The sequence below is a fragment of the Saccostrea cucullata genome, unplaced genomic scaffold (genome assembly GCF_032062105.1).
Source record: "Saccostrea cucullata isolate Sc308-1 unplaced genomic scaffold, CSIRO_AGI_Scuc_v1 ctg2312, whole genome shotgun sequence".
NCBI lineage: Eukaryota > Metazoa > Mollusca > Bivalvia > Ostreida > Ostreidae > Saccostrea > Saccostrea cuccullata.
In genome coordinates, this window is record NW_026929545.1 from 76316 (window position 1) to 148404 (window position 72089).

The 72089-nt window shown below is 34.6% G+C and overlaps 2 protein-coding genes and 1 pseudogene across 3 annotated transcripts; 1 reads left to right on the forward strand and 2 right to left on the reverse strand.

Annotated features, from left to right (window-relative positions):
• Positions 1 to 3515: 3515 nt before the first annotated feature.
• On the forward strand, positions 3516 to 12358 carry LOC134281144 (lysosomal proton-coupled steroid conjugate and bile acid symporter SLC46A3-like). 2 transcript variants are annotated; one of them, XM_062763612.1, is made up of 5 exons: positions 3516 to 3612; positions 7278 to 8444; positions 8947 to 9030; positions 11827 to 11983; positions 12241 to 12358. In XM_062763612.1, the coding sequence occupies exons 2-5, from the start codon at positions 7310 to 7312 to the stop codon at positions 12326 to 12328; spliced, it is 1464 nt and encodes a 487-aa protein (XP_062619596.1). In that variant the 5' UTR covers positions 3516 to 3612; positions 7278 to 7309; the 3' UTR covers positions 12329 to 12358. The 2 variants fall into 2 exon arrangements, with proteins under 2 accessions (XP_062619596.1, XP_062619597.1); XM_062763613.1 differs by having other exon boundaries at positions 7289 to 8444.
• A 5863-nt stretch (positions 12359 to 18221) lies between these two features.
• On the reverse strand, positions 18222 to 51021 carry LOC134281145 (visual pigment-like receptor peropsin). Its single transcript, XM_062763614.1, has 2 exons — positions 50788 to 51021; positions 18222 to 19774 (listed from the first exon to the last, which is right to left on the reverse strand). The coding sequence occupies exon 2, from the start codon at positions 19382 to 19384 to the stop codon at positions 18284 to 18286; it is 1101 nt and encodes a 366-aa protein (XP_062619598.1). The 5' UTR covers positions 19385 to 19774; positions 50788 to 51021; the 3' UTR covers positions 18222 to 18283.
• Positions 51022 to 65020: 13999 nt separating this feature from the next.
• LOC134281146 (uncharacterized) lies at positions 65021 to 66717 on the reverse strand (annotated as a pseudogene).
• Positions 66718 to 72089: the final 5372 nt, after the last annotated feature.

Here is a 72089-nt window from a genome sequence, read left to right on the forward strand (position 1 = left end):
TGCTCAATGGCCCTGAGTGCCGAGTATAGGTCTAAATTTGAAGCCCTTCACCGGCATACGGTGACGTCTCCATATAAGTGAAAAATTCTCGAGAGGGACGTTAAACAATATACAATCAATCAATCATCTTCATGTGTTGATTTAATTTTCTTTATTCTAAAATTAAAATTCTTTGAATATTAAGCGTGTGTGTATTTCTAAGTTTATGAATAAAGTTTATATAGAGTATAATTATATGTTTTATTACTTCCATTGTGTAAAGGATGCTTTAAATAAAAAGATATGGAACTATAACGATAAATCACCAGAGTAACCGAGTACTCGATCGGAAGATATAGCGAATAACCGGTTACTATAATCGTCCAATTTGAGAACATTAGTTAGAATGCATTCCTTTCACTCGCAATGTAGCAAACAAATTCAGAATGAGAATCGCACCAAAACGATTAATCTAGAACACCAAAAGATTTACATTGAAAATAACTACCAAATTAATTACAACAAACCTTTTTGAAACTGTGTTTGCTTATGACCTTAAAAAAATCTCGCAAGAAGACGACTTTTCAACTCATTTTCTCAACGTCTTTTTCTTGCTTCGTATAATTTATAAACCATGTTGACATTGGGAACTATCACAGAGTTAGAACATACAAGTGAATGACAGACTTCGAAAATCCAAGATGGGTACATGTACCTTACTAGTAGCAGTTGTGGGTATATTTTTTTTATTAAAAGAAAAATAAGTAACGTCAGGTGCCTGTGCCCTGACAAAAAAAGCTATCAATTAACTGTAAAAACTATAATTTAAACAAATCAGTCGTTTTTTTAACCACAAGATTAAGTCTAACAGAAAAGAAAATTAGGAATATATGTATGTATACGCTTAAAATAAACAATTATATACCGTATAAGTAGAATTTTTAGCGAGGATTTAATTTTGGCATTATTTGCGAGAGTGCTGAGATCGCTAAAAATTAATTGCGTTATAGTTGTGTCATGTTCTAAATTTTGAATCTACCAGGTGGGAGTTCAAAAATTAGAACATGACAGTTGTAATGACTTCTTTAAGGAGTCTTTTTATATCGCTAAAATTATTTCTCGCTAAAATAATAAATGTATAACCATTTTTAGGACAAATCGCTAAATTTGCGTCTCGCTAAAATTTCCACTTACACGGTAACATGTATTATCTTAGTTATTAAGTATCTAAAATGTATTTTTATCCCACTTTACCGAATAACAGTTTTACTAACCGATACTCGCATTGTTCGAGGGTTAACCGGTTAGCTAGGTACTCTTTGACTACAATAATTCTAACTGTGGTGAGGGCTTGTCCAGAGACACAGTTAGATCATTCTAACTAACTGACAAACCATAGATCAAGTTTGATTTTTTTTAAATATATAAAATATTTTTTTAACCAAGTGAACTGACCTGATGTAATGTTTAATAGCATTCAAACATGTTTTTCTGATATTTCATTCATAAACAAGTACATATCGAAGTATTCACAGTTTGGGGGCACTTTTTTATACAGAATATTATAAAATGACATCCTAAAGAGAATAGGGGATCCCGGCAGGAGACATGTATTGCTAATGTAATACTCTCAGAATGTTTGTTTTTACTGAAGGACATCCTAAAGAGAATAGGGGATCCCGGCAGGAGACATGTATTGCTAATGTAATACTCTCAGAATGTTTGTTTTTTTTAAAAATCTTCACCAAGTAAAGGGGGTATAACTTCGTAAAAAAGGAATAAACTGGATTGATCTGGCTACAAGTACATGCAATTTTCATCTTGTACATTCATTTCTATAAAAGTTCGAGAGCGGAAACTGCTTCAATTTCAAGAAAGGTCAAATTTGAATGTGTGCAATTGTTAAAAATTATAACATGATATATATATATTATGCATAGGTAATGAACGAGAAGTCAACGAATAAGAAAGCACTTTATGACCCCGGTCATTTTATGGCGGGACATAAAAATCCTCGTCTTAAAGAATATCAAATACTTCAATTTTTATATACTATATTTAATTGTTTCATTATGTGCTCTGCGACAAATTGATTAGCTATTACTGTCACAAAGGCGGGATAAGTTTGCTGAAACATACATGCTTTACATGCATTTTACCTCTCATTTACTCCTCCACAATTTCTTTTCAAGAACGATAATTTTTAATTTCTTTAAGTTAAATTTGTCAATTTTTAATTTCTTTAAGTTAAATTTGTCAGTCACATGGAGAGGGAACGTGTTATGTACATCGTATCTACAAAACTTTGGTACAAACTCCCTTTTTCTTAAATAAACAATCCGTAACCTATATTTGAGTCATATCAGGTCATTTTGTCGAACATTCATCTGAACACAGCAAAAACACACAGGCAAGTATACCATTCACACAATTAATTATAATATTTCCTTTTGTATTCATTTTCATAGTTTTTAACTATTAAGTTTTGAGGTTTTTATTTTAGAATTGATTCATTTTTTTTAAAAAACAAAAAGGTTAGAAATGTCAGAAGCTTAAAAGTAACAACTTTATCTTTTAAAATACCATATATGCTTTTGGATCTACTACAAAATGAAATTAATACGTAAAATGTTTACATATTCATATTTGTTGACATGTACATTTTAAGCATGTTCTTTTTCCTTTATCATTTAATTATCAGTAGCATTTTGATATACATGTATCATATCATTTTGATATTTATCTACTCATTTAATAGTACATGTGTATGTATAGTGATTTCACAAAGTAAATTTTTTAAATTGTTCGTTTATCTAACGTCCCTCCGAGAACTTTCCCACTCATATTGAGACACCAGTATTTGCCAGTGGAGGGTTGCAGATGCACTCATACATGTCATAGCCTTTGAGCAGTAAGAATTGTTTTTCCGAGTCAGCGCCTATTGCAACAGAGGATTTCGGTTTACAAGGGTCTCGTCCGAAAGACTAGTCTCGCCATTTCGCAGTGAGATTCGCACCCGCGATGTCTCCATGTGAGCAGAAAATTCTCGAGATGGACGTTAAACAATAAATAAACAAACCAAAGGTAAAAGAAACGAAAAGAATGGGTTTCCCACTAGGTAATTATAAGGAATTCAGCACAAGTAAACAAGATGACATGAACTGCTTAATAAGTCTGTATCATTTATTCATTGAATCTTCTAATAAAACATTTATAGCTGCATTTTCAGTCAATCTTGAACTTATTAGATAGATAAATAATCGTATTGACTAAATAACAGCAATTCTCTAACATTACTTTATATTTCAAATCCACATAATTGAACTTTTGCCAGCTAAAATGCAAATGTCATTTTCTTTCTCATTTGACTGCCAGTCGGAAGTGTGTTTTGGGGCAAATTGAGAATCAAATGTCAATTAGAAAGTAGTTAGAAAAACATATGGGGTCATAAAAGAATTCGTTAAACAACATTATACACTTTGTTTTGTGCATCGTTTACCTCGACCAAAAAAATCCATATTTAATTTTGCCAGGGGCAGGTGCAGCAGAGATACATGTAGGGCAGAACATTTCTTTAGCCAGTAGATTACCATTACTTAATCAGGCTTCAGTCAGTATAAACTGTTGGTTAAGGTAACTTTTTATATCAGTAGATAACCATAACTTAATCAGGCTTCAGTCAATATAAACTGTTGGTTAAGGTAACTTTATATATCGGTGTGATAACATTTGAAGTATTTTTAAGGAATCGCTATTTAGTTTGTTGGGTATGCAAGGGCATCAACGAAAGTTGACAACGTAGGATAATTTGCCTAATGGGCGACGCTGGTTTTTAATTAGTGCAACATAGTAAATAACGAATAGTATTCAAGCTGAAAAATCCATAAACAATACAAAATAGGAGCAAGGTAAATATGGACCTCAAAACATCAGAGGTGGAATCAGGTGCCATGGAGGAGTGAGCATCCCCTGCCGACCGGTAGAATGTTAGAGCACAAAAATTGTGCAATGACAAGATAAATAAATTTACGAGTTCCATTTTTATTGAAAAAAGAGGCTGTCAATGATATCAAAAAGCCTTGAGTTCAATTTATCGTGGGGAATGGTTGTATATAAAAATGAAAAATCTTAAGTTTTTAAGCTGTTGAAGTTTTTAAGTTCAATTGATTTTTTAAATACCGGTATCCACATCTGATAAGATTTACATTAGGGGACGACCATTTGATCCTGAGGGGGGGGGGGGGGGGGGGGGGTGGCAAATTTTTTTGAGACGGATTATTTATTTTCATGCCTGTCGAGGACAGATTATTTATTTTCAAGATTATCAAGGACAGATTATTTATTTTCTTCTATGTATTACCGTACCTTGATCAATTGATTCTAAAAGACTTTATTATTTATATACCATATTCGGATACAGGATTTGGGGAGGGGACAGATATAACTGTTTAGGCAAGAGGTCTGGGGCCGCCGTAAGGGCCCCAGTGGGTCCTGGACGAAGCCCTGGTGGAGGCCAAGGGAGTACACCCCCCTACCCCCGAAGCTCTTGGGGTTTCGTGTATTTTAAGATTAAAATCAGGCACTATTATAGTGGTATTGGTTATTATGAACCAAAGTATGACATAATTAATACTGGTGATACCGTACTTTGAATGAAGTAAGTTCAGGGAGCAAAGCCACCTGAAGCTCTTAGGTTTTTCAATATGTATAAGAGTAAAATTTTTGTAGGAATTGGTTAGATGTGTACCAAAGTATAACATTATTAAGTCATATCATACTTTGAATGAAAAGGGCTGAGGGGGCGAAGCCCCCTGGAGCTCTTGGGTTTTTGTGTATTTTAAGAGTAAAACTAGGCAAAAAAATATTGGTATTGTCCCAAAGTATGGCATTATTATTATTATTCGTATCATATACTTTGAAATTTTAAGGGAGGGCCTGGGGTCGTACACATGTACGTCCCCCTTAAATCTGCCAGTGTATATTTTGTATTAATTTATCTGGAAAATATAATTATTCGACAACAAAATTTATCTTTTATGGTGTATAAGAATTGGTTTGAAAAGTATCCAGTCTGGTAATCTGATTTTAAATACTATTTGGTTCTAAAATGGCGAGCGAAGCGAGCCAAAAAAAATTTTGAATTGAAGACTTTTGAGATTAATTTACACGTGAATAAAAAAGGTATTTTTACAATATTTAATTATCAGAAGTCATGGTCAGATTATTTATTTTCTCTGTGGTGGAGGACAGATTATTTATTTTCAACATTTTCAGGGACAGATTATTTATTTCCAAAATCTGCCAGGCCCCCCCCCCCCTCAGAATCAAATGGTCGTCCCCTTACTCTAGTATATAAAGTTGCACAGAACTCTTGAATTTTCTCCTTCACTCCTGTAAATATCATAGTGAGGAGTAATGAAAGTGGCTTTATCCCATGGCCACGTTTCCAATTATCGTTGCATATGATGTCCCTGGCATACCCCTAAAAATTGACAGTGATTCCTTATAATTACATTTTATTGTGAAATAAGATTGTAAATTTAGATTTAAAACAATCTTTTTATAGATTTAAATTACACGAGGCCTCCAATGTCTATTTCATCAGCCCACTGACGTCAGGCACAAGTACAGTTAGCCGCACGAGATTTACATGTATGCATATTAGGCCTCCTTACATGTATATTGCTCCTTTCCTTTTGCTTTGCGAAATTTACATTCCGATTGAATTATCTAGAAATATACGTAACTTTCAAAGAGTCGTCACAGAGAAAACAGATAGAAATGGAATAAATGAAGGTTAATTTCTGTCTTATCTAGATTGTTTTCATCTGATCTTGAAAAGAGATTTGAATTTTAAGTAAGTATGTGCTATTAGTATAATATTTTCTGTTATGTTTGAAATGTGATTATTGCTAATTTTAAGTTAGAGAAAGAGAGTACAAGGTAAATTGATGACACTAACAAAAATTCACAGCCTAAACATTTTGCAAATAAAATTAAGTTATCCTTACTTTTATTAGCTTTAGTTCCAAGAGAATTGAATGCATAATAGTGGTCCTTTACACACACACAAAAAAAGAAAAGATTACGACAAAGACAAAAAGTCCAATATTTCAAATGAGTATCTACGCTGTGGAAGATTACATAATCTCTTACTTTTCCATTACTTTAGATAATATGGTAAATACCATCTTAGAAAAAAATGAATATTTCTTTTAAGCAAAATCTCATAGAATTATTTAATCTTAGTCGTGAGAGTTTTTGTAAAAAAGGCTACAGATATATATGGACTGAATGCTCAGTATATGTAGGCATAATTTCATACTTTTCAAAAATATGTTTGTAAGAGCAAAACTTGCCCTCTTTTATGACCTTGTAGTGTCCTTTAAGAGTTATCCCCCCTTTGACTTACATCAATAAAAATCAAGTCCGAAAAATCTGAAAGGAAAAAATATTTTTCAATCATTTTTCCATTCCAAATGATCAATTTCATCTTTCTACCACAACACTTTTTGCTATTCTTAGTATCTAATTGTTCTATTTACAATATCTTTCTTTATGTATTCTTATGCTTATAGGCAAGCTCACCGCAGCTTGTTTTTGCTGATTTTGTATAAGTCAAATAAAACACTTTCATAGAGATGAATAATGTCATTTATTAAAATGACGGTATAAATGTGAACAATTTAACAAACAAGAAGGGGATCAGATTCACAAGCTTTGATTAGCTATCTTTCTTTACTTACACTTCAATGCAAACTTCAATGATTAATTACTATTTCGGTATTTATTTTTTATTAAAAATTCTCCTGGTTACATGTAATTTCTTTCTTTGAAATAAAATCAGTGTAATTCATAATAATAATTTTATGGATAGAAAATTTGATTCTTTTATGGGTCGGATACCTTAATTTAAGCAGGAACCACAAGAACTATCTACATGTATAGTATGAACATTACTAGTGATATCTACATATTAACTTTAATTTCTTTGAAATTAAGATGTATTCTCACGCAAATATATGCATTAAGTTTTACTCTTAATATTTACACATTAAAATCCTTATACAATATCAAATGCATTTAACCAATTAATTTTTTTTCTTTGAGAAATTATGGACGAAGTTAAAAAATGCCTTTAGTTTTAATAAGTTGAATGTTCATGTAATTTCACGTATTAACGTACGATTGATCATTAAAGAATGTTTTAATAATAACCTTTATTTAAGCCCACTAAATAAACGAATGATGACGCATCTCTATTAAAAAAATTCAAGTACATGACGTTTTATTTGTAGACATTTTGAAGAATTGCAGATAAGAGAAGAATATGAAGAACAATAATAATAACAAAACCACAGCGAAAATGGAGGACTCTTCAAGCCGTGACAACAATCCTGATAAATTATCGAGAAGAAAATATCTAATAGGACCAATCGCTTTTATGCATTTGTTTGGGTTTTCCATATTTAATGGCACGGCTATCCTTTACTACCCTTATATTGTGGGCAAAACTTTATTTTCTAACTCTTCTACAGAGAACGGAAAGAGTTCAGTGTGCAGTAGCAATTTAAACGCATCAGAAACAGAGCATGGTAAAATCATCCAGTCCAAAGTTGCAATGTTCTTGATGTACCTTGCTATTTGTGAAGGGATTCCTTGTCTTCTTTCAAATTTGGTATTTGGAAGTATTAGCGATCGCGTGGGAAGGAAAAAGATGTTGATTATTCCAACTTTAGGAATGCTATTGGCGGAGGTTTTTATGGTTATATTCATGTATTTTGAATTAAAGCTTTACTATCTTTTAATACCATTGATATTGCATGGTTTCAGTGGAGAGGCGTTTGCTAATATACAATTTGCTTTATCCTACACATCCGATATCTCAGGAAACAGCAAAAAAAGAACAACCGCCATGGGTTTTATGGAAATTTTTATCGGGATGGGACTTTTGGTTGGAGGTGTAGTAGCTGGTTATGTAATACGAGATCGAGGGTATTTATGGTCAATGGCTACTGCTTTTCCCTTAACATTGAGCAATATAGTTTTAATATGCTTACTTCCGGAAACACGTCAAAGAAAAATCAAAGAACCATGGCACTGTATGAGTGTTGTAAGATCGTTCCACAAATCCCTCGAATTCTATTACTCAAAAAAGTATTCTGGAATGCGTTTGAAATATAACATTTGCCTTTTTATCTATATGATAGGATGTATAGCTATAATAGGCAGGAACCAAACGGAAGTTCTTTACGTAATAAGTCCTCCATTTTGTCTCAGTACTGTTGACGTAGGGTGGTTTCACGCCCTCAGAGGTGTGATGCAGCATGGAATATCAATGATTCTTATTCGAGTTTTCGTGATATGCTTGAGGGCAGAGACTATTGCAGTACTCGGGGCTGTATCAGGAACTATCAGTTTGATTGCCGAGGGGCTGACGAGTTCGACAGTAGTGTTGTTTTTAAGTAAGTTGTTTAGCAATATTTTTTCCCTGATTACATGTACTCATTTTTCATTTTTATTATTTTTCTCATTGTTTAATTTCTCGAAATGAAATACATTATAGCAAAACGCTCGTTGGTTTAAAATACTAGTAATCATGAGGTAGATTATTTGGTAGGGAAACGTACAAATGAATATAGGTCTTGAAATAAATGCCAATGGCATCTTTAATAAATTGTTAGTTTCCCATCTGCCGATAAACTACATGTACCTAAAATGGTCCGAATCGGCATGTTTTAATTTTATTTAATCAATGGTTCAGGGACATCCTAATTAAAATTGACTGTATGAGTAAAAATAGGAACATTTACATTAAAATATATTTTCAATTGAGTATGTAAAATCAACATAAAAAGTTCTGATCATGTTGTCCACCTTGGTTAAGATATGGTTTTTTTATGCATAAAAAAAAAATATATCGTGGAATTTTAAGAAATCTTGTACGTTTTTCTTGCATCTATTCAGCTCCGGTGATAGGAATGGGAATGAGTCTCGGGATTGTCATGATGAGGGCCGTTATGTCGAGAGAGACTTCTAGCGAGAACCAAGGTAAAAGCAGGTGTAAAAAATAATGCAACTGTGCAACTTCAAGCAACACCCCATCACCCCTTTAAAAGACCTCTTTAGTTGTTTGAACTGTAAGATTTTATTACTCGATGGTGTCGCAAACTTAGTCTAACTTTTTAGTTTATTTGCTATTTCTCGACCGAGGAGCTAAAAAACGGTTAAAGGGAGGGGGTAGAACCCGTATGAAATTTACCATTCTAGTATCAAAATTACAGCAGAGGAATATTCTTCATATTAGGGGCAGCTCCCTGTCTCCTGAATCCAACTGGTTTGTTGAAGTCTGAATGTCTCCCATAAACATAAAAGCACATGTATACCTTCCACTCAACAAATTAATCTATTTAATAGAAAAAAATGAAGAGACACCGTGACGCACATAGGGGAAAATTGACAAATGTAGAATTTTAGCATGATCCGTGTAAATTTTGTTCAGTTCCTAAATGTGATAGGTTTCAGAAAATTACAGGTTTCAGAACCTAAAAGTTCTATTTCTATGGAGAACAAGTAAAAATAGTTTCAGTATGCCCCATAACGAAAATATTGCTAAATACTTCTCCCTTACAGTATTGTACGCATTCGCAGAAAAGTTGAATAAGTTTCCTTGTTACAATGGTCTCAAATTCCCAGGAATGAATGTAAGTAGACCAAAAATTTTCATGAAATCTTTTTAAAATGTTGTTACAACATATTTCTCACCTTTGCATGCTCCAGTTGAATGTTGTTTAAAAGTTTGAGCTAAAAATAAAAGTGGCAAGACCTTGACATACACGAAAACAACGAAACGGTAGGTAAAACCTTTGTTTTCCCGTCACCTAATCTGTGCAGTTTTTTTTTTGCAGTTTAAGGTAATTCCACCGTCCTGTGATGTCATAGGTTTTAGCAAAAAATGTTATTGAATTAAATTCATACCCAATAGAACAATATATTTTGGAAGATTGATTTTCTGTAGGTGAAATGATATATATTGTTAAGTAAAAGAATTCTTAAAAATGCATATTTCCTTTATTTAATCAATTATTGAATCTTCAAAAAATGTTGACAAGGGCAATAACTCCTGCTCGGGTAGCTTCATTCAGGCATTTTCCTTATTGTACTTCTAATGTAAAATAGTTTTCCTGATATTCACAATTCAAAAGATCTTACATGTAGCAAGTATTTAGGAACTTTCAGCATCATAATAATAAATGCATTTGACTCAGTTTTTACATAATACTTATGATACTATTTACAAACAAATGTACGATTTTTTTGTTGACATATGCTTCTGTTTATTTACGTCTCCAATCTTAAATAATATGGCGACCTATACATTTTTTGAAATAATTGGTAAATTTAAACTTTTTTAAAGAAAATGAAATCAATTTTTGTACTTTTAACCATTAAAATTGTCTTAATTGTCTTACATTAACTATATCCTCATAATTATCAAAAGTCTTTCACTGCATGATACATATATCGTAAATAAACATGATTCTGACACAATGCGTCACTTTAAACAATCTCTCAGTCTTAATATCAACAAGCCATATAGACTCTCGGATTTCTCTTGATTATCCATACATGTATCACATGCACTGAGTTATTAATTATCGCCCTTTAATTATGATAGCATACACTTGAAAACTTATTGAGTAGAATATGTTATCACTTTCACGATAAATATTCTATCGAATTATTGTAAATTAATTGATTACATTTTGACCTTAATAATTTTTCCTGTGTGTTATTAAATTAACTGCTTGATATATTAATTACATTCAACAATCTATAGTAGACCATGTGGATATGAACCGAAACGAAACTGTAAGAAATATTTGTAATTGAAACCATTTTAGTAAATGTTTTACTCTGCTAAATGCATCAATAAAACACAGGTAATACCAAGAAGGAGAATCCGAAGACACCAACTCTCTCTACAAAAATTTAACTGTCGGTGTGCCCACTACAAAAATTTAAAATTATGTAATAATATTAATCAATTAAAACTTTTTGTAGAGGACATAAGCCTATGCCCCTACTCTACAAACTAATTACATTTTATAAAAGTAAGCACCGCGTCAGCCATATTTCTGATAAATTGAGGACTATTTAGATATCTTCCATGAGTTTCAAAAGCGTTCAAGGGATCGTAGTGTCTTTACCCTAAAAGGCATTGAAAAGAAATTTCCTGCAAAGACTTTTAACTTAGTTTAGTTGGTATACATTATAATTGCCATTAAAACATGTTTTTATATTCTTAGTAAGCATGGGGTATTTTTTTTTAAAACAACATTTGAAAAAAGTTTAACTATATGTTTTGTGTCATGAATGACCCTTCCATCATAGAAATGAAAAGAATAAATAATCCTCATATTCACCGTATCCAACCTTCAGAAATTCCAGGGTCCCGTGTTTATGCCCCCTTCACGGATTTGTATTGTTAAAAATGTTTTCAATATATATCATTTTCGTTATCTTCACCCTCATCATTACCTGTCGAGTTTTGGGCATCTTTATAAATATAGCTTTTCTCTTATGGCATTGAAAATCACTCACAAGCATATTTGTCTTCATAAGAATGGAACCCCTAATCGCAGCTGAGATTCATTTTTGCTCGATCTCGGGACAATCCTTCATAAAATCGATCTGATTAAATGTATAATTTAATATCACAGAGAAAGTTCGAAATTGGTCTCAAAATGATTTCACAGAAAAAGAATAAAAATGCATCTAACTATAGTTTGAACAGAAAATGTTTCTGAAATTTTTATCCATTCTTATGGTGTTGATATATTGCAGGTGCCCTTTTTGGTGGAATGGCTGCTGTTCAGACCGCTTGCACTTTCTTTGGGTCGCTGATCTCCAGCGCTCTATATAGAAACACTGTGTACTTTTTCGAGGGAACATTATTCCTTGTGTTGGCTGGGTTGTTTTTCATTTCATTGATTCTTTCCTTGTAAGTATGTTAAGAAATAATCCCAAAGACATATACTTTCTGATCTGACCACTGTACGATATGCAACAAATGTGGTTAATTAACAAGTTTGGGTACGATATTAATTACATGTACTTGCAGTGTATCCTTTGCAGTCAGTATTATATACATGTATTAATTACATTTATTGGCAATATGATAATCAATGTTGCAAGTAAGTCAGATTAATCATCAATTAGTATACTATTTTGATTAAAAAGTATTTTACAATTTTTCAGATTTTTAACTTCCCTTCCAAAGTTACGACGAATCGAGTACGACCTTGAAGTAAAAGAAAACAAGAATGAAATGAACGAAAAATTTTGAATACCAATGTATCTGCATTAAATGCATGTATGATAAGGGTGTTCAAAGTTAATTCTACGTTTAACGTCACATCTAAAGTTCAAAACCTACGAGGGAGGGAGGAAAAAAATAAACAAACAAAAATTTCAAACAATTATGAATTTATTCAAATAAACCATTTCAGTACATTTAAAAACACTAGAATTGAGTAGTAAGAGTATTGGATGTAACACCTAAGTTTAAATTTCCCTAGCAGAGTTTTTCCTTAGAATGTTAATTGGTTTGAGTCCTTTTGTGAGCAAACAATGTAGACTGAATGTGCAGGAAAGTGGCTTTTAACTAGGCCTTGCTTGTACTTTGGATTTATATTGCCTCACATCAATGGTAACCTGTAAGGAAAAGGTTCTTCTTGCGGGAATAGTTGATCAATATCTACAATAAAAATTTGATGACAATATTTAATACATTCTTATATTGAAATATCTTGAAATTGAATTATGTTGTATTTTTTTCTCACAGTACTAGATCTATTTGAAAATAGATTTGAAAGTGTATTACATGTAGTTTATTCTAAATACCTTGAATTGCACACACAGGACAGGGTTCTTCACTTCTTAAAATACCCCAACCAATTTCCTTACTCTCTTTCACTTGAAAGGCTTTATCTTCTGTAAGCTTCTCCCTGCTCAAATGGCAAAGACTAGTATTATCTTTCCAAAAACATGTAGGTATTTACAGGTACTTGAATTATGAAGAAATCAATCTTACTCATTACTGTTCCTTCAAATTTTTACAAATATTTAATATGAAAGTATTTGATAAAATTTAAATGATGCATCTCACTGTAAATAATTTTTTTTTTACACATCTTGCACTAAGTTAAAAGCTCTGCAATTCTCTCCAAAATACGATGAAAAGTACAGCCAAAATAATCACGAACTGAGTCTGTCATTGTCACAGTCTGTACACATGGTATATGTGATTCGAAGACTGACAAAATAAAAATCAACAAACTAGACTTTGTCATTAACTTCAATAATAAAAACATCAATTTTTTACTTACATTTATGATCCCATACTGTTTAATTCACTCCTTTTCATTTAATAAAACACAAACACCATCTACTGAGGCATCTAAGCACATTTTCTGTCACTACGGGATGCAGAATTGAGTCGCTAAATGTAGAACCAAACCGGAACGGAAATACGGAATTGTTTGTTTTTTTTCAAAGACGATTTTCTCCAAAACCTACGCGCGCGGGTGACGTTAAACATAGAATTAATTTTAAACAGCCTAAACACTCTTATAAATTTTGAAGGTATGTACAATAGAAACTGCAATATTGCATAAAATCTAGAAACTATTTTACAATCATTTTTTTTCTTTCTGTATTCTATATTCAGCTGAAGGGAGTTGTTTGAGATATATCCCGGTGAACTTGGGATGAAAAATACCACAGAGTCTGACACATCTGTCTCATATTTAGATATTTTACTTAAAACGCATTCTCAGAGTATTGCATAAGCAATATATGTCCCCTACCGGGTTCCCCTTTTTAGCTCACCTGAGCCGAAGGCTCAAGTGAGCTTTTCTTATCAAAATTTGTCCGTTGTCTGTCGTCGTTGTCGTCGTCGTAAACTTTTCACATGTTCATCTTCTTCTCAAGAACCAATGGGCCAATTTCAACCAAACTTGCTACAAAGTATCCTTGGGTAAAGGGGATTCAAGTTTGTTCAAATGAAGGGCCACGCCCTTTTCCAAGGGGAGATAATTATGGATTAAAGAAAAATTAATGGCATTTTAAAAGAATCTTCTCAAGAACCACTGGGCCAGGAAAGATGAAGCTCATGTAGAATCATCCTCAGGTAGTGTAAATTCAAGTTTGTTCAAATCATGACCCCCGGGGCTAGGGTGGGGCCAAAATGGCCGATCAAAGTTTTACATAGGAGTGTATAGGAAAAATCTTTAAAAATCTTCTTCTCAGGAACCACTGGGCCAGGAAAGATGAAACTCATGTGGAATCATCCTCAGGTAGTGTAGATTCAAGTTTGTTCAAATCATGACCCCCGGGGCTAGGGTGGGGCCAAAATGGCCGATCAAAGTTTTACATAGGAATATATAGGAAAAATCTTTAAAAATCTTCTTTTCAAGAACCACCGGGCCAGGAAAGATGAAACTAATGTGGAATCATCCTGAGGTAGTGAAGATTCAAGTTTGTTCGAATTATGACCCTCAGGGGTAGGGTGGGGCCAAAATGGCCGATCAAAGTTTTACATAGGAATAATAGGAAAAATCTTTAAAAATCTTCTTCTCAAGAACCATTGAGACAGGAGAGATGAAACTCATGTGAAATTATCCTCAGGTAGTGTAGATTCAAGTGTCTTCAAATCATGACCCCCGGGGCTAGGGTGGGGCCATAATGGACGATCAAAGTTTTACATAGAAATATATTGGAAATATCTTTTAAAATTTTCTTCACAAGAACCACAGGGCCAGGAAAGATGAAACTAATGTGGAATCATGCTCAAGTATTGTAGATTCAAGTTTGTTCAAATGATGACCCCCGGGGCTAGGTGGGTCCAAAATGGCCGATCAAAGTTTTACATAGGAATATATAGGAAAAATCTTTAAAAATCTTCTTCTCAAGAACCATTGAGACAGGAAAGGTGAAACTCAGGTGAAATTATCCTCAGGTAGTGTAGATTCAAATTTGTTCAAATCATGACCCCCGGGGCTATGGTGGAGCCATAATGGCCGATCAAGGTTTTACATAGAAATATATAGGAAAAATCTTTAAAAATCTTCTTCTCGAGAACCACCGGGCCAGGAAAGATGAAACTAATGTGGAATCATCCTGAGGTAGTGAAGATTCAAGTTTGTTCAAATCATGACCCCCAGGGGTAGGGTGGGGCCAAAATGGCCGATCAAAGTTTTACATAGGAATATATAGGAAAAATCTTCTTCTCAAGAACCATTGAGACAGGAAAGATGAAACTCATGTGAAATTATCCTCAGGTAGTGTAGATTCAAGTTTGTTCAAATCATGACCCCTGGGGGTAGGGTGGGGCCGAAATGGTTTATCAAAGTTTTTCATAGGAATAAATAGGGAAATCTTTAAAAATCTTCATTTCAAGAACTTCAAAGCCATGATTAGTGATATTTATATGGAATCATCCTCAGGTATTGTAGATTCTAGTTTGTTCAAATCATGACCCCCTGGGGGGGGGGGAGCCCCCCCCCCCTCCAACCTCAGTAAACTTTCAGTTCTGGTCTGATATGTGCATTTTCCTAGCCGGTTTGCTCAGCTGAGCGCTGTGGCCCCTGGGCCTCTTGTTTTTAAAGTCATCATTTCGCTTGTTCTATGGTCGATACAAAGACCATGTCAGCAATACAATTTATCTTGAGTTAAATGGTGACTGGCGTTTTTCATACTGATTGATAGGCCATCATTTACACACTGAATTTTCCCGTTATTTCCCGAACATGACAAGAAGCACACAGCGGGTGTGATCGGTCGACAGGGGATCCTCACTCCTCCATGGCACCTGATATTACTCCTCTAATGTTTTTGAGGTTAGTGTTTGCTCTGCTCCAATATTTGTAATGTTTGATGGAACCTTTGAACTTGAATAAATTTGTCATCTCTATATACGAGTATATCATTACTTTAATTTATTTTAAAGTTGATGTAACTTACTTCGAACTTTTTGAAATGGCGCTATCATATTCTAGTAATTTCATTTCATCAGTTTTCATTACGTCACAACCCATGATGACGGCTGCGCTCAAGGTAAATACCGTATAAGTGGAAATTTTAGCGAGACGCAAATTTAGCGATTTGTCCTTAAAAATGGGTATTTTATTTTTAGCGAGAAGTAATTTTAGCGATATTAAAAAGCTCACTAAAGAATCCTTTATTATAACTAAAATGCTATTAATTTTTAGTGATATTCAATTTTAGCGATCTCACAACCCTCGCTAATAAGGACAATGTTAAATCCTCGCTAAAATTTCTGCTTATACGGTAGTATACGCCTCGTAACCGCAAGCTTTACGACTGGAAGTTTCTTCTAATCCCTGATTGGTTGCACGTGCAACAGACTATTTCCATGTCAATGTTGATAATATGAGTTGACCAATCACACAGAGGGGGCGTGAATTGTTTACGCTGGATGCATCTGTCGAAAAAGATCGTGACGTAATGCAAAACTTCACACTTAACTGAAATTACTAGTTAGACTGTTAATATCCTTACATCTTCAACTTCTCTGCCAAAAGCTTTATTTGTTTGAGAAGTCGGTCGTTCACACATAGAAGCCGCTTCTACTACGATCAAAGCATGGCCGAAAGCGTGGCCGATCGTGACAAATCGCAGGAGAAACGTCGTAGAGTCTTCTTAAGCGCAGTATGATCGCTGTAGGGTCTTCATGATCGGAGAGCTCTACGCTCTCGCCACGCTTATTTTGAACATGTTCAAAACAAGCGTAGCGGGAACGTGGCCAAAAAGAATCGGGGTAAAGTCGTAAAAAGAGCGTAGTAGAAGCGTCGTAATCGTATAAGTAGCGCGGAAGAATCGTAGAGAGATCTTCGTGATCGTAGTAAAAGCGCCGTAAGAGCGTAGAAATTTACCAAGTACGGTCCTACAACGCTCCCTCTACGTTCGCACTACGATGTCTCTACGTTCCTGATGATCCTGTGAAGACCTACAATGACCCTACGCCGATCAAAGCACGACCCATCAGACAAGAGTTTGTTCTTATAGCGCTGGTATTTGACCAATTATCATCTGTAAACTACGTTAAAGTGTGATACTCATTTGCAACTGAGACTTTTCACATCGTATTACAGTTACAATTGAAAATGCCCGTAAACCATGTGGTAAAGGCCGCAAAGAAACTGCGGTCGCAAGATATGTTTCATCGCAAAGATCGTACTACAAAAATCTGCTGTTGCAAGATCTATTTACATCATCGCCAAAATCGTAGTAGAAGCGTAATGCAGTCGTAATATGATCGGCACCACCGTAGCGACATCGCGGTACAGTCATCTAGGTCTGTGTAGCGTCGTAGTATGGTCTTCCCTGTCGTATTGGCAGCGTAGCGTAAACGCAGTAAACACGGCCGCTTGTCGGCAACGGTCTGCGTAACATCGTAGTAGAAGCATGTTAGCAGCGCGTTTGACGTGGGGACATCGTAGTACGGTCGTAACGAAAACTTTAATTTGCCAAATTACTCTTTTTAGACGCCGATCGGCTGCGATCTTCCCCGATCCAAAAAAAATTCAGATCGTGGCTTGATCGGGATGATCGTTGTAAAGTCGCAGCTCTGTGTGAACGGGCGGTAAGCAAACACGAATAACTTGAATTTTGAAATATTTAAATTCATAAGAGACTTATTTTTCACTCTTTTAATAATGGTATTTGGAAATTAAAAAAAAAAGATTAATTCACACATTTAAAGAAAAATCAACTTTTTCCAGTGACTTGAAAAAATATTGTTGCGGGGGCGAGTCCTCGCTTTGTAAGCCCTCTTTTTGCAACGCTTCTGTACATGTTTATAAGGGGAATTTTTAAAAGAGACTTTACAAAACAATCAGAAAACTTTCTTTGAAAGCACTTTTTTCGTTGGAGTTTATTTTAATTTCTGAAACTATAACCCTCGCCATGAACTGCTATAAAGGGGCCTCGGTGTTTCTGAGGATGCAGACACATCATTCTAAGTAGTCTTTATAAAATATTGCTGCTTTCATGGCCAAAAAAGATATATATACCATTGAAAATTTCCATCGAACAGCGTTGCAGGAGATAGCATAAAACTAAATTTAAGGTTTTCATTTTTAATAATTACAACACTGAATACAAAAAATCTTAGACAAATATCATTTTAATCTGAAAATTATTGAATACAGTTCGTTCATAATATTTTTAGGTTGAGTGTCACTAACGGTTACACAGGCGCTTACACTCACAAATTAGTTCATTTTATAAAGTTGTCCACGGTTTGTGTGTTCTTAGTTGATGTATTAAGAGGAATTTCTTCATTATCTTCTTGATCGACGACCATTTGAGTGGTTTGAGCAATAATTGTATGACCATTTCCATTTTCCTTCTCTTGGTCTTTAGTCAGATGAAAGATTTTGAAGCACTCAAGGCGAATAGATTTATCCATTGCCCCATAAACTATAGGATTACAACAATTACCTATTGCAAAGAAAACTGTAATCGCCACATAGAAATCGGCACTTAATTGTAACTGTTTGTCGATGGATCTCACTATTCCATAAGGCAGGTATGCAATAACTATCAAAAGAAACACCATTCCAAACATCTTGGTGATCTTGATTTCTCGCTTTAGCCACTCTTTTTGGCGCGAAGCTCTAAATGCTCTTGATGATTGGTAAACCTTGATAAAAATAGCTATATAACAGACAACAAGAATGATGGATGGGAGGATCATAAGAAATACAATGACGAGAAGATTATACGGACCATAGTTCTTCTTAACGATGCACCTCAGTAATCTTGCTTCATAATACGCCATTTGACCAAGAGAAGGCTGTGCTAGAAATAGGAGGGGAATAACTCTTGCAAATACAAGTACGAAGCAAGTATAGGCCTTCTTTGAGATTTTCTTGTAGAAGTTGTTAAATACGACCACTATCAGGCGATGTATTGCAATAAGCCCTGTATGCCATAAGGATGACCCCATAAACAAAACAGTAAAGTGCGTTGCCAGTTCACATCCTAATATACCTGTAGGAAATCTTCCCAGAAAATACGATAACATCACAAGATTGTTATTGAATCCGAGGTTTATTATATCGTTGATGCAGAGACTAATGATGAAAATATTAATAATGTTACTCAAATCTCTCTTGGAAAAGATGACTGCTAAAATAAGTATATTGGCAAACAAGCCCCATAACAAAGCAACGAGCATCACAATACCGCCCATATATAAAGCAGTACTGGAAGGACCTGTGGCTTGAAAACTATCGTTTGACGATCCGTTGAAGTCGAGGTTGGTGAATGCTTCATAAATATTAGTCAAATAAGTTGAGGTATTTAAATGTGTCATTTTCGTATTTTTCTCCTAAACGGTTATTTCTCAAAAGTGGAATGGAAAAGAAATCAGGCGTTTTTGTTGTCCGAGGTTTTGCAGTACATACAAACTCAGGAATCCATTAGTAATAGGGAACGCTGTGATGGTTCATTAATAACTCATTTTCACTTTCAACGTTTTCTCATATCCCTGCAGTATTACAATTACGACCCTACAATAGGTAGCTTTATCAGTATATGACAATAATTACAATACCAATGGAAATCCAACGACAGCTGGATATATTTCGATGAACTCTTATTGGTTTGTAAATTAAGAGACAATACCGTTCTTTTTTGCTTCCTCTTCAATTGTGAATTTTAATACTTCATGACTCTGTTCCAATTTTGATACTAAAGGCTGTCTCTGCAAATAGAATGAATATTTAACTTTAAATAAAAAAATCTACCTAAAGGTACTTCGATCTTCGGGTTCTGAAAATCAGCCATTGACTAATTGAAAATGCTCACAAAAATATCTCTGAATTCTTAAAGTAATGTGTTTTACCCACGATAATTCTTCAAATATCATCTGTAAAGTTAATCATATTATATAGGGAGAATTAGTAAATCTCAAATTTTCAGGAAATACAAATAAAAACACCTACATGTACTATGCATTTTCCAATATAAATTTGATCAACAAACACATTTTAGAAATAAAAATAAGAGGTATCCAGGCTTTGAAATTGCAAAATTCTTATACATGTACATAGAAGGTACTTTTATTTCATCTATTTACTTTGGTCATTCTACAATGCATAGTGTATAAAGATTTTCCGACCATTGCAAAACATCATTATTAAACACTTAATTTCATATCATGTTAATAAAAATTGGTATGTATGGCAATTGGTAAAATTCGACTTTTTATAAGACCTTTCTGAGAACTTCAAGGTACCTTGAAGCACATTGATAGGTATAAAATGAAAATTGTTGCATGAAAATATTTAATTTTCAAGCTTCCTTTTGATCTTTTTGAATTTAAGTTATAAATTTAGAGTTATCCTTCCTGGCTGAGGATCGGAGTACCATATTACCACCGTATGTAAAAAAAAAAAAAAAAAAAAAAAAAAAAACACGATTAAATGGGTTTTTGTTGTTTTGTATTCCAGTATGTAACATATTTGTAACAATGACACGTTTTTTTTGAAGTATATTTATCTTGGGTTATCAAAGATATTACCTGATTACTATATGATACACTTGGTGTACATATATTTATGTTATTCTGCCGATATGAACTTTAATTATGAACAGATATTCACGAGAAGAACATATTACATGGAGCGATTTTACTGATATATCAAACGTGGAACTTTTTCCTACAGTCTGAGTTTTGAAAGGATATCAGAGTAGGCTATTTGTTACTGATTGAACCAAACAAACGGATACCTTTAATGATTACTATCTCTATATCGATCAGCATGATCAGTGGACACAGAGTTCGATCAGCAAAAAGTTGTGATAGATAACGAACATCCTGCAAGAATCTGCTGCAAGCATCGCTATTTCACAGCTGGGGCCACAGCGGGAGACCCTGAACCTCAACGACTTGGGCGTTTTAGGTCCAGCCGGCGTACACCTGTGCTGCTTCACCGCGTGCATAAGAGAGTTTGCCTTCCCATGCAATTGAGGACGAAGGCCAGTATCATGTTTACATAAAGCGCTTGCGGTTTCCAAGTATAGTTTTTGTGTATAAGTTATCACTTTCAATTATTTGCAATCAAAGGCATTGCTAACTAGTGCTAATTGTAACGGGGACCGTTACAGATGTTCCCCAAACGCTCCCCAACTCCCTTTTGGTGCCATATTCCCTGTAAGCTTCATTAAATAAGACAAACTCGATGCATTTAAGACTTTAATAACGTTTACCCAGAAGTGTACCAAGTTCATTCAAATTTTGCGTGCGCATGTGAATGCATGTGCGTAATGACCATATCATCTTGTCTACACAATCTATATATTTTAATATACTTAATATTAAAGTATTTAATCCAAAAGTATTAAAAAGATACGCTCATTCAAGTGTTTTTTTTATTTTGCTCATTTCACGTGCACGCACGTGCATACATGAGCATGGTGACCATACCTTCTTGTAGATGTCCGTTACATCTATCTATGTTCTAAATCCCACCCCGTTTGGTTGAAAACCAAGGGAGTTATAGCTGTTTAAAGTTTCAGCCAATCAGATTGCAGCGCACATACATGCACGTGTATGCATGTGCATGGTGACCATATTTTCTTGTAGTAGTCCAGTATATCTATCTATGTTCCAAATCCCATCCTGTTTGGTTGAAAATCAAGGGAGTTATAGCTATTTAAAGTTTAAGCCAATCAGATTGCAGCGCACGTGCATGCACGTGTTTTCATGATAATTGCTATATATCATGTTGTAGGATATCCTAATGCATGGCTATTTTCAAAATTTCAAAGGATTTCGTCAAAAAACAAGAAAGATATTGAGACTTTAGTTTCAGCCAATCAGAGCAAAGCGCACGTGCATGCGCGTGAGTTCTTGCTATTTTGACCATGTCATATTGTCTATGCTACTAATATATCCTTATATTATAAGTTTCAAAGCATTTCATCAAAAATTTAAAAAGTTACACCTATATCAATTAAATCGGTCATTACACATGTTGCACGTGCACGCTCTTGCAAGCACGTGCGCGCAAAATGACCTTCGTTCCGCAAATCTACATAACATGTCTACTGACCCTAAAAACATTTCACCTTAGTCGGATGTATAGTTTACGAGATCATTCCCGGACAAAAAAGTACCCAGGAAGAAGAAGAAAAATAATAATAACTAGTGCTAATTGTAACGGGGACCGTTACAGATGTTCCCCAAACGCTCCCCAACTCCCTTTTGGTGCCATGTTCCCTGGAGGCTTCATTAAATAGGACAAACTCTATGCATTTAAGACTTTAACAACGTTTACCCAGAAGTGTACCAAGTTCATTCAAATTTAAGCATTGCACGCTTGCGCATGTGAATGCATGTGCGTAATGACCATATCATCTTGTCTACACAATCTATATATTTTGATATACTAAATATTAAAGTATTTAATCCAAAAGTATTAAAAAATACGCTTATTTAAGTGTATTTGTTATTTTACTCTTTTCACGTGCACGCACGTGCATACATGAGCATGACCATCTTGTAGAAGTCCATTACATCTATCTATGTTCTAAATCCCACCCCGTTTGGTTGTAAACCAAGGGAGTTATAGCTGTTTAAAGTTTAAGCCAATCAGATTGCAGCGCATGTACACGCACGTGCATGCATGTGCATGGTGACCATACCTTCTTGTAGAAGTCCATTATATCTATCTATGATCCAAATCCCACCCCGTTTCGTTGTAAACCACGTGAGTTATAGCTATTTAAAGTTTCAGCCAATCAGATTGCAGCGCACGTGCATGCACGTGTTTTTATGATAATTGCTATATATTATGTTGTAGGATATCCTAATGCATGGCTATGTTCAAAATTTCAAAGGATTTTGTCAAAAAACAAGAAAGATATTGAGACTTTAGTTTCAGCCAATCAGAGCGAAGCGCACGTGCATGCGCGTGAGATCTTGCTATTTTGACCATGTCATCTTGTCTATATTACTAATGTATCCTTACATTATGAGTTTCAAAAAATTTCATCAAAAAATAGAAAAGTTACGGCAATATCCATTATATTGGTCATTTCACGTGTTGCACGTGCACGCTCTTGCAAGCACGTGCGCGCAAAATGACCTTGATTCCGCAAATCTACGTAACATGTCTACTGACCCTAAAAAGGTTTTACCTACATCGGACGTACAGTTTACAAGATCATTCCCGGACAAAAAAGTACCCAGGAAGAAGAAGAAGAAAAATAATAATAACTAGAAACGATCTCGTTGCGAGCAACGAGTAGGTCTTCCGTCCGATTCCGGAAAATAACCCATAAAATCGAGCTGAAAATAGATTAAATATATTTTGCACACACTGGTAATTGTAACGGGTCACTAGCGTGAAAATCCAATACGCTTATCGATTACGCTATTTGAACAACTACTCTTTCTTCACTTGTATGTACATATAATTCTGCAACAGTTAATCTGTCTTGGAATTACGAAAGAAGGGTCACTATTCATAATTTCGCGCCAATCGCAACGAGTAAATCTTAGCGAATTTCTCTTGGAATGTTCATGGTCTTCGAATGAGACGGTATAGACCGAGGCCCCGTGTCACAGCAGGTGTGGCAGGATAAAGATCCCTCCCTGCTCAATGGCCCTGAGTGCCGAGCATAGGCCCAAATTTGCAGCCCTTCACCGGCAATGGTGCCGTCTCCATATCAGTGAAATATTCTGGAGAGAGACGATAAACAGTATACAATCAATCAATCAATCGTATATAGGCAAATAACACTAAAGCAGTGAAACAGCTATGAATGGTTAATTTTTCAATTTTCAATCACGAAAGTTGACTATTCCGATTACTTACACTTTCATGAAAAAGATGGCATGTTTCACAGAAAAAAAATGCCTCGATCGCCCTACGAGGGTCAAGAAATAAGATTCCATTATGTTCAATAACTTGCATTGAGAAAATAAAATATTTATATAGGTCAATTAAACGGTCTTTGAAAAATTGTTATCTTTAAAAATAAAATATTTTCTTATTGTAACAGTTGTCCTTTCTATTGATTCAATAAGACACAAGTGTGCATTAGAAAACAGTGGTCACGTTTTTTACTTACTACATTCTTGAAAAACTATCAATTATAACTATGATTTAAGCTATGTGTTACCGTGATGCAAAACAAAAGATATAGATATTGTACTTCATTTGCACATTAATTCTTTTCTATTTCTACTTTGAGAACCAACCAAAACCAATTAAAGAAGACTTGTAAGTAGACCTTGGATAATAAATGTAGTTTGACACCGAATTGCAACGAACCTACGACGTGAGAATCCAAGTATCCCTACACATTTCATTGTTCCTTATGTAACTTTCGTTCAAGCAAACGCTCGGCTGCCTCTGTAAACCCCTATTGCGAAATGTCGGAATTGACAAAGACCGCCGCCATTTTGATCCCGCTTCATATTTTTGAATGTTAATATCTCGAGTTTGAATTTATCAATTTACAAACAAATTACATATTCAGCCTAATGAGATATGTTTCTATCAGCCATACAAATATAATTTGAAAATATTGAAAAACAAAAAAGTTGAAAAATTCGACTTTTTTTTCTTTGCATGCCGTTACGACAGGAAGTAGAGACGACGTACAAAAGATCGTGTCTTGGATAGTACTTATCACGATCTATAATCCCTGAAAGTTTCACAGTGATATCTTTTACCGTTCTTGAGATTATTCGCGAACAAAATGTCATTTTAAAATCAGAAAATTGTCCGTAACTTAGCACCAAAAAGGAATTTCCAAAAAAATCTCTTGGATTAAATAACTTCAGATAAAAACACATTGTTCCTGCAAATTTCATGAAAATCCATCCAGTTGTTTTCGAGAAATCGCGTGCACAAAATTAGATGATCAGAAAAACAATAATAAAAATGAGCTCAAGAGAGCTTCAACACCTTTTGCGTTAGAAAAATATAGACTCAAAAAAGCAATTCAGATATCCTTCCTCTACCTTCACTGAAAATCTCAAGTCAATATCTTCATTTGTTTTTTAGTGATTGCCCGGACAAGCTGACCCTCTGAAAATCAGTAAATCGTCCATATCTCACGACCGGAAGTGACGACGTACATATAAAAAATTTCCAATAAGGTTCAGACCAATATCTATCAGATCTGAAAGTTTCGTGAAAATCGACCCAGCCGTTTCCAAGAACTGGCGTGCACAAAATCGGTAAGAAAAAAAAAGAATAATAATAATAATAATAATAATAATAGAGAAAAAGAAACCGAACGAAAACAATAAGGTCTTCCGTTGGAGACGGAAGACCTTAATAATAACTAGTGCTAATTGTAACGGGAACCGTTACAGACGTTCCCCCAAACGCTCCCAAACTTCATTTTGGTGCCTCATTCCCTCTAAGCTTCATCAAATAAACTAAACCCTATGCATCTCAAACTTAAACACCGTTAAGTATACCAAGTATATAGCAAATTTTGCATTGTATGTGCGCACACTTGCATGCATATGCTGAATGACCATATCATTGTATCTACACTATTAATTTATTTTAATGTACTTAATATCAAAGCATTTAATCAAAAAGTATTCGAGAATACGCTTAATCAATTGCATTTGTAATTATATATATTGCACGTGCACGCACGTGCATGCACGTGCATGATGACCTTACCCTCTTGTAAGGGTCCATTAAGACTATCTATGTTCTGAATCCCATCCTGTTTGGCTGAAAACCAAGGGAGTTATAGGCATTTAAAGTTTTAGCCAATCAGATTGCAGCGCACGTACATGCACGTGATTTCATGTAAAATATTTTTTAATAATATCGTAGGATATCTTAATGCATGACTATGTTTTAAATTTCAAAGTATTTCGTCAAAAAACGAATAAGATATTGAGATTTTTGTTTCAGCCAATCAGAGCAAAGCGCACGTGCATGCGCGTGAGTTCATGATAATTTGGCCATGTCCTCTTCTCTATAATACTAATATATTCTTATATTCTGAGTTTCAACACATTTCATTAGAAAATAGAAAAGTTACGGCTATTTCAATTATATTGGTCATTTTACGTGTTGCACGTGCGCGCTCTTGCAAGCACGTGCGCGCAAAATGACCTTGATTCCGCAAATCTACATAACATGTCTACTTACCCTAAAAAGATTTTACTTACATCAGATGAACAGTTTACAAGATCATTCGCGGACAAATAAGTACCCAGGAAGAAGAAAAATAATAATAAGAAACAGAGTAAAAACAATATGTTCCCCAACTTCGTTTGGGGAACATAATAATAATAATAAGAAACAGAGTAAAAACAATATGTTCCCCAACTTCGTTTGGGGAACATAAATACTCAAATCATGTATACTCTATGGTGTAAGCTTTTAAGTTAGCAATTTTATGCAAAAGTTATTCAATTTTGTTGAACTGCAAGGAGAATTACCTATCATAGTTTGCATACTAACTTCATGTTTTTGCATTAATTTTAACATGATGTATAACAGCTACGCAGCATTGTTAATGCACTGCCCCTTCCTTAACAGGCATCTATTAGGTAATGTCTTCTATCTTGTAAGGTTAGTTGAGAAATCTGTATTGTAATCATGTTAATACATGTCTCAATATCTCATTTTCACTCTTTGGAGTTTAAGGGTTGTGAACTGAGCTTATACATAGTTCAGATAGTTACAGATACTTTGGTATTTCTTGAATTGCCCATTATTGTTTGATCAGTTTTGGTACAAAGTTTATTGTAACAATTAATGTTTTCTATATTGATAAATATTGAATGGATATTGTACAAAGTCTAGGTAGTCAATGTATATGTACTAAGGTGGTTGGTGTAGACAATATTAACATGATTACTCAAAATGTTTATCGTTTCGATACAAGGTGGATATTTTATGTTCTTATTGGGTTGGTGTTGTTAATGGTTTAAACTGTTGATACAAAATTGATACTTACAAATTGAATCGGTGTTACTTAAGTTGTTGATTATTTTAGTACTGTACATTGTACAAAGTTAATAATTATGTACTAATTGGATCAGTATTACTCAATCAAGTTTATTCTTTTGATAAAAAGTTGATATGTAGCTATTGGGTCAAGTTACTCAAGTGTTTATTGTTTTGGTACAAGGTTGTACGTATTGGGTCAAAGTTACCCACATTGTTCATTGGTTTGGTACACAGTAAATATGTACTTGTTGGGTCAGAGTTACCCACATTGTTTATTGTTTGATGCACAGTAGATAGGTATCTTGGGGGTCAAAGTTACCCATATTGTTTATTGGTTTGGTACACAGTATATATTTACTTATTGGGTCAGAGTTACCTTTGTTGTTTATTGTTTGGTACACGGTAGAGTTGTACATGTACCTGTGGGTCGGTATACCCATATTGTTTTGGTACACAGTAGATATGTACCTGTGGGTCGGTATACCCACATTGTTTTGGTACACAGAAGATATGTACCTTTGGGTCGGTATACCCACATTGTTTTGGTACACAGTAGATTTGTACCTATGGGTCGGTATACCCATATTGTTTTGGTACACAGTAGATATGTACCTGTGGGTCGGTATACCCACATTGTTTTGGTACACAGTAGATATGTACCTGTGGGTCGGTATACCCACATTGTTTTGGTACACAGTAGATTTGTACCTGTGGGTCAGTATACCCATATTGTTTTATTGTTGGATGCTCATAATGACAATCAATTGGCGTCTTATGAAGCTTTTTGGTTTATTGCTAGGTCGAAGTTACCCATATTGTTTATTGTTGGGTCGGAGTTACCCATATTGGTTATTGTTGCGTTAGAGTTAACCATACTGTTTATTGTTGAGTCGGAATTACCCATATTGTTAATTTATTGTTACACATATGGTCTATTGTTTGGTCGAAGTTCCCCATACTGTTTATTTATTTTTGGGTCAAAGTTACCTATATTGTTTATCGATGGGTCTGGTAAACCATATTGTTTATTGTTAGGTCGGAGTTACCCATATTTTCAATTGTTGGGTCGAAGTTACCCATATTTTCAATTGTTGGGTCGAAGTTACTTGTTTTGTTTATTGTTGGGTCGGAGTTACCCTTTTGTTTATTGTTGGGTCAAAATTACCCATATTTTCTATTGTTGGGTCAGAGTTACCCATATTGTCTATTGTTGGCTGTGAGTTACCAATCTTGTTTATTTATTGTTGGGTCAGAGTTACCCATATTGTTTATTTATTGTTGGGTCAGAGTTTCCTATATTGTTTACTGATGGGTCAGAGTGTCTATTTTTGGCTGCTCATAATGACAATCAATTGACGTCTTATGAAGCATATCTGTTCATTGTTGGATCGGAGTTACCAATGTTGTTGATGGCGCGGATGTGATCTGCATGTCACATCTAACATGGATGTGACATGCATGTCACATCTTGTGGCCTATTTTGTTTTGATGTGCCATCTTTTTGCTAATTTTTTCATATGATGTTTTGATTGTCTTGTCTTACAGATACTTTTTTCTAGTCAGTTTTGGGGGATCAGACATTATCATATTTTACGTAACTGCTAATCAAAGCTTGTGAATCTGATCCCCTTCTTGTTTGTTAAATTGTTCACATTTATACCGTCATTTTAATAAATGACATTATTCATCTCTATGAAAGTCTTTTATTTGACTTATACAAAATTAGCAAAAACAAGCTGCGGTGAGCTTGCCTATAAGCATAAGAATACATAAAACAACATTTTTTAGAATAATAATTGTCTTTATGTATTGAATGCGATAACTTAGTTGGAGGTTTTCGGTAGGTTTAATTTTGGTAGATTGTGAAAATTCTTAGATCCACGCCTTGGTTGATGGATTACATATAATAGGTGTAAGGTCACGTGGTCAGCTCAGCGAGTCATTCAGTTGTATTGTGATAACCCGCATGCTGACCACGCTAAAATAAGACACGTCTATTTTGAAGACCCTCCTCCATCCCTGCATTCCTACCCCTTAAAATGGGTATTAATGTGTCATGTAAAATTATATATTTGATTGATTCTGATTTAATTTGTTTATATATATATATATTTATGATGTAGTTTGTTTCACTACTATCCTTGGCCTATTTTGATTTGATGTCCCAACTTTTTGCTACCTTTTTCATATGATGTTTTGATTGTCTTGTCTTGGCCTATTTTGTTTTGATGTGCCATCTTTTTGCTAATTTTTTCATATGATGTTTTGATTGTCTTGTCTTACAGATACTTTTTTCTAGTCAGTTTTGGGGGATCAGACATTATCATATTTTATGTAACTGCTAATCAAAGCTTGTGAATCTGATCCCCTTCTTGTTTGTTAAATTGTTCACATTTATACCGTCATTTTAATAAATGACATTATTCATCTCTATGAAAGTCTTTTATTTGACTTATATAAAATTAGCAAAAACAAGCTGCGGTGAGCTTGCCTATAAGCATAAGAATACATAAATAAATTTCTTGAACCGGATGCCTGAGGTCATGAGTCGGACAGACCTAAATCATGCTGTTCTTCTGAAGAAAAAATTCAAACATTTTTGTAGTTAAACACTGATCGATATAGTGTTTCAATGCTGCCCTCTGGGGTCAAGATTTAAACAAACTCAATTCTACAATTCCTTAGAAAGCCTTGACTTGCACGTCTTCTAATCTGGCTTGTGATTATAAATATAAATGACCACGCACAATTTCTCTTTCTTAAAGCTGAACACGATTCGTAAGAGGTATGTGTCCGCCATTTTTGTTCGGATTCTCGCTATATCTTAAGTCCCCTATATATAGTGCTTGACTTAGATACCGTTCATTGTACTTGTAATCAGTCGACACCGGTGTAGACGAACGTATGGTATACAGCACTCGGCAGCGAAAAAAAAAAACCTGATACTTCGTCTAATGCAGGAAAATATGATACCAAATAATCTTACAATTATAGTTGTACAGATCAGTTCAGTGTACAAACAAACACAGACGCACGTAACTGCAATGAAATGTAAAGATAACCAGCACGAACACGGGTCGCCATTCCACGCCGATACCCGTGACAATAAAGCAGTCAGGTGTAACGAATGCGAGGAGTATACACAAGTGTTGATGTTTTGTAGATTATGATATCGAAAATGTCCTATTTACGAGTTGTGTTCAGCTTTAATAAAAAAAATCTCAAAATTACCAAGTTACTATAAAGATCAAAATGCAAGAATTTTACGATAACGACGACAGACAACAAAATTTTAGTTGAACAAATGAAATTGTATAAAAGACTGGAGCTTCCTGAATTTAGAACCTTTTAAGACATTTAGTTTCAACGTGATTAAGACCTAGTGCTCTTATTAAGTACTTTAATTTGGTTAATATCTTCAATATAACGAGCTGAAATCCCAAGCAAGCGCGGGGGAATTTTTTTACTGCTAACAGAACTATTCCAAAAACTATCTTTCAGATACTATTGACAATTTATTACACAGGAATATTGCATGACGAAATACTTCAAAGTCCTGCAATCAGTGTAGGAACAGAAATAGATAATTATAAGAAATACAATTTTGGGATTTTTTTTACTTCTACAAAAATCAATTTCATTAAAGGCCTCTTCTTCTTACATGTTACAAAGCAAGTTTATTCTGTTGTATTATGTTTTACATCATGTACTACATGCAGGTGCTCATTGGCATTTTCTCTTTACTTGTTAGAATCTTTATTTTAATATATTTTGAGCTATATCATTGCTCATTATACTTATACTGATAAGATATTGAATTTGCACATTTAACTAAAAATTTGTCAGCATTTTAAAATATTGAAAAAAGCTTAGTTTTCATCCCAAATGTACATACAGGCCTAAAAGGTATAAAAAAAGTTTTAAAAATAAAAGACTGTATGTAGAAAATCATTTAAGTCAATTATTTAAAAATTAAATTGTACCATTTTTTATGTCTAAACAAATAACTATGATCATTAATCGACATTTATTTATAAAACATTAACACAACTTACTTGGATATATTCACAAACTCATTTTGTTACCAATTTCTTTACTTTTATTTCCATGGCCATTTATGATAAACAATCGCCACGATTTTTCTTTAAGACATCGGGTTCGATGCCACCCGACTTTCTAGAACTTTCAACAAATATAGCGAGATCGGACATAAACGGAAAAGATTTGCATATCTTGTTTTTTAATCAATGACTACTGCTTATTTCTTTTATATCACTTAAATCAAGTCTTGATTGAATAATTCATTAATGACGTTTTATGAAATAAATAAGCGCTTGTTTGTTGTCAGTTTAGTTACTTAGATCCGCTACCACTTTACTCTCTTCAGTGCTATTTCGAGGCTGTTATTCAAAAATGAAAGTAGACTTTTAATTAAATTTACGATAATAACTATGCGCGTGAAATCTGAATATAGTTTACGGACATCACCTTATACCTAGTGTATTCCTACAAGCTTAAGTAAGAATTCTTGTGCAGCCGTTTCAGAGTTTATTTGCAAACTTTATTGGTATAAATATAGGCATGGTATTTCTAAGATTTATATATAGTTGAAAAAGTTTTGAAGAAACATACTTGGATAAATGGAAAATGCTGAGAGTAGACTTCAAATTGATTGGTTGATTGTATATAGTTTAACGTCACGTTTAATATGGAGACGCCACCACTTGCCGGTGGAGATCGAGCTACAAATTTTGTCCTATACTCGGCACTCAGGGCCATTGAGCAGTGAGAGATCTTTTTCGTGCCAGCACCCACTGCGACACGGGACGAAGGACCGGTCCTCACGTCCCACAGTGGGATTCGACTTCAAATTGAAATGTGGTGGAATCGAAGACTTTTTTTATGAGTACAACAGTACTAAATTTGAAAAAAAATTGGCTCTTTAAATTTGGAACATTTGCTGATAAAATACATTGGGGGGTGTCACTTCATATAGTTTTCAGAATTTAAAGTTGTATAATTATATGTGTGAACCAGAAGTCTCTGTCGAGACTGAAACTCTGCTGGTTTGTACTTATAGCAAAGGAAGAGAAAAGTACACTGACAAGCAGTTTTTTTTACAACAGCAATAAATAGAATAATGATCCTTGATCAAGTCTCTTTAATATGTTCTTAGTGTAGACTACCTGCATGCCACATTACATTATAATCAGACTAAAACTGTATTTGGAATACAATGTAGTACTTTATAGAAATTTACAGAAATTTCTATTTTTAGTAACCAGGCGCGTAGCCAGGCGTACGTTTGTACGCACAAACGTCCACATCATTTTCCAAAAAAGAAAAGAAAAGGAAAGAAAGAAAAGAAAGAGAGAGAGGAGAGAGACAGGCGTAATATTGTGACGCATACTCATCAGTTTTGTAAAAAAAAAATATTAGTAAATAATTTTAAAAATAAAAAAAATACTTAGAAACAATTTAAAATTAACGATAAAAAAGAAATGAAAATCAATTTACAGAATCGGTTTAAGGGGAAAATACGATAGTCTAGTCCTACACCTCACTGAAATCAAAAGATTTTCCCGGATTTTGGTTTACTCTCGAATATTGCTGAGTTTTTTTTCCAAGTGTAATTACATTCTTAAAACTCTGTTGTAGATTTCACACAATAAAACCCAAGTCGGCTCCATCAAAACAAACGATAATTTTATTCAAAGCCAAAAATTTCAATGTCTATTATTGGAAATTAACTTCCAACCGTAATGCTTAATTTCTGTAACGATATTCCCCCCAAAATTTTAACCTAAGTAATACCGGATTCCTTCGAGACTTCAAATTAAAATCATTAATTAGCTTCCTTTATGAACGTAAATAATCAAGACATTGGTAAAATTCAGTTTAACCTTTGAAATAATAATAATAAGGCCTGTTCAAGTATTGACCTCCGAAACACAACCTTAAAACCAATAGTATATTTTACATGTTTTCATAATTGTTGCAAAAAATTAAAGATACCAGATATGTGAATATTTATGACCATTCATTTTAAAATGTACACAATGTACATAGATCTGTCTAAACCAGTCAACCACTCTAACCAACTACCATATGTTACCATACGTATTTTGTCGAGATTCAAGTCTAAAATTGTTTTAGTGGGTTCGTCAAACAACGCTATTGGACATATCTTTTCTCATTTTAGCTCTACTGGTCAGAGACCAGAAGAGCTTATGCGATAGTAATGCGTCCGGCGTCCGTCCGTCTGTCTGTCTGTCTGTCCGTCTGTAAACAAGTTTTCAAAATGCTACTCCTTGTACAGTTTTGGTCTGATTTCAATATAACTTGGCACACAAGTAGAGTACACTAAGATACATAATTCTGTGTATTGGTTTTTAATTTCGATGAATGGTGTTGACGTGGTTACTAAAAATAGAAATTTCTGTGAAATTCTTTCAAAATGCTACTCCTCCTACAGTTTTGGTCTGATTTCAATATAACTTGGCACACAAGTAGACTACACTAAGATACATAATTCTGTATATCGGTTTTTGATTTCGATGAACGGTGTTGCCGTGGTTACTAAAAATAGAAATTTCTGTGAAATTCTTTCAAAATGCTACTCCTCCTACAGTTTTGGTCTGATTTCAATATAACATGGCACACAAGTAGACTACACTAAGATACATAATTCTATGTATCAGTTTTTCACTTCAATGAACGGTGTTGCTGTGGTTACTAAAAATAGAAATTTCTGTTAAATACTCTCAAAATGCTACTCCAAATATAGTTTTAGTGTGATTATAATATAATGTGGCATGCAAGTAGACTACACTAAGAACATAAAGAGACTTAATCAAGGATCATTATTCTATTTATTGCTGTAGAAAAGTTTCAATTCCCAACTGCTCAAGTACTTTTCTCTTCCTTTGCTATAAGTACAAACCAGTAGAGCTTCAGTCTCGACAGAGACTTCTGGTTTAGTGTTTGTCCGCATTTTGTACAAGGAAAGAACAGACCTCAACTGTGGCTGCATAACAAGCTAAAAAAGTGTCAAATTGAGACAAATGCTATCAGAAGGGTAAAATATGCACATCAAAATCGTCGAAAATTCGCCACCTTAAGGCGGCCCCCAACCCCCGCCTATTCAGGCGTCCACATCAAAAGTACCCTGGCTACACCCCTGGTAACCAAGGCAATAATATTTATCGAAGTCAAAAAATCTGTACATAATTGTGTATCTTAGTGTAGTCTACTTGTGTGCCAAGTTATATTAAAATTAGACCAAAACTGTAGGAGGAGTAGCATTTCGAAAGAATTTCAAAGAAATTTCTATTTTTAGTAACAACGGCAACACTGTTCATCGAAATCAAAATCCGATACACAGAATTATGTATCTTAGTGTAGTCTACTTGTGTGCCAGGTTACATTGAAATCATTGAATTAGACCAAAACTAGTACTATAGGAGGAGTAGCAATTTGAAAGAATTTCCCAGAAATTTCTATTTTTAGTAACAGCAGCAACACCTTTCCTTGAAATCTAAATCCGATATGTATATTAGTGTGGTCTACTTGTGTACCAGGTTACATTGAAATCAGACCAAAACTGTAGGAGGAGTAGGATTTCGAAAGAATTTCCCAGAAATTTCTATTTTTAGTAACAGCAGCAACACCTTTCATCGAAATCTAAATCCGATACACAGAATTATGTATCTTAGTGTAGTCTACTTGTGTGCCAGGTTACATTGAAATCAGACCAAAACTGTAGGAGGAGTAGCATTTTGAAAGAATTTCCCAGAAATTTCTATTTTTAGTAACAACGGCAACACCGTTCATCGAAATCTAAATCGGATATACATGTATATCTTAGTGTAGTCTACTTGTGTGCCAAGTTATATTGAAATCAGACTAAAACTGTAGTAGGAGTAGCATTTTGAAAAAAAATGTTTACAGACAGACAGATGGATGCCGGACGCATTACTATTGCAGCTTTTCTGGTCTTTAACCAGTAGAGCTAAATATACCAGTGTTGTTGACTCTTAAGACTCCCACTTTGATGTCACATTGACAGCTTGACGATTGTTTTATTACGTTTTATACAACCAATCAAGTTTAAGATGCTAGACAGCTGAAGCGAGAAAATGGACTTTTTTAGAATTTAAAAGCGGGGAAAAAACGAATAAAAATAATAAATTAAAGCAAAGTGATATCATCATCGGCATCCTCGACGTATTCGGAAATTAATTTCTCTAAAATCTATAAATTCCTGTTATATAAACATTCAAAGAAGGCATTAGATGTTCTGAATTGCAATTAGTTATCATTGAACATGTGATCTATGAACCAGAAATTATCGCCTCGATTTTAACGACCCCATTCATTATCCTTTGAAAAGATAACGTCTGTTGCACTACGATAACTGAGTTATCTCGTTTAATTTCACCTGGCAGTTGAATGGCATAATAAATAGTAGTAAAGCCACATCTCTCTATTCTGTTTTTCACATTTTCGTTGGTGCACGAAGTGCAACAATTAGTTAAACTACGTCAAAGCTTAAATTTACACACATTTCAGTTATTTACTTTTAATTGTTTGGAAAGCAATAAAGAAAAATCTTTCGCGCTATTTTTTAAGTTGGAACACTCAAAACTTCTTAAGAATATATGTACACGTCCATGGCTAATTCGTTTTAAACACAAGATGAAGTAGTTCTTAAAAAAAAAAAAAGAAGTCTGTGAGTCAGTGATCACTAATATTACCCTAGTTTGATGTGAATGTATGCTTCTATGTGAACTGCAAATGAGTAATTGCTGAGAAAACTGCGACGACAATTTTGCACAGATAGACGCACGGAAAACAGACCCTTGACATGTTTTCACCACAAGGCTTGCCTAAGCAAAGAGTGTGCTAAAATTTCAAGCCAATGTGAAGAGTAGTTGCTGAGAAAACTGCATTGGAATTTGTTTTGGACAGACAAATACTCACAAAGCAGTATACCCCCTTCTCCTTCGAAACGGAACTGTTATTTTTAAGTGTATTAATGTAGTAGTCTTTGAGAAAAAAAATCTCCAATGCATGATTAAGAGAAAAGATTTTTCTGTCCCTCTTTCGTTAAAATTTGCTTTGTCCGTCTATTTGTCTGTCTGTCTTTAGCAATGCAATTTTATATCGCAACTCCCTACTTAATATGACCTTAATGTTTCTACTGATTTTAAGGTCAAAGATAAACGTTAACGTCAGAATTCTTATATTATAGCTACATGTACTTGTATGTATACAGTATTCCCGGATGATATCTTTTAAAAAAAAACTTTTGTTGTTTTAACAGGAAATTTCATTTTAAAAAAAATTGTGTGCTACAATATCCTTTCTGAATTTATGGTAAAATGTCAAGTTCAAAATTAGCTGCAGAACTGTAGCGTTATGGTTTTTTTATATTAGAGTCTTTGGTCATAAGATCCCGTAATGGAAAAAAAATGCAATTTACGGCGCAAGATTTTTTGCGCACTGTATGGGAGAATATCTCCGCTTTCCAACATTGGTAAATCATCTACCTTTCTCTCAATAATTCCAGACACATTTTTAAATAAATCTGTATATTTTATATACCTCCAAACCCTTTCTAGTTGTTTCTACAAGCGATAAACTCGCTTGAATTAGAATTTTCCGTACTCCCTCAGGCAATTCCAATCAAGCCAGTTTATCGCCTGTAGAGGAGACTATAAAGAAGAAGATAAAAAATACAAATTGGTTTAAGAATGTGTTTAGAATTAGGAGGGGTGAAAGGTAGATGATTTACCAAAGTTGGAAAATGGAGAATTTTTTCCAAACAGTGCGTAAAAAATCTTGCATCATAAATTGCACATATTTTGCATTTCGGGATTTGTAGCGATATGGTCGAAAACTAATATATAAAAACCATAACGCTACAGTTCTGCAGCTAGTTTAAAATTTCGTACAATGCAAATATCTTTTTCAAAGTGACAACGTTAAGTGTACTCTGAGCTTTTTACAATGAAATGGAATATCACAACTTCCAAAAGCCTTAAAGCAATATGAGCTGCATTTTTGAAAATTTTATTTTGCTGTTAATATAATGTTATTTTGATAACTTTTTATGTAACTTCAACATTCATGGTAATAAGACTAAAATAAAGCAGAAGAAAGACTTCTATAAACAATCCAATACACAGATTTATATAAGAAGTCATTATTGTACAGGATGACAGTAATGTAATTTTGATTCAATCGAAGGTTATAAACAGTTCCTTCATCGCAAATATGAACAACAGAAGTTTATTATTAAAGTTATTTTTTCTGTCACTGCACTTAAGAAATGAATGTTATATTTTTTTCCTTTGATGGAAGTATCAAAGAAAAAATATGGACGTGGCGTATTGATGAAAACGTTTTCCGTTCAAATTTTTTTCTTTGATACTTCGATCAAAGGAAAAAATATTACATTCATTTCTTATCATTTAATTATGATTTGAAATTAATAAAATGAAACTTTCTTTCACTTTACTATGAAATTTACGCATCAAAAGCAGTGCGTATAACTATATCACAACTTCGTTAACGTTGCTGAAATTCAAAATGAATAACTTATAGGCCTAACGAAAAAAACAAGACTAGTTCTCAAATATTGTCGTGTCATTACCAACCTTCTTAAACAATAATTAACAGTTCTTTAACACAAAAAACTTACATTTTGTATTATTATATTTTGCTATAGGGCCTATCCCAATGGGTATATTCGTAAATGTAAAGGGAAGCTAGGGCCTACTCAAATATGTAACAGTGCAGTTCTCATGGTTCTAGGTCACAGAAATTTTGGATTTCATTTGCGCATCTTTTCATCTGAATTTCAAACCGAACATATAAATACGTATCACAACCTGTCAATGCTGTAAAACGCTGAAAGTGTCTGTTGCAGACTGTTTAAGATTAAAAGAATTCCGTCCTCATTCATGCGGTGTCGTTTTTCTCGATCATTCGTTTCCTAAGAATTAACACATTAACGGCATTTCCCAGCTTTGGTAGCATAAAAAACATTTCTTCACAGTTCTATTGTTCATACCAGTTATCTCAAAGACATTCATTTCACATAAGTATACTGATTTCTTTCATTTTTTTTCCCCCATAACTGTATTGTTGTCATGCAGACGATTTGGTTTGTTTAGCAAAGGGAGATAATTCAAAAAGAAACGAAAGTAGGAAATAAGTCAGGAACGTAACGGACAGGTTTCGAAATTTAGGAAAATATCTATGAAAGCCGCTTAATCCGAAACAGGCACATATTTTCTTTCACAATTAAAGTACATGTACGTCATTACATAGATAATGTATAAAAATGAATTATAAGATTGATTTATTAGTTTACTACAACAATCCTTACATGGAAAACATAGATCAAACATAGGTAATCAGAGATTACAGAGCTCACCTCAACGAATGTTGTCTTTAAATAAGGCAAAGTCACACAATTAACCAACAAAAAATGTACATTCCAAAAATGAAAATATCTAAGCAATTTTGATCTGATACTTTGAAGTAGACCAACATAAAAAATTTAAAGTAGTTCTTCTTCATGAAAATGTAATTCAGCATCTAAAGCATATTTGAGTTTTCATCTCTTGATGCAACATTTGTGCAAGTTTGGTTTATACAATGTTATAAAAGCCTTAAAGTTTTTTGGTAATAGACCTGCAACCATAACTTTAACCTAGTCTATTATCTGAAAAATATATATGTCGAATTCAGCATCCGAAGCAAGTCCATTAGTGTGCATCGTAAGATGTATCGTCCATGCAAGTTTGCACATTATAAGGCTCATAGTTAATTGGAAATGAAACATACATCAAAAACTAACATTTTCACTCATCCACAAAATGTAGGTCAGATTCAGCATCCGAAGCAAGCCTGGTAGTATGCATCCTAAGATGTATCATCCATGCAAGATTGGTCATTAAAGAACTCATAGTTACTTGGAAATGAAACCTGCACCAAAAACTTTTACTTGTTCACTCAACCGGAAAATATAGGTCAGATTCAGCATCCGAAGCAAGCCCGGTAGTGTGCATCCTTAGATTTATCATCCTTGCAAGTTTGGTCAACATTGGGCTTAAAGTTACTTGCAAATGAAACCTGCTCCAAACACTTTAACCTGTTCACTCAACTGGAAAATGTTGGTCAGATTCAGCATCCGAAGCAAGCCCGGTAGTATCCATCCTTAGATTTATCATCCATGCAAGTTTGGTCAATATAGGGCTTATAGTTACTTGGAAATGAAACCTGCACCAAAAACTTTAACCTGTTCACTCAACCGGAAAATGTAGGTCAGATTCAGCATCTGAAGCAAGCCTGGTAGTATCCATCCTTAGATGTATCATCCATGCAAGTTTGGTCAACATAGGACTTACAGATACTTGGAAATGAAACCTGCACCAAAAACTTTAACCTGTTCACTCAACCGGAAAATGTAGGTCAGATTCAGCATCCGAAGCAAGCCTGGTTGTATCCATCCTTAGATGTATCATCCATGCAAGTTTGGTCAACATAGGACTTACAGATACTTGGAAATGAAACCTGCACCAAAAAACTTTAACCTGTTCACTCAACCGGAAAAAGTAGGTCAGATTCAGCATCCGAAGCAAGCCCGGTAGTATGCATCCTTAGATGTATCATCCATGCAAGTTTGGTTAACATAGGGCTTATAGTTACTTGGAAATGAAACCTACACCAAAAACTGCACCAAAAATGTTAACCTGCTCCAAAAACATGAACCTGGTCATTCCTTTGCTAAAATTGCAGCATCTGAAACTTTGACTGGTACAATGAAACACACTAGAACCATCTTCCATGCATGTCTAATCAATATAGGACATAGAAGTACTTAAAAAGAAAACTGCTCCAAAAAACTTAACCTTAACCCGGGACGCCGACGCCGACACCGACGCCGACACCGACACCGACGCCGACGCCGAGGGTATTACATAAGCTCCCCCAACTTCGTTGAGGTGAGCTAAAAACCTTATTGACAAACAGAAGTTCCTGACGGGAAGTTAAGATCTGTTGTAAGTCACCTTTGAAAAAAATAAATTTATCGGTTATATCTAATTATAAAGATAATTCAAACCCGACTATTTTTTCCATTAGTAGAAGCCTAAGTCATAATATATCTTTTAAAAATTAAGAAATTAATTGAATACAATCCAAAGTAATTTTTATATTAATATGTATAATTAAAGAATAAAGGAAAATCAGATATTTTTAAAGATTTTTTTTTAGGAAGTTTAATAACGAAGGCTAAAATATTGTCTGTGTACAGGTACATGTATAAGTACTTTGTTGTGGAAAAAATGCTCGGGTTTGTTCTTCATGAGATAAACATGTAAGCGATAAATTTATTTTTTCGAAGGTGATTTCACGCGATATCAACATAGGATTATTTTTTGTGTGACCTAACAAAAATTATTTTTTTCACTTTTGAATTTTGATATCTTTTAAAAGAAAAGGACTTAAGGGATATAATTTGACAAAAGTTGAAACAATTTATGGACAATTATTTTTCAAGAAGAAAAACGAATATATTTTTTTCGCGATTAGAATCGGACCTAGCGGCTTTAAAGTAAAACCACTGCTGGTAAAGTGCGAATCGAGAAAATCTTGGTTTCGGGCACCAGCTACTATTGGTTTACATTAATGAGGCAGTTTATGTCAACTTAACGATCAGAAATGATAGAACGTTTGATTAAGACGCAATTATTAATGTACAGAATGGTTTTATGCATTAGAATTTAGAATTGCTTGTTTGTTGAATACATATAAGGAGCAATCTAGTAACTGCTTTAGATTACATCCGTTCAATGTATTTTACTGGATCTATTCATATTTGCTTTTAACGTATTAAACTCGATTAACGCTACATTATTTGTGTTAAAAGTGATATGAGTATATACAATATGAATCATTCATGATTCCCTATGTCTTTAATGTGACACAAGATAAAAACTTTTGATGCAATATCAAGTTTTCTGAAAACAGCGCGAGTATGCTATGGCTGCTGTATGTGCGACTCTTGGCACCTGTAATGCTACGTATGGCTTCTGTTCTCTTTCATAAGGTGCGACGTTTTACTGCTGTGTCATAAATGTAATTGTTTTCTGTGAAAAACATTTAGATTTAATATCGACACATCATCAGATAGTGCAACGTCCTTGAATACACCCCAAAACATATATATCCAAGTCGAGGATTGGTTGCTAGATCGAATATTAAACATGTATTGCATATAAACATATACCCTCCCCCCCACCCCCACCCCCACCCCCACATACATGTTATTTGTTCCATTATGTGAAGAAATAAAGGATTTAAAATGCAAAATTCACTTTGGTTAGTTTATATTAGATATCATTCTTATTATTCATGGACTTGTTTCACTAAATCATGTCACTTGAGTAAATGTTCATTTTAAGGCTCTATCCCAAAGTTTAGTGTTACTAATTCCAGATTCATGTTGTAAGTCATCTTCAATTGACTATCTAGAACTTTAAGAGTTACAAACTTTCTATGCACGCTTGACAAACGAAAAAGACCTTGGAACCATCCCCAACCTACCCCGAATGCACAATGTATATGTAGGAAGGATGAGAGTCGCAGGCGATTGACTAGCCAACAAAAAATGTCAAATCTCGTAGATTAAAGCTGCAGAACTGTTGTGTTGATTTATGGTTTCATGTTTTCATCTTTGACTATAAAGACTTAAATATAAAACCATAACGCTGCCGTTCTGAAGCTAGGAAGAGCAGTCCTATTTCTTCGCGTGTGTGGGACCTTTCACTGACTATTCCATTTTCCACAACGACCGACCATCTTTGGTAGCTAAGGATTTCTGATACGTTACTTTCCTCCATAATTTGAGGAGAGTAACGTATCAGAAACCCTAAATGCCCTTGTTCAGCGAAGATGACAACGGCTTGATTTGCCAACCTTACAGTTAGCTGCAGGACTGTAGCTCTCTGGACTGTAGACGGGAGAGCTGCAGTGTCGCCAACAGGAAAAAAAATGTATATTTATTGTGCATAAAACTGCGCTGCTTCTCGGTTTCAAACTGTCATATTCTCAAAATATTTTTAACTTAGTGTTCCAAATAAATTCTTTTGCAATTTCCACTTCCTATTTCCACAACAAACAACTGTTGTAAATATCCCTCCATGAAACTGAGACCATCCAATTTCGCATTTTTACTGTCATTTTAAAGATGACAAGATACAAATCCTTTCGATTGCAACACGCTTCGCTAGACGTGGCACTGTAGATCTTCGGTAGTCTATCTCTTCTTTTTTCTCAGACCAGTAAGTTACAGAAATGCATCTACCTTACGGTTACAAAAAAGTTTTTTTTGGGGGGGGGGCATGTCTACATAAAAAATTATAAACATGAATCAAAACTAAAGCAAAATACTATTTTCAGGACATAAAGTACACCCCAACTGGCATACTACGTGCCTGAGATGTTACAGGATAAATGTAGACTACACGCAACACAATTCTAAGGATGCTAACATGGTGCTTTGAATAATTATAAATTGCAAGGAAAAATATTACCATTATGCATTCGTTTATTGATTTAAAAAGTTTGATCGCTTGATCATGACATTCGTATGTGTATACCTAGTGCAGTTTTAAATTATTTGCTGTCATGGTCTTACTCATTTATACCATATCACTCTATTTAAAAGTTTTAAACAAAAGAATATAACAAAAACACAATATCCGTAAGAAGAATTGATGGAACATTTTGTATTGCTTCAAGAAAAGATCTAGAATGATTATAAACTACAACAAGAGGCCCATGGGCCACATCGCTCACCTGAGAAGCTTTGACCATTCTGTTCTTTACCAGATTTCCCCCTTGTTATACATAATGCATCCCCACCCTACCCCACTGATCATGATTTAGACATTTTGAAATCTACACTACCCAATGATCCTTCCATGGGCACATATGTTTCAGCTTTTTTGGCCCAGTGGTTCCTGAGAAGAAGATTTTCAAAGATTTTTCCTATATATTTCTATGTAAAACATTGATTCCCTATAATGGCCCCGCCCTTCCCCCGGGGGTCATGATTCCTACAATTTAGAATTTACACTACCCCAGAATGGTTCCACATAAGCTTCACTTTTTCTGGCCCAGTGGTTCTTGAAAAGAAGATTTTCAAAGATTTTTTCCTATATATTTCTATATAAAACTTTTATTCCCCATTGTGGCCCCGCCTAACCCCGGGGGTCATTATTTGAACAATTTAGAATCTACATTATACCAGGAATGTTCTATAAGTTTCAGCTTTTCTGGCCCAATGGTTCTTGAGAAGAAGATTTTCAAAGATTTTTCCTATATATTTCTATGTAAAACTTTGATACCCCATTGTGGCCCCGTCCTTCCCCCGGGGGTCATGATGTGAACAATTTAGAATTTACACTATACCAGGATGCTTCCACATTAGTTTCAGCTTTTCTGGCCCAGTGGTTCTTGAGAAGAAGATTTTCAAAGATTTTTCCTATATATTTCTATGTAAAACTTTGATTCCCCATTGTGGCCCCGCCCTTCCCCCGGGGGTCATTATTTGAACAATTTAGAATCTACATTATACCAGGATGCTTCCACATAAGTTTCAGCTTTTCTGGCCCAGTGGTTCTTGAGAAGAAGATTTTCAAAGATTTTTCCTATATATTTCTATGTAAAACTTTGATTCCCCATTGTGGCCCCGCCCTTCCCCTGGGGGTCATGATGTGAACAATTTAGAATCTACATTATACCAGGATGCTTCCACATAAGTTTCAGCTTTTCTGGCCCAGTGGTTCTTGAGAAGAAGATTTTCAAAGATTTTTCCTATATAATTCTATGTAAAACTTTGATTCCCCATTGTGGCCCCGCCCTTCCCCCGGGGGTCATGATTTGAACAATTTAGAATCTACATTATACCAGGATGCTTCCACACAAGTTTCAGCTTTACTGGCCCAGTGGTTCTTGAGAAGAAGATTTTTTAATGACCCAACCCTATTTTTGTCTTTTCTTAATTATCTCCCCTTGCGAGGGGATATGTCCCTTCATTTTAACAATTTAAATTCCCCTTTACCCAAGAATGCTTTGTACCAAGTTTGGTCAAAATTGGCCCAGTGGTTCTTGAGAAGAAGTCGAAAATGTGAAAAGTTTTCAGACGGACAGACGGACGGACGACGGACAAAATGTGATCAGAAAAGCTCACTTGAGCCTTCGGCTCAGGTGAGCTAAAAACTAGTATTCTTTTCATGCAAGTTTGAATAATTTCATATTATTCACGTTAAGTAACATAAACCAGTAGTCTCAGAGACGTAAACCAGTCGTAGCATTTACACAAATAAAAAGTCGCCAGTGTCAACATTTTACAGAAACCAGTTGTAGCACCTACATAATGAATTAGCTTGTTATAGGCAAATTTCATGGAAATAATTCAATAAAAGCACATTTTTTGTGTTCATGGCATTAAATAACGTTGAATTAAGGTTAAATTTATCCGCTTAATATAGCTGTCCATTTACATGTAATTTTTCGATATTGAGCCCTTTTCGGGTATAAAAGCAATCCAGTTACTTAACTATTTAATAAATTTGGTTTCTAGAAAGTGATTTTTATTGTGTTATTTCAAAAAATATGTATTAATCTAAATGATAAGTGTCAATAGTCGCTAGTGCCCGAAACCAAGATTTTCTCGATTCGCACTTTACCAGCAGTGAAAACTACATGTATTCAATTATTCATTCAAAAAGTAATCTGGAAGCGAGAAATATCCATGTAAAGACAGCCAAAGTAGTTCCGTCTGCTTAGTACAAGAGAACTCTAGATTTTATTGATGCAGTTATCAAAAGAATTTTTTTATCCAATCAGAATCAAGTATTTTATAGAAATTAAATGATATAGTTATTAACAATTATTTTGAGACAAAAAAATCTGATCAGTTGCAGTTCATATTGCTTTAAATGATATAACAATTAACACTTTAGGCCTATAAAAACTTATTGTATTATGTGATGTCAAGGTCAATAATCAATATATTCCGTCTTTATGTAACATTTTTTTTATTTCCTTAGAATAAAAGGACTATCAAAATCTTATAAAATTTCATGTCACAACTCCCCATTACCTACAGAGTATCCTCTATTGTTTTAAGGTCAAGATAAGAAAGTAAGGGCTTTGTTGTCATATTTATTGTTTCTAAAACATAAAGGAGTTTGAACAGATTCAAAAAACAATAGAGTAGGTGTCAATCTGCATTTGATTTTAAGATCACAAGTCGAACTCAAACTGGGCATGAGAATACTTTGACTGATTACTATATTAAAATCTTTTTGTTTCAAAGATATGAAACTTGATATATCGGCTTCCCCATCGGAACAGAAGACCACTGTTGACGATGAGGCCACTGAGTCAAATTACTCGTAAAGAAGTGTGCTCAACATTTTGAGAAAAGTTTGCTTGAGAATCATTAAACTGGTAAATTGGTTTCCTTACAAAAAAGAGGTCCTCTTTTGATTTTCGAGGTCACAAGCAGGACAAAAGCATTTACGGAAATGTCGTAGTAATGATTCAATATTTGAAAATCTTTTTAATGTCAGACATCATATCTGAATCTTTTTCAGGAAAAGATGAGCCTTCAATATATTGACCCTTGACAAGTAAATCAAGCAATATTATTGCTTATCAAGGGTCAAAGTGAACATTGGCAGATATTGACAATGCACTAAATCTCTCGAAAATCTGAAATTAATATCATGGTAAGTACATATGCACAAATACAAAGGAAGTTGATATGGGATTCGTAGAAAATTAATCCCATAATACGGCATGCCTAAACACATCATTCTAGGCTGAAATTTAGTTTATCTCACATAATTATATTCATAAAAAATGTAAATTAATGTATTTGAATTATCAGTTATAAAATGAAACAAAATTCTTGTAACTTAATGGATTTCTAATAATTGCAAAAAGGCAATTTCTATCGAATTTTATATAGCTGTTTCTATTTGTCCTGACATTTACTGTAGATGTCGGTGCATACCAGGGGTTAATTCTTCTGGTCTTTGTCCCTAGTTTCCAATCTTAAATGTAGATGAAATAAGTCATATATTCAAGTTTTATTATTGTTATATGCGACATGAGTTGCCTGATATTTAAAACTGTAGAATTAATGCAGATTTAGGGATTTTGTTGAGACGCACACTTAATTACTTGTCCAGTCCTAGTTAAGGTCATGCATACGTTTTTTACACCACGAGAAGTTCTTAGACGTACAACAGATCAGCATATTTTACCGGAGATACTAATAGATGTTAACAAATTTAACAGTGTTTTAAATGAAAAATTACAGTAATAAAATTAACTTGTTTTATACAATTTGATTTTGAGAAGGTGAACTTCATAGCCAATTATTATAATAAATTCGCACAAAGACCCTTTATCGTTATTGGCATTCTTATATACAAGGAATAAGAAAATTTAGCTTAACTGCTTTGCGTATGTTTTTAATAAAGATTATGTGCGTTGATGTGTCCTTTAGTAACAAGACCTCTCCAGAACATAAAGAAATCTAATCCGCTATTTCAGATTTCCAATTATAAGTCTAGTTGAGGAATTTCTTTCCACATCAATCACTCAATTTGGGAGAGATCTATACAATTTCTTGTCGCTCTAAGTGGATAAAAAAATCAATCTCATTAATTGGACATTTATTTGATTTTTTTTTGGGGTGGGGGATGAAAAAATTTCTTTAAACACATGATACTGTGGTGACCTGATTGTGAATAAGTAGTAGATTGTTCTTGAATAGTCTGATCACTAGACTTTATAAATTGACATTGATGTTAACAAGATTTGTCATAAATAAGCACTGATCAGCCGATGGGAACCCATTACATGTACAGTAAGAAAGCATTATGCTTTTATTACGAACTTCATCACATACATCATGTTTATCTCCCCTAAGCAAATTAAGTCAGGCGTGTTTTTCTATTGAGATATGTCCACCGTCCATCTGCACTTTTTCCCTATCTACCTTTAATGAAGCAAAATGTAAGCAAATAAAATACAACCAAAGCATCCGTCATATGTGATCTCTGTCTTTGTTGGCTTATCACAGTTGATCGGGAGGTCTATAAGCAAGTGCTGGCGTCCAAATACGAGTAAAACACTGTTACTAGAGTGACTTTAAACAAACAATTAAACCAATCTATACCCCCCTTCTCCTTGGATAATACACATGTAGTTTAACGCCTCTAACGTAATTTCATTCCCCTATAGAAGGAGAGCAATAAATAAACTTAAAAATGGAAAAGCGGCAGGGCCTGATGAGATACCAACAAAAGCCATCAAAGCTGATATACAGAGACAACCATTAATATCTTATATATATAGCCTCTTCAACAAGATCTGGGAAGAAGAGAACATCCCAGAAGAGTGGAAAGAAGGTATCCTTATTAAGCTGCCAAAGAAAGGTGACCTGAGGGAATGCAGTAATTACAAGGGGATCATGCTCCTGTCAGTGCCTGGCAAGGTCCTCAACAGAATACTTCTCGAGAGAATGAAAGAAGCAGTGGACCCAAAGCTCCGGGACCAACAGGCTGGTTTTAGATCCAACAGATCATGTGCTGACCAGATAGCCAGTCTGCGCATCATTATAGAACAATCACTGGAGTGGAAGTCACCCCTGTATGTCAACTTCATCGACTATGAGAAAGCATTCGACAGCGTGGACCGAGTGATATTGTGGAAGATACTGAGGCACTATGGAGCACCAGAAAAGCTAGTCTCCCTGAATAGAAACACCTACCAAGGCATGATATGCAGTGTTGCCCATGCTGGCCAGATGTCTGATAGTTTCGAGGTCAAGACGGGAGTTCGACAAGGATGCTTGCTGTCACCATTTCTTTTTCTCTTGGTCATTGATTGGATCATGAGGACTACCACATCAGGCAGGAACAATGGTATACAGTGGACACTCCTGACGCAACTTGACGATCTTGATTTTGCAGATGACCTAGCTCTCCTTTCGCACAACCAAAGCCAGATGCAGGATAAAACAACTCGCCTTGCAACAACATCGGCAGGAACGGGCTCAAAATTAACCTGAAGAAAACAGAATTGATGAAGATAAACACCACTGTCCAAACACGAGTCACAGTTGGTGGTGAGCCCATCAAAGAAGTTGAGTCCTTCATCTACCTTGGGAGTGTGGTGGATAGACAGGGTGGCACAGACCGAGAATTGGCAAGGCAAGAACTGCATTTACCATGTTAAAGAACATCTGGGCCTCAGAGAACATCCGAATTACCACTAAACTGCGGATCCTCAACTCAAATGTAAAGTCCGTCCTATTGTGCGGTGAAGAGACATGGAGGATGACTAAAGCTACCCTGCAAAAGATCCAGACATTTTATAACACCTGTCTCAGGCGCATATTCAACATCCGATGGCCTGAAAGGATATCAAATGAAGAATTATGGAAAAGAGCAGGACAGGAACTAATGGAGATACAAATAAGACAGAGGAAGTGGGGCTGGATTGGACATACATTAAAGAAGTCACCATCCAGCATCACACGTCAGGCCCTAACTTGGAACCCACAGGGCAAAAGAAAAAGAGGACGTCCTAGAAACTCCTGGAGGCGGGACTCGGAGTCGGAGCTAAAGACGCAGGATATGACCTGGCATGATGCAGCTAGAGCAGCTCAGAATCGTGTCCGTTGGAGGACTGTTGTTGATGGACTATGTTCCTCACGGAACGAAAGGCCTAAGTAAGTAAGTAAGTACTTGCTGGTGGAGGGTTGAAAATTTAATTTTGTTTTAAATTCGGTACTTACGACTTTTGAGTAAAGTAAAATCTTTGACTTGAAAACATGACCCTGCTGCGACACGGAATTTAGAATTATCTGTCTTTTCTGAAGGGTCGGTCTCCACGTAAGGATCGACTCCTTACTCCTCAAGCGAACGCTGATCATGTAACCATTGCCAAATTGAGTTTGAATTATGACAAATTCACAAGACCAGAAAGAAAGATATTGTCTATTCAAATTAATGAAACGTGTTCAGTTCTTAAACATTACAAGACAAGTACTTAGCTACTTTTACTTTCTGTTTTTCTGAATTTGCATATAAATGTGCGACATTCAGACTTGTGAAATGTTTTTTCTTTTTTTAAGCACGAAAGTAAAACACAGTTCGACAAAGGAAAATTTGTTAACAGCTATCTAGCTTCTCAGAACTTCTTCAGGGTTCACATTCGGTAAGTTTTGACCTTGCATTAATCAAGGCCTTGTTTAAGGTTCAAGAGGCTTTATTGTTTTGCGAACGAATATTTTCTCAAAATTAAGTTATCGAGACTCCTCATTTAAATAGGTTTGCAATGCAATGTAAAATAAGTAGCGTTATTTTTGTTACGGACCACTGTATTTGATTGTTTATTTTTGATTTTTGTGAGGCTCAAGGGAATTTCTTCCATAAATTTGTTGACCAATTCACAAAAAACAGGTTTTCTATACCGTGGGGCACTTTTAAGTTGTATTTGCATATGAACACCGCTAATACATCATTCACTGGAATTTAAAATCAACCAAAAATCTATTACTATTTAGCTTACTGTTGTTTGATACACTTTGCCAATGTATAATTTCTATGTTAACACTTTTTTATAGATAACTTGGCATTGATTCATTGTAACACTCTCTTAAAGTATTGCAAAGCTCACCCAAAAAAAAAAAAAAAAAAGCAAAACTTTTCACGCGTTTGTATTCCTATAGTCGAAAGCTTCAGTAATTACGCACATACACCACTTTCTGTTTTGTTGCAAATAATTTCTTTACAATAGCTTCAGGATTCCTCAAATACATCACTTTCTATTTGATACAGATATTTTAATTTTGAAGAAAAATATGTTACAGCGTCTCTTATTTGCATAGATATTAATGTTAAATTGAATGAGTTCAATATTCAAACGGTTCAAAAATTGTTCTAGGATTATGATGCTCTCTAATGTAAAAAAAAAAAAAAGTGAAGATCGCAAACAGGTTTAATAAAAGAAATCTGGAAACATAGCAAATCTGTTAAAAGGCCATTAAACGCGGACCCCCCCCCCCCCCCCCCGACATTTACGAGGTGGGATCAAATGCCAAAGAGGAGTAATTGTCCCTTGTCGACCGAACTCGGCCGTCGTGATCCTACACATCGAAACGGGCAAACGTCCTTTTATACTGCTTTTAGAGACAGATGAAATAACATTACTTTATACATTATTTCCCTTCTACTAATGTAGTGATACGTATGATGTGTAAAAGGATTTTAACAGACAAAATGCACTAAAAATACAAGATATATTACAACTTATAAGGATGGAGAGATTTGTTAAATAAAATTTGTAGTAAATAATTGTATTTTACTATGATTTTTAATATGTGTGTTATTATATACATGTAATATTGTTATTGATCTTTAAAAAAAAAATTTAAATATTTAATTTTAACACAAATAATTTCAAGATTCATTTCCCTCCATTATCATAATTTTAAAATTAGTTAAAAAAAAAAAGCATTTTGGCAAGTTAACAAAACCTATTATCACTTCCGACATGCTTTTCCGATTCACAGATTTATTTTTTTTTTTGTAATAAGGAGTTAACAATCATTGAAGGCAATACAATAAATAAATCAATGTGTGTGACAAATTAAAAAAAATAGACATACCTTAATGTTTCTAGTGAGAGTAAAAGATCCGAATTTTCAAGTCCCTTCAACACACATTTTAAAGCGCTTGCAAATACCCGAGAGCTGATATCCTCCCTGCTCAGATCGAAATCGGCATTAAGAATGATTGTGTATGTTCTGTCACTTTTTGAGTAACACCACACAGGCTATTGATCACATATATGATTAATGCTAGGGTCGTCTTAAAGGGATCCGCTATTATAGGTAGTATCCCTGTTTCTACACTGCAGTGTGGCATCTCTAGTGGCTTATTGTAGCCACTCATACACGAAAATATAAAGAAAACAATGATCACATGAATTTTTCGCCAAATCGTAACTGCTAGTTAAAATGTTTATCGATACTTTTTCTACGCTGATTTTCGTCCGTCTAAATTCATCAGCTCAGCATTTCGTAAACTCTGTAGTCAATTTGTCCTATTTTGGCTGACGTGTTTCATAAATATACTAATTGTTAGGCCTTAATTGTTTTAATACCATACTAGCTGAAATTTCGCGCAAGCGCGGGGGAAATTCATTTTTAAAATTTTTTTTACTGCTTACAGAAGGTTTCCTAAAACTATCTTTCAGATTCTACCGACAGTTTATTATAGCATAACGAAATACTTCAAAGTCCTGTAGTTAGTTTAGGAACAGAATGGATAATTTTAAGAAATACAGTCCCTTATATTTTGTTGTTTTTTTTTTACTTCTACAAATATCAATTTCATTAAAGGTCTATTCTTCTTACATGTTACAAATTTTAATTTTGCAACTTTAGTCTGTTGTACTATGTTATACATCATGTACTATGGGTGCTAATTGACATTTTCTCTTGTTGGAAACTTTATTTTAATATATGTGAATTATATTATTGCCTATTATACTTCGGGTGATCTGTTTCCATTTACATCAAGGATAAGATAATAAGCGTGCACATTTAACTATCAGCATCTTAAAATATTGAAAAAAAGCTTAGTTTTCAACCCAAATGTACATACAGACCTAAAAGGTATAAATCAGTTTTAAAAATGAAAGACTGTCTGTAAGAAACCCATTGCTATGTATTTTTAAAAGCATTTAAGTAAAATATTTTAAAATCAAATTGTACCATTTTATATGGCTAAACAAATAACAATGGTCATCAATCGACATTTATTTATAAAACATTAGCACAACTTAATAAGATATATTCACAAACTCATTGTGTTACCAATTGCTTTACATGTACATTTGATTTCCATGCCCATTCCATTTATGATAAATAATCGCCTCGATTTTCTTTTTGATATCGGACACCCGACTTTCTAGAACTTTCAACAAAGAGTGAAATCGGACATGAACGGAAAGAATGTTCACATTTTGTTTTTTAATCAATGACCAGAGTTTATTTCGTTTATATCACTTGAATGTGTTCGTGACACTATGCGCCCGGCGGCAACAATTTTTTTCAAAAAAGCTATTTTTAGCTTATATGTCACAGTCAAAGTCACAAGGCCATTGACCTTGGTGTCGTTTGAAAGAACTTGATTAATAAAGTACAGCATGGATACCAAATATGAAGTCTCTATCTCCTGTGGTTCAAAAGTTATGGCAAATGTACGAAAAAAATATTTTTAGCATACAGGTCACAGTCAAGGTCACAAGGTCATTGACCTTGGTGTCATTTGAAAGAGCTTAATTAGTGGTGTATGCATACTAAATATGAAGTCTCTATCTTTCATGGTTCAAAAGTTATGGCGAAGTTTAACGTTTGCCGATAAAAAGCTATTTTTATATAGGTCACAGTCAAGGTCACAAGGCCATTGATCTTGGTGTCATAGATCTGAAAGAACTTAATTAGTGGAGTATGCATACCAAATACGAAGTCTCTCTATCTTTCATGGTTCAAAAGTTATGGCGAAGGTTAAAGTTTGCAGACAAACAAACAAACAGACAGACAGGACATAAACAATATACGCCCCGGATCTATCAATTCGGGCGCATAATAACTGCTTGCTTGTCGTAAATTTTATTATAAAATGCCAGTAACTTTGATCCGCAAACCGGAACCACCACTTGACTTTCATTTATGCTATTTCGCGGCTGTTAACCGTAAAATGAAAGTAGAATTTAATTAAATTTACGAAAATTACTATGCGAGTGAAATCTGAATAAAGTTTACGTACATCACCTTATACCTAATGTATTCCTACAGGCTTAAGTAAGAGCTTAAGTACCCCCCCCCTCCCTTGGCACCAGGTCGCACGTCTAGAATTTCCAGGGGATTTGTGTTTTTCCCCGTTCGCAAATTTGTATTCCAAGACCAAGATCAGTAACGTTTGTTTTATTCATCTTTCATTTTCTTTCAATCAAATCAGGTATTTTCGTTAAGTCCTTTTCATGAATGTCATATATATGATAATTATACACTGTGATATTCATTTAATTAAATCTACAAACATGAGGGAGAAGGATGAAGACCGCAAACACAATGGAATCTCCAAGATTTTATGAGTTGTCTTTTTTCTTCCTTCAATTCATGGAGGATTTTAGTTTATATACGTAGAAATATTGTTTTGAAATTAATTATTCCCTCCAGACCAATCTGGTGCATGTGGTATTCCTAAATAATTGCTTTCCCGTTTCCTGGCAGGGGAATTCTGGTATTTAATAATTCTCGTTATCCCCTGAGAAACACGACTTAGCCGTAAATATTATTAAGATAATTGTTCAATTACGTTTAATCAGATTCGAAGTCGGTATCATTCTTGATGTATAGATCTAAGGGACGGAAAGATGACCACTTCAAATAAGTGGAAGGAGTAAGCTCTGAGAATATTGATTTTTATTAGCTATTGATAAACAGTACATGTATGTATTTTTATTTAATTACATGTACAGTAACTGTTTTCAATAAGAGATATTATGAAACATTCACTTATGACTCCTTCAAACCCCCCCCCCCCCCCATTAATTAGAATTAATTTTATTTCAGTATAGTAAGTGCAACCTCTGCGAAGAAAATGAACGGAAGCTGAAAATAATTGGAATTTTTCTACGTACAAGGGGAATAACTGTTAAGAATTGATCGCTTGTACCCAAAACAGAACTTGACCTATTCATTGATAAATCTGTTCATAACAAATTTCATTTCGGTAGGTGCAACTTTTGCGAAGAAAATGAACGGAAACTTTGTGGACCGACAGAAAGACCGCAGACCGACAACAGCAATGCCCCCCCCCCCCCCCCCCCGAAGGTGGGCATTATAAATACTTACCTTGTCATTTGCATAATTATTTTGTTGAAAAAACTGATTGTACACAAAGTCTTCCAACAATCTATATTGAAATTCCTGTGGGTATCAATTGTGTCCCGTTATAAGCAGACCTTTTTATATATTCATATGAAGCAGATCGAATTTATTCAAAGCTTATACGTGAAAAGAAGAAAACACTTGTTGTGACCATCAAATAGATATTTTTAGTCGACGACGCATTGTCGATTAACAATGAATATTTCCATTTGTATGTTGATACGATATATCCCGTTGAGCTTGAAATAAAAGATATCACAGAGTCTGACACATCTGTTTTATATTTGAATATTTGACCAAAAATGGTTACATAACAACTACAATGATTTATGATAAACGAGATGACTTCAACTTTTCAATCGTCAACTTCCCTTATTTATACCTTACAATATACTTTCATCACCTGCATACGGCTTTTACATCTCTCAGTTGATTCTATTCGCAAGAGCATTCTTTACGTATGAATGATTCCTAAATCGAGGTAAGGCACCAACAAACAAGTTGATGAGACAAGAATATCAGAAAGTTCGTTTAAAGTCCGTACTTAATTTCGTAAGTTCTATGGTTGATAAAATGACCTTGTCAGCAAATGCAATAATTAAGTTAAATGCCGACTGGTGTTTTCATACTAATACGCGAGTTTCGAGATTGTATCTCTCCTACGATGGAGGCGCAAAAAATATCCATTTCAGGATGGAGGTGGGACACGTTGTTTCTGTATACAATCCTGTATAAATAAATGAACAATATTTATGGCTTTTAACATTTATTAAATGTTATAGAAAGATAATAATGTTAAGCAGTGATGCATTTGATGATTTTTTAAAGCTCAACTTTGCATATTTACAAATCTACTTTCAATTATAGGGTACTTGAAAACGAAAGAAACGTCGAAGTCTTTATGAAAAGTAACCGATTTTCTTGATTGTACAAACATTTTATAAAAGGTTTATTGAAGTTATAATAAGGAAAAGAATCAATGTGCCATTTAGACTGCCGACGTGTAATGATCAAATGCATGTGTACCGTATTCATTGGAGGTCCATGTATCTCTTCCCTCGTCTGAAAAGTCTCACATCCACAGATATTTTCTTTTTAGCTACGATTTTTTTGCTTCAAAAATGACGCCTTTACATTGATTTGGTTATTCGCAAGTTGTAAAGTGCATCCTGAAAAACATGTAGTTATTATAAACAAGTACATCGATGTTGTAATGTATCCAATACATAAATATCTGTCCCACCTGTCTGTTTACGCGGCAACGAAACCCCCCTCCTCTACGAAAGAGCGCACCAAGGGAGATAATCTCGAAACTTCCGTATTGATAGGCTATTTTTAACACCCTGAACTTACAACGGATTTTTGCTTTATCTCCCAATCATGGCAAGGAGCACACGGCGGATGTGACTTGTCAGCTTGAATATTGTTCGTTATCTCCATACATTTCATCGATCACTGTTCGTTCTCTTTTTCATTTGCAAACAACGTCATTGTATTGACCATATCAATTATCAGATGTTTACTTTTTAAGTTTCAAAAATCGTTGATATCCTTTTATTGTCAACTAAATTGTCAAAGTCCTGCATCGTCCTAGAAATTATTCACATGTGTATCAACAAATAATGAAGTAACATGATTATATTCAATAATCATATGATAGTTGGATCTTTGTGCATAGATAAAGCAAGTTAACGAGATAAAATGCTATAAGTAGATCATTGTGTAGTGAAATTCCTTTGATCGAGTTAATAATTATAAAATCAGGGTTTAAATTAGTCTTAGCAATCAAAAGTTATCTCTTATGTCCAGTCAATGTTTCAAACATTCAGAAGAGGAAGATCTGACTCAGCAGATCTTGGAAAAGTATATAAGCGGGCTCATTCAAGTCCCGGGGTTCAGTTATTGAGAAGCCGTAGAAGAAGAAGGACGTATTACGGACAAGGTAAGGTATTTGTGTTAGCTCATTTGCGGTGTCTCAAAGTTCTGCAGACGGACCATTTGAGCTACATAAATCCTTACGGGTTAATTAAATAGTAAAACTATTATATAAACGGGTGTTTGAAACCCGGTGTTGAAACTATAGGTCTGGGAGCTAGTGCTCAAACATAGGGTCAGACCAGGGGCTTAGTACTTTGACTGGGAGATAACAATAAGGAAAATTATAATTATATAGAAGATCATTTTAAATCACTGTGTTGTTGATTTATTTTTGATTTTGTTTGTTCTTATATTTAACCCAATCAGCTAAATACGTCAAGTAACGTAAAGGAAAATTCTTTATCTATACTTCATCCGTGGTCGAACCCACAAAACACATTACAAATTTTTGGCGGCAGCGGTGGGATAAATTGATCTAAACCCACTTGTGATTTTTTTTTTTATATTAATTAAAGAACGATTATTTGTTTAACAACTTTGCCTGAGAAACATTAGGTTTAGGTCTCAAACCATGGATGACGTTGATAAAGAGATCAGTTATCTTGAAGAGAAAATTAAAGAGTTCTCAAATGAGAGTATGCGTTTGAGAGAAAAAGAGAGAAAGAAAGCCTCAACACCAATAACAAATAGAGATTCTGGCATTGGTGCCTCGGAACAAGTGAGGTCTGAGCCAAGACAAGAGTTTGGAGGAGCTAAACCTAAAGTAAAGCTTGAGGCTGAAGCAGAAACTGATTTTGACTACATCAGTGACAGAAAACGTAGACCAGCTTCAGATCATGCGCTATATTTTGAAACACCTAGAAATGTTCCAAGCAATGTTACAACACGCAGGTTTAGAGACAATAGATTTGAAGCACATGATGTTTGGGACCGCTTGGGAAAAGATGAAAAAGCCAGTAAGCTGAAACCTGCAAGTTATGATGGAACAACGTCGTGGTTGGACTAGAAGTCGCATTTCAATGCATGCGCTTGCTTGAACCACTGGTCTGAAGAAGAGAAAGGGATGTATCTGGCTGTTTCCTTAAGAGGTCTAGCCCAAGGTGTGCTTGGAAACCTACCAGAATATCTGCAAATGGATTTTAAAGAGTTGTCCAAGTCCCTGGAAGAACGTTTTTCCCCAGCTAATCAGACGGAACTGTATAGGGCGCAACTTAGGGAGAGACGACAAAAAGCGTCAGAAACAATACCGCAGCTGGGCCAAGATATTAGACGACTCACACGCCTGGCATATCCAACAGCTCCAGGGGATGTGTGTGAAACATTGGCGAAGGAGTATTTTATCGACCTCTTGTAAGTTTTGATATGCGTTTGAGAATTAAACAGTCACGACCCCAGAATCTGAATGATGCCATTCGACACGCGGTTGAGCTCAATGCATTCGTTGGGGCAGAACGCAGAAGAAATGAAGATAGTGGTTTTGTTCGAGAAGCAGGAGCAGACAATACTGACCATGAGACTGAAAGTGGTAGTCTAGAGGATTCTATTAAGTCTATCAAGGAAATGCTGCTGAGTCTACAAACTGATGTGAATAAGATGAAAGCAGAGCAACAGAAGTCTCTTACTTACCAAACTACTTACAACACGTCTCGGAAGTTTGATGAGAAAAAGCAGACAGCAGGTACTTCCAAAAAGTGTTTCAAGTGCGGTAAGCCTGGACACTTCAAGAAGGATTGTAGATCCAAGAGTCCAAATAACAGTAAGACTTATAATGAGCCAAGACCATTTGACTCCTATGGCAAAAGAAAGTCTTTCAAAAATAGAGAGACCGGTAAAGAGAAGTCTGGACAATTTAAAATGGCTACCCATAATAAAGGAAAGTCAGAAGAGAAACTTAAGGGTTTCATTGGAATCCACAAAAAGTCTAATGAGCCAGGCATGTACATTCGTGGAACCATCAATGATGTGTCTGCCATGATATTAGTTGACACTGGTGCCACAGTTACACTTATTTCACGTAAGGTGTTCGATGCAATTCGCTTGAAGCATGACGTGGAACTGAATGAGACGAGTCAGAAGATTTTATCAGCTTCAGGCACTCCCCTTAACGTATATGGCAAAACAGTTGTTAGGCTTAAATTCGCCAAGAAAATCATATTTCAAACAGTAATAGTTGCCGACATGACTATTGATGCTGTTTTAGGCTTAGACTGCTTGAAAGCTAATCGAGGCGTCATAGATTTATGCAATAAAAGTCTTAAACTAGGGGACGAGTCCCATTCCTTAGAGTTTGAAGGAAAAATTGGATGCTTTAGGATAGTTGCCTCAGGAACAATGACATTGCCATCAAAAACAGAAGTGGTGACAATAGGAAAAGTAATTGTGCCAGACAATGAAGAGTTTAATTTAGACGTCGGGGTAGTTGAACCCTCAACAACTTTTCTTAATTCTGACAGAGGACTGGTTGGACGAACTTTGGTAAAAGGAGGTTCAAACGTCCCATTAAGGCTGTTTAATCCATCAGAAAGTAATGTTACAATACATTCGAGAACGACGGTTGGAGAGCTTTCGCCTATAGAGGATGTAATTGAGGGCGAATTAGGAGAACCGGAATCCTCTGAAAATTTGTCTGAACATCTAAAATCATTATTCACGAAGACAAGCTCAAACCTGAGTAAGAAACAAGCAAAGGTTGTAAAGTCATTATTGATAAAGTATTCCCATTTATTTACCAAGTCTGACAAAGATGTAGGAAGGACAGGTCTGACAAAACATACTATTAATACAGGTGACAATAGACCTATCAAAGAAGTGCCAAGAAGACTGCCTGAGCACATGAATGCTGAAGTAGACAAACACGTGCAAGATATGTTGGAAAATAATGTCATAGAGCCTTCCAACAGTCCTTGGGCTTCTAGGGTTGTTTTAGTCAAGAAAAAGGATGGTTCCACCAGGTTTTGTGTGGACTATCGACGACTAAACGCCATCACAGAAAAAGATGCTTATCCAATACCACGCATCGACGAAACCCTAGACCAACTTGCAGGGTGCAAATGGTTTTCAACTCTCGACTTACACTCTGGGTATTGGCAGATTGAAATGGACCCGAAGGATAAGACCAAAACAGCGTTCGTAACTCGTCATGGCCTGTATCATTTTAACGTGATGCCATTCGGGTTATGTAACGCTCCTGCCACGTTTGAGAGGTTGATGGAGACCACACTAAGAGGCTTGCAGTGGGACATATGTCTAATTTACCTTGACGATATAATAGTATATGCTAAGACTTTTGAAGAAATAAACAGGAATTTGTCAAGGATGTTTGAGAAACTCGCAGCTGCAGGTCTAAAGCTCAAGGCTAAGAAATGCACATTGTTTGCACGAAAAGTTGAATACCTTGGACATGTAGTGTCTGAGCAAGGAATATCAACTGACCCGAAAAAGACAGAAGTCATTCGGAAATGGCCTTGTCCGAACAATGTGACTGAGCTGAGATTTTTTCTTGGTTTCTGTAGTTACTACAGGAGGTTTGTGCCAAATTTTGCTGTATTAGCTAAACCACTCCATGTGCTGACACAGAAAGGCAAAGGATTTTTATGGTCTGAGGAATGTCAGGAAGCGTTTGAAATTTTGCGTGAAAAACTAATAAAAGCACCCATGCTTTCACATCCTGATTTTTCCAAACCATTTATACTTGATACAGATGCCAGTGATGTGGCTGTAGGAGCTATTTCGTCCCAAGTACATGACGGAGAAGAAAGGGTTATAAGCTATGCAAGTCGATGCTTGACAAAGACTGAACGTAAATATTGTGTGACACGTAAAGAGCTATTGGCCATAGTGAACTTTGTCAAGTACTTCAGACATTATCTGTACGGGAAACCTTTTCTTGTTCGAACAGATCATAGCTCATTAAGATGGCTTTTGAACATGAAAGATGCAGAAGGTCAGCTAGCAAGGTGGATAGAAACGCTATCTACATATGAGATTGAAGTACAACATAGGCCAGGAAGATTACAAAAAACGCTGATGCACTCAGTAGAATACCATGTAAACAGTGTGGAAACGATTCTTGTTCAAGCAAGATGGCGAAAACAAGAAATGGAGCACAACTTCGATCTGTATTTGAGGAAAAAGACACTAGCAGTATGACGTTGTTGGAAATACAAGAACAGGACAAAGATATCTCTCTTGTCAAGTCATGGCTTGAGAACAACAAGAGGCCTGTGTTTGAAGACATAAAAAGTAAAGGTTACTTTCTTCGATCACATTGGAGCCAGTGGCACAGACTAACTCTAATGAACGGTATTTTTTTTTTTTTTTTTTAATTCATAGAATTTATTTTTTGCTTTCACATTTACAGACTATGTACAATAGATTTGTTTACATTCAATACATACATATACTATATAATTTTTCTTCCATATAATTTATATTATATACTTTATACAAATTCTCTTTAGTAAATGCTAAATACAAATTCATTTCATAAAGCTGCATAAGATATTTGACATTCATGTATATTATGAATCTTCATTGTGAAAGCTTTATATACAAAAAATTAAACAAAGGGGAGGGGTGAGGAAGGAAAACAAAGTGAGGTGGGGGAACAGTTTTCACTATTTTACCATATTGGTACATTTGAGTATAAATTTGAAGAACGTTATAGCATATCACAAATAATTTTCCAGTTCTTTTCATATTCTGAAAATTTACAATTTCTTAAAAGAATAGCCTTTTCAACCAGTATTCTATCTACAATTATTTTTTCTAGCATTACTATACTTAATTTAGGCATATTTTTAAACCTACTGGCAAAAATAAATTGTTTAACAGTAAGTATTATTATATTGTGTAATCTATACATGTTTTTATTGTTGTATTTTCCAAACAGTATATCTTTTCTATCAAAATTAATAGTAAAATGGAAGTTTTTTATAAACCACTCCTCAATATGACACCATATTCTTTTTACACAGAAACATTCAAAAAATAAATGTTCAATTGTTTCAACTTCTTGTTTACAAAATGAGCAAACAGGTGAATCAATTAGTTTAAGTTTATAAAGGTATTTATTTGTTGCAATAATCCTGTGCAGGATTTGAAATTGCATCCACTGAAATTTTGCCTCTTTTGTAACTTTAAATGGTAGTTCAAATATTTTGTTCCATTCTATCTCACCAAAAGATATTCCATTATTTTCCCATTTTTCTAATGCTTTAATTGTTTGCTTTTTCTTCTTGATGAGTATATTGTACATATCTTTACAACCATTTGTGCTTTTATAAAAAATGTAAATTGAATCTGGGATAAAAGGTCCACTTTCTTCTCTTTTTTCAATATCAATACTTTTCAATATCTTTGTAACGGCTATTTTTAAACCGGTATATTCTACAAAATTAGTTTGTACATTCAGATTATTGAGGTACTCGAGGCTTATAAATTTTCCTTCAACGTCAAACAAATCTCTTATGAAAACAAAGCCTGCATCAAAATAACTGTTCAAAAATACAGAGGAATTATTTATTTTAATTCTTGGATTAAACCATATATGTTCATGAAGAATTTGAGTATTACATGTTTTTTGACTACCACTGCAGTCAATGATTTTTACCCAATTAAGTAAAACCTCTTTCCAAAATTTGTTGCTTATTTTATTACACATCTTAACTATAAAATCTAAACCTCTTACCCAAAGAGATTCAATTTTCATTCCTAATTCTGATTCAAAAAGTTTTAACCATTTCGTGTCTGAGTAGATTAGTCTTCGAATCCATGTTGATTTTAATGCACATAAGAAATCCATATAATCAATCATTTTCAACCCCCCATTTTTATAGTCTTGGATTATAACACTCTTCTTAACCTTATGTACTTTACTTCCCCATAAAAAGTAATAAAGGTCTTTCTCAAATTCATCGAGTAATTCCTTATTGGGGTTTGGAATAGCCAATATCAAATGGTTCATCTTTGGTATAATCAGGGATTTAATCACTGTTAATCTACCAATGGGAGTCAGTTTTCTTAATTGCCATTGTTTTATCAATCGCTTTATTTCATTTAATTTTGGGGGGTAATTCAGTTCAATCATTTCATCGAAATTGATAGAAAACTTTACACCAAGAAGATCAAAAGTAGAATTATTCCAGTCGAACTTCCCTCTCGAGTGATGAAAGACTTCTTTAGAGAATTTTTTACTACCGATCCACACCATTTTTGTTTTTGTAAAATTAATTTTCAGTCCAGATACAATTGCAAAATAATCAAGCTCTCTTAATATACCATCCATAGACTGTGGTGATCCATCAGATATAACTGAAGTATCATCGGCATATTGTGAAAGTTTATATTCCTCCCCATCAATTACAATTCCTTTTATGTCTTTATTATTTCGAATGAGAATCCCAAGAACTTCAGCACATAGTAGAAAGAGATATGGTGAAATTGGGTCCCCCTGTCTGCATCCCCTTTGTGGAAACAAGTAATCAGAGGAAATTCCAATCTGTATGACACATGATTTGATTCCATTATAAAATGTTTGTATCCAATTTTTAATGGATTCCCCAAAATTAAAAAAGTCTAATGTTTGGTATATAAACTTCCATGATATAGTATCAAAAGCTTTTTCAAAGTCAATTAACATTAATAAGCCTGGAATCTGTTTTTGTTCTGTGTAATACATTAAATCATAAACTAGTCTAATATTTTCACCTATGAATCTTCCCTTCAAAAAGCCAGTTTGGTCCTTATTTATTAATTTATTCAACACAGTTTTTAATCGTTCAGCAATACAGCCTGAGGCTATTTTATAAATCACATTCAATAAACTGATTGGGCGCCAGTTCTTTAAGAATTGTTTTTGTTTTCCTGGTTTTGGTAGGCAAGTTATTAAACCTAATTTATTTGGTTCAGTAAAATGTGATAGTTCATACGAGTTGTTTATTGCTCTTGTAATGAAAGCACCTAAATCCTGCCAAAAAAATTTGAAAAATTCACTAGTGAACCCGTCTGGTCCAGGGCTTTTCTCATTTTTCATAATTTTCAAATAATTCAAAACTTCAGAATTAGTCAAAGGTCCTTCAAGACTTTCTGATTCTTTTTTGTTTAATTTCGGCACATCATATATCTTTAATTTTTCATGGAAATTTCCTGATTCTACATTCTCTTTACTTTTATATAGATTTTCACAGAACAGCTTAACTTCATTCAAAATATCAAATTGGTCAGTAATTATAGTTCCATCTTCCTTTTCAATTTTAGGTATAACTTTACTCTGATAGTTTCTAGACTCAAGGCTAGTAAAATATTTTGAAGGTTTTCCTCCCTCTTCTATCCATTTCACTTTTGCTCTAATACATTGACCTTTAAATTTTATTTTTCTAATATTCTCTAATTCTTCATGTTTGTTTTCTAATTCTTCAGCATGTTCTTGCGACAAATTCTGTTCCAGTATAAAAATTTCTTTTTCTAGTTGCAATTCTTTTTCAGTTATTTTCTTTTTCTTAAAAGTTGAATATAATTGATTTTCCTCTTATTTCCATCAATAATGTATCTAGAAATAATTGATCACTTAGCATAAATTGAATTTTATCATTTTCAATAGAGTCAATGTTATTAAAATTGTAGATAGGACAGGCGTGTTGTAATTTAATATTTTTAATTTTTTCTTTTATCAAATTTACATATTCTTTATCTGCTAATAAAGAGTTATTTAATTTCCAAAACCCTCTTCCTTTCAAAAATTCATTTGTTTTAACACCCATTACAACTGGACAGTGATCTGAACGATAACTATTTTCAAATTTTATATAAGGGGCCAAATTTAATAACGATTCTGATATTAGGAAATAATCAAGTCTTGCCTGTTTTATTGGATTTTTCTTTCTCCAAGTGAATCTTTTTAAATTTGGATTGTTTTCACGAAAAATATCTTTTAAATTTAGTATCTCCATCATCTTTAATACTTCCATTCTTGATTTAGGGTTGTTTAGGTTTTTATAGTTAATTGAATCCAAATCCTTATCTAAAATTAAATTAAAATCACCACCTATAATCATATATTGTGATGAGTAATATTCTTGTATCATATTTAAAATCTTTGTATAGAATGCAGGTGTATCCTGATTTGGTCCATATATATTCACTAACAAAAAAGGAAGATTGTCTATTACTACATCTAGAATAAGATAATTGCCATTGTCATCTTTATATTCATTAATCAATGTCAAGTCACAGTTATTATTGATAAGTGTAGCAACTCCCCGTGAGTTTGATTTGTATGAACTAAAAAAAGCCTTATATCCCCATAATGCTTTTATCATGCTTTCATCTTTTGTGACAAAGTGTGTGTCTTGAAGGAAATAAACATTTAATTTTTTTTCTTTTAAAATTTTAAAGACATCCCTCCTTTTATTCATGTCCCCTAAACCTTGGCAATTTAATGTAAGTATTTTTAAGAAATTTTCACATGGATAGTCATCCATTCCACAGCAAATGCATAAAAAAGTTTACTGTTCCCCAACAGCAAGAAAAAAAGAGTTGATAAAAAAAGTAAAAAATCTATATACACTACAGAAAAGTAGTTTTTAAGCTCAGACACACCTGCTGTCATTTTGAAAATGTGCAAAACTATACCCAAAAAACCTAACTTTAAGTTTATATTTGAAATGAAAATGTTAAAAATATAGAAAATTAATTTCAGTTGAGAGGAACTCTATATACTCAATTTCTTTCCTATTCAGTTCCTTTTTTCTAATTACAATTTGTTGTAGTTACCATGTTTGTTTTTTTTCTATTAAAGAAATATATCTGAAATGTAATTACAACAAAAATTTATCCATATCAAAATGTCGCACTTTGCACTGTATTAAAATTGAAATTATGCACACAGACTCATCTCTGAGTTGAGTGATAGAATAGAAATTGATCAAAAACTTACAAGTTTACACAATCCATGCTGTACGATATCTATACCGGAAATTGGGTCTTTGAAAAAACACAAAAATAGTGACGTACACACTTGCAAATTCCGGAAAGTATCAAAACATAAACATAATTTATAATTTATCCAGATATCATGTGCAGCATGAATATAGTCATATCGAAAACCACTAAACCACTAGAATAAATATTTTAGTTTATGCAGAATTACCGTAATAGTCAAATTCGATGAAAGTACACAAATACTAACTAATTGAAAAAGTGATTTACTGTAAGTTTGTATTTTTAGCTAGTGACTTTTCATAATTTACATTTTGAAGCGTCAGACGGGAACCGGCATATTTCTCGCCGCACTCATCCCAACCTCTGTGATGTGCGTGAAGCGACTAGGACCGATCTTACTACCACACCACCGCGAAACGACCACTAGTGCGTTATTAATGTCATTATCAGCCAGTGTCTTTAGTAACATTCTCCCGGCTCCGTGCTCGCCGTCATCTTCCGATCCCTCGTGTATCGTGCCGTCGTTACTGGTGAACCGAAACGCATAAATGTTATGACTCGCACTGGTAGTGTTATCTGTCCGCATAACTTCCACAAGCGATCGTCTCACCTGTTTATAGGAATCTACTGGCGTAGCGTGGGCAGCAAACCGGTTTCCATTGTCTTCCGTTGTCTTCCCCGTACTGATCGCGATCTTTACCTCTTCTCCACTGATGATCTCATCGGCCATTGGTCTGCTACCAATTTTTTCCCTGTACACCGTCTTGCTCTGCGTGAAAATGAGCTTTTGACCTTTTAGCACCGTTTCTATGTTACGGTCCGCATATTTCTTTTGGACATCATATAAATGCTTCCTTTTTTCACGGACTTCTTCAGGTTGGTGTTGAGACACTCTTATTGGGGACTTCTTATCCTTGAGAATTTTAATGTGTCTCATCACAATGTCCTTGTGTGATTTATTTACAAACTGGACACAGACTGGCCGAGGATATTTCCTATTGTTTGTCGTATTCCCCCATTCGGAACACTTTATATATCTGTAGGCTATCAACAGTCTCTGCCGGTATCTCCATCTCTACTGCAAACACGTTACTGATGATCTTCACAAGGTTTTCAGGATTTTTTATATCGGGCGCCTTTTCGTCTACTCCACTCACAATGATATTGTCTTCAATTGCTCTAGATCTAAGCTCTAGAATCTGTTCACTTTGAGTCTTTACACAATACTCCAGTCGAACTATGTAATCTTTCATTCGGCTAAGTTCTCTTTCCATCTTCTTCTGTTTTTCCTGCAGTTCAGTGGTTATATATATCGTATCGTTCGCCTGTTCTTGTACGTTTTCTAATCTCTCCTGAATGCCATGTTTTCCTCTAATGTCCTTGGTAACTTCGTCTAGATGGCGACCTTGTCCATCAATCCTTAGTAGAAGGTTTGCAAGAGTATTTTGTATATTAGTTATACCGTGCATGACATCTCTCATCTGAAAGTTTTCACATTCCTTTGAAATTTCTCCATCACTAGTACTGGTGTTAATGGTGTTAGTGTCCATATCATCGAGCGCTCTCTTTTTAGACTGGGTCAATTGACTAGCCATATTTCACAATGTAACAGTGGAACGTATGAGTATCGCTCACTAGTGTTCACAAACAGATATGTTTACAAATTTTGTTTACCTTCTCGTTCCTCGCTTCTATTGCATTTTTTTGGTTAAAACACACTTCAACACACTTTAAAACATCTTTGAATATCAGCAATGCATTTTTCAAGATCTGAAATTAATTAAATTCGAGGTTTTTGGACTTCACTTTGCTCTCGATAAAAACTTACGTCTACATGTCGAGCATGCGCACTCTCTCCCCGATCATGAACGGTATTCTTTGTAGGCGCTGGACAGTGTTGGAAACAAATGAAGATATGCTACAACAAGTTATACCTCTATTTGAGAGGCGCAATATTCTAAGACATTGCCATGATGATAGAACGTCTGGACACCTAGGAGTCCACAAAACGTTAGCTCGAGTTCGCCAAAGATATTATTGGCCGGGCTTGCAACAAGATGTAAGGCAATATGTTACAGGCTGTGATGCTTGTACTATGCGGAAAAACCCTAATAAGAAAAAGGTGTCACCTATGGAAATTGTACCCTCTGGCATGCCTATGGACCGTATAGCAACTGATATTCTTGGTGAGTTGCCCATGACAGAGAATGGGAACAGATATATTTTGGTAATTTCTGATTACTTCTCAAAATGGACAGAGGCGTTCCCAATGCCTAACATGGAGGCTAAAACTGTGGCAAAATTAATCGTAGAAGAAGTAGTTGCAAGATTCGGGACACCCAGAATAATTCATTCAGATCAGGGTAGACAATACGAAAGTGAGCTCTTTACCGAGATGTGCAGGCTTCTGAACATACAAAAGACAAGAACTACTCCCTACCATCCACAGTCTGATGGGATGGTAGAGAGGTTCAATCGAACCTTAACAGCCATGTTAAGTGCATATGTGCAAGATAATCAAAGAGATTGGGATACACACATTCCCTATGTCATGATGGCATACCGATCTGCGGAACATAAGTCTACGGGGTTCACACCCAACATGCTTATGCTCGGTAGGGAAACATCACTTCCAGTAGACTTGATGTATGAAATGCCTGAGAATATGAAAGAGGAAAGTCCTAACCATTGGGCTTGGACTCTTCGAGAAAAATTAGAAAGAGCACACAGTTTCGTGCGGGAGAATTTAGAAACTGCGATGAACAGACAGAAAAGGTACCATGATATGAAATTGTCATGGGAGAAGTTTAAGCCTGGAGATCAAGTTTTTGTATTCTTTCCTCAGAAAAAGATTGGCTGTTCTCTAAAACTTACTTCGTTTTGGCGCGGACCATATGAAGTGCTGGAGCAGTGGTCTGATGTACTATACGCAGTTTCATGTGGCAGAAAAGGAGAAAAACAAATTATCCATTGCGACAGAATGCGGAAAAAGAGGTCTCAAACTCTTAGCTTTGAAGATGCAATAATTGAAGATTTTGAATCAAATGATATAGAATCAGAAGATACAGATATAGTTGAACATCATGATATTGATGTTGTGGAAGAGTTAAATCCAGATGCTAGACAAAAACGTGTTAGAAAGCAACCAAAATGGTTGCAAGATTATGAGACAGATCTTAGTTAGAATGAAAGTTTATTTGAAAATGAATTTTCATTGAAAACAAGTCAAGATTTTTTTTTTTATTTTGTAGAAAATGCCGAATACCAAGTTCACGAAAGCCAAGTCAAGCAGCAAGTGTCCCTTGTGTGCTGTTGAAGTACTGGATAATAGATGGCGGGAACATCTGCTGAGATGCAATGGAGGAAGGTTCCCATGTAAGACCTGTGGCAAACTCTTTAAGAAGAGCTCTTACCTACAACGCCATGAGAGAAAGTTTCATAATACAGATGAAATCCCGCTTGAGAAGGAAAGTGAAGCAGACAAACAGTGGTTAGAACAAGATCCTGGCGATTTGATCGGAGAGATCTCCAATGATAGATCTGACGATAGTAGAAGCGACAGTGGTGAAGAGGAAGAAAAGGGGCAGGAAATCTCATCAGGAGAAAGTGGACAGAATCCTGTATCACAGGTTGACCAGACAAACAAGAAAAGTGGGGAAGAAAACAATAGCAGTGTTTTGGAGGAAGGTAGAACAGTAAGGAAAGCCACAGCCCCATTACCTGTATTCGCTCCGAAGAGAAAGACATCTGACCACATGCCTGAAAAGGGCATGTCATTGGACCGATTCAGGTTTAAGTCATATCTCTCAAAAAGCACACAAACTGACTTTGAAGAAAAGTCACGAAACCTTGTGAAGAAAAGGAAGTTTCACAAGACAACATCTAGCTACGTGAAGGATGACAAGAAAGTCGAGGAGATCGTCGAAGAAGAGGAGTTCTTTTATGAGTGATCGACGACTTAGGCGAAAAAAAAAGAAGTAAGAAAGTGTCAAATAGCACTTTTTAGAAAACTTATAAACATAATGAAAATACATGTATATAAAAGTTTTGGTGCGTTTATTATGACTGTAACCTGTTATCTGGTGTAACAAAATAAATAAAGGGAAAAAAAGTTCATGATTAGAAATCTTATTTATCTATATGCGGGACGCATATGTTTCGGAGGCATGGGTAATTGTAGTGAAATTCCTTTGATCGAGTTAATAATTATAAAATCAGGGTTTAAATTAGTCTTAGCAAACAAAAGTTATCTCTTATGTCCAGTCAATGTTTCAAACATTCAGAAGATGAAGATCTGACTCAGCAGATCTTGAAAAAGTATATAAGCGGGCTCATTCAAGTCCCGGGGTTCAGTTATTGAGAAGCCGTAGAAGAAGAAGGACGTATTACGGACAAGGTAAGGTATTTGTGTTAGCTCATTTGCGGTGTCTCAAAGTTCTGCAGACGGACCATTTGAGCTACATAAATCCTTACGGGTTAATTAAATAGTAAAACTATTATATAAACGGGTGTTTGAAACCCGGTGTTGAAACTATAGGTCTGGGAGCTAGTGCTCAAACATAGGGTCAGACCAGGGGCTTAGTACTTTGACTGGGAGATAACAATAAGGAAAATTATAATTATATAGAAGATCATTTTAAATCACTGTGTTGTTGATTTATTTTTGATTTTGTTTGTTCTTATATTTAACCCAATCAGCTAAATACGTCAAGTAACGTAAAGGAAAATTCTTTATCTATACTTCATCCGTGGTCGAACCCACAAAACACATTACAATTGTTTTGTAATGTTTTGTCCCTGGGGCAGTAAACTTGTCATGCAACTGTATCCCGTTTATATATGTAATTCGAAACTTTTTAATATATTCGATCAGTGCTTACTATCAGTTCAAAAATATATTACTGTAGTCAGCGGCGTCTCGCACAAATTATTCCGACGAAAATAGTTCCATCATTGATCAGTAGATACAACATTATTATTCATGATAAGAATAACGCTGTGTATGTCATACGTAAAAGAAAACAAAATTAATGTAAATTTTTTCTCCAAACATCACGTTCCCCCCTAAATGCACATAAAAAATATTAATATTCCTACGCTTGCTCCCTCCTCAGCTTCTTTTTTTGTATCATGTTTGATAACAGAGAATATCTAGGTCATTCTTCGATTGATATTTTTTCACTGATGAATTGATTATACTATATCAACAACTGTAGTAAAATCATGTTATTTGTTCGTTAATCATCATATAGTTTCCTCTTAGAGAAAAAAATTAATCATTCTGTGTGTTATATTAAATGACGGAATTTTCAATCCCTGAGCAAATTTCTGCACGTGTGTAGACAAACTGTAGGGAGAGTACCTATAAAATGTGTAACAAAACCCGAGCTGGGCCGGAGATTTCTAAACTGACAATCGGGATTGTATAATTTTTATTAATCAGAATTTGTATTTATATGATCTAATTAAGAAAAAAAGTTTTGTCTGCCATCGTAACTTCTCGGCAAAACAAAACGTGTTTCTCCGAGGTCGCTATAGATGCGTTTGACAACTCCATCGCACGTGTGTAGACCAAAGCTAACTGGTCTTGCGGACACAGGTATGTGTACTGTTTGTTAGGAGACTGGGTGACCGTTATACTACGGACTCATGAAATTTACACAAGTTCCATAACTATACAGTGTAGTGTTTTTTTTTTTTTTTTTTTTTTTATAAAAATCATTAAACACTGTTAAACATATTAAAATCTAAAAGTCGAATATCTTTGGATATGGGGTAACCCATATCTATTCTTGTTACTCGTATTAGTGGCAATCATTTGCCGGTGGGGGCTGAAAATAGATAGCTCTACTCGACACTTAGACTCTTTGATAATTTATCCTGGACTTACAATCAGGGCAAGATTGATTTCAATCATTAAAAAAAACCTTACCTACAAAAACTTTGAGCCGCTTCTATAGCTGTGTATTTTACAATTTATTAATGCAGTATATTTCTCGTACACAGCGGTGGTGCTTCACCCCCCCCCCCCCCCCCCCCCGACTGAGCAATGTTTTTTTTAATGCAGGACAATTATAAATTTAACAAAAATCAATCGTGGTTTTTTTTTTTTTTTTAACTTTTTAGATCTCGCAACTGCCACAAATACCAACAGACGAGTTGTATAACAAAATGAGTAACCTATTTAAAAAGTTTTTGTCCTCCAACGTTTGAAGTTCACTTTGTCTCGAAGCGTTATGATGGTTCGTGGCTTTCTGACTCATGCGGGAGAGTTTCTACTCATAATGGTGTAATATAAATGAATTTTCAAAAAAATCCCGGATATGAATTAATATGATACTTCTCGAGCGAACAATGTGTGTAGAGGGTAATATTAACTTTTTAAAATGTTCAGGACATGTCAACGTAGAACATCTAATATTGTAAATAGATGGTGTATTTGGATTTGACTGACATAGAAGAATATAAAATGTCGAAGAAAATAAAGCTTAATCCATATTATCCATACTAATGGAAGATTGATTCGGTCAAAGAATTATATGCGGTATTAACCAACATTTGCCCCCCAAAATCAAACTTTGATGGAGTAATATTTAATTAAGTCCTTAAACAGGGGAGTATATGCTGACTTCAAAGCACTGAATAATTTCATAAGTAATGACGTCATATGTACGTAATGACGTCACAAATATGACGTAAATTTCAGTTTTTTATGAATTTTGCAGAAAAATGTACATATTTCGTCGATATTTTAAATAAAAGTCACCGAGCGCATGTGTGTTCAGGATAAATATTTTGATATAATGTGTAGAATGATAATATCAATGAAATATGTCAATATTGTTCCTGAACACACATGCGCTCTATAAATTTTAAAGCTTAAATTGTTGAAATTTTGTCCATTTCGTCCTCTTTCTGAAAAAGGATATAAAATCGGACTAGTTTGTGACGTCATAAAAACAGAAATTGTGAATACACTGCTCTGGAACTATAATATTTTCTGTTAACTTATATTTCTCGTACAATTTATTGAATTCAGCACATTTCAGGAAGTTTTCAAAATTTGACTTTTGTGGGGGCAAACATATGCAATATACCGCATATAGTTCTTTAAAACCCCTGTATAAAAGAATCTTCTTTTCTGCTCTTACGTCGCGGGTTCGAATTCCACTGTGGGACGTGGAGACCGG

What these genes read in the sequence shown, in the direction of transcription:
- LOC134281144 (XM_062763612.1), top strand. Translation starts at nt 7,310, where the DNA reads ATGAAGAACAATAATAATAACAAAACCACAGCGAAAATGGAGGACTCT. An exon ending in GACAGTAGTGTTGTTTTTAA is followed by an intron (nt 8,445 to 8,946) that starts GTAAGTTGTTTA and finishes GCATCTATTCAG; the next exon opens with CTCCGGTGATAGGAATGGGA. An exon ending in ATTTCATTGATTCTTTCCTT is followed by an intron (nt 11,984 to 12,240) that starts GTAAGTATGTTA and finishes ACAATTTTTCAG; the next exon opens with ATTTTTAACTTCCCTTCCAA.
- LOC134281145 (XM_062763614.1), bottom strand. Translation starts at nt 19,384, where the DNA reads ATGACACATTTAAATACCTCAACTTATTTGACTAATATTTATGAAGCA.